Source organism: Syzygium oleosum, unplaced genomic scaffold, assembly GCF_021117445.2.
Source record: "Syzygium oleosum isolate NSW1041296 unplaced genomic scaffold, Sole_v2.1 Sole_v2.27, whole genome shotgun sequence".
Taxonomy (NCBI): Eukaryota; Viridiplantae; Streptophyta; class Magnoliopsida; order Myrtales; family Myrtaceae; genus Syzygium; species Syzygium oleosum.
Genome location: NW_026607511.1, coordinates 2740038 through 2808586, shown reverse-complemented (window position 1 = coordinate 2808586; position 68549 = coordinate 2740038). Strand labels below are relative to the sequence as shown.

At 44.6% G+C, this 68549-nt stretch overlaps 1 pseudogene; it reads right to left on the bottom strand.

The window, feature by feature from the left end:
* Positions 1–26395: 26395 nt before the first annotated feature.
* Positions 26396–35351, bottom strand: LOC115694330 (disease resistance protein At4g27190-like; annotated as a pseudogene).
* Positions 35352–68549: the final 33198 nt, after the last annotated feature.

Below are 68549 nucleotides of genomic sequence, written 5' to 3'. Positions count from 1 at the left end.
TAAATTTTAATTGTTAATTACAATATAACAAGGGACGTTATTATGACTAAATTTAGTTTGCTATTTACTGGCAATAAGAGAAATTACAATCATAAATTAGCATCCATTTAGTTTACTGATGACAACGAAAATTAGTGACCCATAAAGCAAAAAGAAGTACTTTCGGGATAAATTACTACCTATGAGGTAAACTACTTCATTAAACTACTACCTCTTAGGTTATGTTAATAATTTGAAGATACATTACTCATTTTATTGGATGATTGCTAGAAAGTAATTTACTATCTCACAAGGGATATTACAACCATGAAAGAGATTCAGAAGCTACAAAATCACTGTGATTATGGAAGACGTAGGGAATTTACTATCAAAAGGAAATTAATTATTGCAATCTGTGATTGACTATCTCAACAAGGCGAGATAGTAATCATAGGAGGTAAATTACTAGGCTGTAAGACTTTAATTACGGAAGTTATATTTAATTTGCTACATACCTAAGGAAATTTAGCAATTTCAAAGAGTAATTTACTATTTCACAAGGTAAAATTGCTATCGAAAAAGTATAATTAATGCAAGTAACTTCCTCCTAACAAGTGGCCACCCACCTAAGCCTGCTTGCGCTTGCCAAAACCCAATCAATTTATACATGACATGTTATACCTTTATTTAATAATGTCTAATAAAATACTGAATTTTTATCTAGTAACATCGGATGTTGTTATTAACAAATATTTAATTATGTTGTGCTTTCTCATATATGGTACTAAATGGCAGTTTATTATAATATACGTACTTCCTCTTATTGATATTAACTTCCCTGGGCGTGGATCATCTGCTACGATGCTTACACCCATTATCTGCAACTCACACTAATAGTCAAACACGTGGTACATGTTTTTTCTTTGATTTTTTTCTTTTTACCGAACTGTCTCTCTCTCTCTCTCCAGGAGTCAACCTCCGGAAGATGCAACAATGGCTCGTGCTAGCGTCGAGCTTGTTGACCGCGACCGAGTTGGTGGCGGGCAAAGAGAACAGGTGGAGATAGAATTTGTGTCTGGGCCGCAAGGGAGACCACCGAGTGCGAGGGTTGAATCGATAAGCTGTGGGTGACGACATCGATGGAGTGGTGGCCGGTCACGGTGGTGACGGATGAGTGTGGCAACGGCAGGGGCAAGCAGATGTGATTCTCCGTCCTTCAGCGCGTGGTGAGAGAGAGAGGGGGAGTGAGGCCCTCTTGTGATGCTGAGCAACTTTTAGTGAGAGAGAGAGAGAGTAAGCCGAAAAAAATAGAAAAGCAAGACGACACGTGTGAGCGATCCATTGGGGTCGTAGACAATGTATGCATGTTAGTCCGCAAACGATCCGTACTCTAACTTCCTTTCGTGCTTCCTAATTCCACCGATGGAAGTACTAGATACCCAACAATTGTTGTTATTTTACTCATTGTTGTTATTTTACTCAATAGGTCGTAACTTACAGACCACAAACCATAATTTGTCTAAAGTCCTTCAATTTTCAACTGCATCTCTATATAGTTAATACTTTCCTTTATTGCATATCCTTTGGTTCAGCTATAGAAACTGTAACATGAGAAAGCTATTACCTAGTGATTACCCAATAACAAAGTTAAATCAAATTGTCATAAGGGATAGATATTGCGTTTAATAACAAACCACAACAATTGGAAATTTCATCTAAGTACGGCTCCGTTCGTTTCATGGAAAATAACTTCTGGAAAAACGTTTTTCGGATTTTCCGATGTTCGTTTCAGGAAAAATAACTTCAGACGGAAAACATTTTCCCTCAATCTACAAAACACATTCACTTTTGAGGAAAATGTTTTCCTCTTTTTGAAAAGAGGAAAACATTTTCCCCCCTCCTTCATTCACCAGTCATTTTAATTATTTTAATTTTCTTTTTTTAAAAATTATAATTATAATTATCTATTTTTCTTTTTTCCTTTTCCTTTTTCTTTTTCTTTTTTTTTCCTGCTCTTTTCTATCTTCTTCTCCAACTGGTCGCCGGCCATGGCGGCGGCCGGCGACCGACCATTAGAGAGCTCGAGCCTCGCCAGCCTGTGGTGAGGCTGAGCCCACCCGAGGCAGACAAGCTCGAGCCTCGCTAGATCCTCGCCGACATTTGGCGACCTTGGGCTAGGCTCGAGCCTCATCCGAGGTTGCCAAATGCTCGCTGATGTCTGGCGACCTCGGGTGACGCGAGCCTCACCCAGCTCACCGGATCTGGTGAGGCCCGAGCTCGCCCTACCGGCTTTGGGCGAGCATGGCCGCGCCGAATTAGGCGAGGCGGAGCCTCACCATAGGCCGGCGAGGCTTGACTTTGCCAGAATCTGGCGAGGCCCGAGCTCGCCCGATTGGCCTTGGGCTATCTCGACCGTTCTGAATCAGGTGAGGTGGAGCCTTGCCATAGGCTGGCGAGGCTTGATCTCGCCGGAATCTGGCAAGCTCGAGCCTCGCTAGTCGCTATCGTGGCCAGCGACCGGCTGAGGAAGAAGAAGAAGAAAAAAAAAAAAAAAGAAAAAAAAAAAGAAAAAAGAAAAATAATTAAAAGTAGTGCAAGGAAGAAAATCTTTTCCATACCTAATAATGGAAAATATTTTCTGAAACTTTTTTTAGATTTCAGCCGAATACCGAAAAATTATGTCATTTTCCATGAAAATGATTTCCTAGAAAATATTTTTCAAAAACGTAATATTTTTCGTAAAACAAACGGAGCCTACATTACCTCAGGTTCTTGTAAGTTTGAAAGTCCTAACATTTCCAAATTTCCTTGAGAAACAATAAACAACTTGAGAGACACTACCTTGTGGGACCCACTACTTAAATTTCCACAACTCTTTAGTGATAAGGAAACTAACATATTGCACGAGTCTTGGGCCCCACCATTAACTTCAGTGATACTCTCTCCCTACTATAAAAGGGCAATCTTGTCTAGTTAACTAAAAGGCTCTACTCGCAGCAATTTTTGCTATACAAAATAGCCTTGCGTTTTCCTTAATTGGACAATTGTTTATCCTTAGTGCATTAACTACTCTCTAATGTTAGTAAATCACTATCAACTAACAATTTAATAAGTGGAAATTTTTTGCTTTAAATCCAAGACAATTGACTACACTCCCACCTTGTAGTTTAGTCTACTATAAATAATCGCCCTCAATTTCAATTAAATGCCTTGTTCGGATGATCTAAATCACCAACTTCATATCCAGAAGTTTTCACTTACATAGTGCCCAAGATGGTTCTCTATTCACCGGTGTTGAGTATTCCGTCAGGACTCGGAGGGTACGAGATATATAGTAACGCGTCATTAATAGGACTTGAATATGTTTGATGCAGCATGGAAGGGTAGTTGCATGTGCGTCGCGCCAATTGAGGCCGCATGGAATGAATTATTTCGATGCACGATTGAGGATTAGCTGCAATAGTAATTGCCCTGAAGATATGGCGACACTATTTATGTGGACAGAAAATTCAAATTTATGCAGACCACCATAGCCTCAAATATCTGTTTTCGCAAAATGAGTTAAGTCTGAGGCAGTATCGGTGAATATAGTTGTTAAAGGACTATGATTGTGACCTTTGGTATCATTCTGGAAAGGTCAACCGGGTAACTGATGTATTGAGTCTAAACTTAAGTGTCGCACATTTGATGGTAAGGAATGGGCATTGTTAGAAAGAGTACGAGACTCAGAGTTCAAGTTTGAAGTGAGTCGAATCTCGAGTCTGCTAGCTACGTTAAGGATTGAGCCGAAGATCCAGGCTAAAGTTAAAGCTTTGCAGTCTACGGACTCAGAGGTACAGAAGATTATTGAGATGGACGTTACTAAGAGGAAGCCGGATTTTCAGGTAGCTGAGAACGGTGTGTTGAAATTTCGTGGAAGGTTATGTGTGCCAGACGATGCGGGAGTTAAGGAAGAAATTTTGTCCGAAGCTCATCGTAGCAGTTATAGTATCCACCCAGGTGGTACCAAAATGTACAGGAATTTGAGACAATTTTATTGGTGGAATGGTATAAAGTCGGATATAGCTAAGCACGTGGCTAAGTGCCTGACGTGTCAGCAGGTGAAAGCGCAACATTGTGAGCCTGAAGGACTGTTGCGACCATTGGAAATCCCAGAGTGGAAATGGGAGCATATAACCATGAATTTTGTGTCGGGATTGCCGAGAAGTCAAAGAGGCCATGACGCCATTTGGGTGATTGTCGACAGATTAACTAAGTCGGGACACTCTTTGGCAGTGCAAAAGCATTTCGCATTAGAACGGTATGTAGAGTTGTATGTGCAGCAGATAGTTCGCCTGCATCGGGTACCGGTGTCTATAACTTCGTATCGTGATCCTAGATTCACCGCCAATTTTTGGAAAAGTCTGCAGACGGTGTTAGGATCCAAGCTACAGTTCAGTACAGCTTATCACCCTCAGACAGATGGTCAGTCTGAGAAGACGATTCAGATGCTAGAAGATATGCTCAGGGCTTGCGTGCTAGATTTCCAAGATAAATAGGAGGAGCAGCTACATTTGGTAGAGTTTGCGTATAATAACAGTTACCAGCAGAGCATTCAGATGGCCCCATTTGAAGCCTTGTATGGCAGAGCATGCAGGACTCCCATGTGCTGGGACGAAGTAGGTGAGCGAAGTATTACTGGTCCAGAGTTGATACAGCAGACAGTGGAAGCTGTCGAGATTATTCGAGAAAGGCTGAAGACAGCACAAAGCCGTCAGAAAAGCTATGCCGATCGGAGACGACGACCATTAGAATTCCAAGTCGGAGATCATGTTTTCCTCAAGGTATCGCCTATGAAAGGGTTATCTCGATTCGGCAAGAAAGGAAAGCTGCGTCCGAGGTTCGTCGGACCGTTCGAGATTCTGGAAAAGATTGGCGATATGGCCTATAGACTTGCCCTGCCACCTAACTTATCCCAGGTACACAATGTCTTCCACGTGTCGATGTTGAGAAAATACGAGCCAGATCCGACACACGTTCTGAGATATGAAGAGATAGACGTGGACGACAGGGTGTCATACGTGGAGAGACCAATCAGAATTGAGGACCGGAAAGATCGAGTATTACGGAATAAGACGATCCCGATGGTTAAGGTAGTTTGGGAGTACCACGGGACTGAAAGGCGCTACATGGGAAAGCAAAGAGGCCATGCGACGTCAACACCCCCAGTTGTTTGAGGAGCAAGTTTAGAGTACAAATTTCGAGGACAAAATTTTTGTAAGGGGGGAAGAGTTGTAACATCCTCAATTTTGACCCGTTACCGGAACCAATGAAGTGTATGTTAATGCTCGTTTGATTTTAGTAAGTCGCTCTCTAAACACAATTTTGGACTTCGGGTATCGACGGGCGATTTTGGGCGAAATCTGTATAAAGTTAGGTGCGGAATTGTATGATTTGGTAGTGGAAATTTTATGGCGGGCCTTGGGATTTAATTCGGGCATTAATTATTGGAAATTAGAAAATAACAGTGGCTGTGATCTATTGTTCATGGGGTCGTGATGGGCCGATCGGGTTGCAAGTTGGGTTTTTAGAACCGGTATTTTATGGCGAGAAAGTTCCGTTAATGATCGGAATTAATCCGACGCTGTTTGGTGGGAGAAAAATGAGAATTTACGGTTTTACCCCTCAAAATTTCCGGACTGATTTTCGAGGGCTTAAAGAATGATTTTTTTTAAGGATCCGACACCATATTATGCTGGCCATGCATATATAGGACCGGTATGGACAAAAATTGGAATTTCGGTTCGGGATCGAAAAATTACGAAAATGCCCCTAGGGCCATTTTGGCTAATTTCGAATTTTAATCAATTTTGGGGGTTAACCAAGGTTAAATGGAATTAAACCAGGTCTGGTCAGCCATGGTTAAGGACAAATGACCAATGGGTCCCTAAATTATTGGATTAGATCAAATATGGGCCATTAGATTAGGAGCAAAGTTGTCTAATTGGCTTAGATGTTAACACTTGGATCCCACTCACACCAATTTGACCCATATTTGACCTCTCTTTCTCTCCCATTTATGATCAGCCGAGACATTTTCCCCCCATTTCCCCTTCTTTCTCGCTATTTCTTCCTTGGACGTTATCACCGCCGAGAGGCCACCCACGCCGGACTGCCGTGCCGGAGCCGCCACCGCCGAGCCAGCCACCGCCTCAGCCACCGTCAACCTCCCTCTCCTCTGGTCAGCCACCCACAGCAGCCGTTTCAGCCCAAACAGAGAAGACCAGCCACTAATCGTCACCACCGTCGCCGCCGTGACCGCCGGCTTGCCCCCGGAACGCCGCCGTCGATTTTTACCCCGTGCCGGTGATCGACCGCTCGTTCCCATCGTCCCGAGTTAATATTAGGCGAGTATAAACCCCTAAACCCTTAATTAGTCTAATTGTACTTTTAGAGGGTAATTAGGAAGTTAATTAAGCTTAATCATGGCCTAATTGTGTCTAATGTTGTGTGGGGTGATTAGGGGACCTAATTAGTGCTTAATGATGTGTTTTAGAGGTGGATTAGGGCCTAAATAGTCTGCTGCCCTGGTACTGTTTACCAGTACCGAAAATGCTTAAATTGCCTAAGTGTTGCACCAATTGGATTCATGGATTAAAGGTTTGAAATTAGGCAATTTAGGGGCTTAATTGGGCTTAGTTAAGGCTTAATTAAATGTATTTGGTGGTTGGATGGTTAGGGTAGGTGATTAGGCCCTAATGAGATTGTTTAAGTGTGGTTTAGTGTCTAAATAGTACCTGTTCGATCTGTTCACACTGAGAACCGAGATTGTGCAATTTGCCTAAGTTGGGACTTATTTAGTCCATTGATTAATGACTTGGTGTTAGACAATTGGGTGACTATTGATAGCTTGTATAAACCCTATTGGAGAAATCCGTGATGGTGAGGTTGTCTAATGAAATCGTTATGTCTAAAGCGGACCTTAGGCGTATTAAATTGCCTTGGATTGATCGAGCGGAATGAGTGCCGAATAGATTGAATTAGAATGGGAATTAATTGGATTTATCGACAGTGTGTCCAATTCGTTGAATTGATTTACATTAGTATTTGATAATTTGGCTTTGGTAATTGGCATGAATTCCCGGGCATGTGAAATGCATATCGTGTTGTTAAATAACCGGATTGAATGCATCATTATAAATGCCTATCGATTTATCAGACTGTTGGCCTTCGGGTCGGGCCTACGGGTCGATTTATCAAACTGTTGGCCTTCGGGTCGGGCCTACGGGTCGATTTATCAAACTGTTGGCCTTCGGGTCGGGCCTACGGGTCGATTTATCAAACTGTTGGCCTTCGGGTCGGGCCTACGGGTCGATTTATCAAACTGTTGGCCTTCGGGTCAGGCCTACGGGTTGTTTTATTAAATTGTGGGCCTTCAGGTCGGGCCTACGGGTCGCTATATTCAATTGTGGGCCTTCGGGTCGTTATAATTGTGCATGATTCACATTGAATTCAAATGCCTAACTTGCAGGGCTGAGATAATGAATTGGGCTGTGAGCCCGGGCAAATTTATAATGATTTACTGGTTCATGAGTTCATTGTGTCGATTTACCTATCTAGAGGTGCACGTTAGCCTAGTTTAGGATTAGGGGTTTTGTACTTGCTGAGTTTTATCTCACGGTTTTTGGAAAATCGATATTTCAGACTCCCGGTAGTAAAGATGGCGGAGCAGCTCGTGCATTTTGGGATTCCCCACTTCATTGAGAAGACGATGTCTGTACACCCAGTGGGGGACGGAAATATGTACATTAGGTATTATACTTTTGCATGGGCTATATCTTTTTGACTGAAGCCCATCTTAGCTCAGTTTAGTACCCTGGCCACTGATCCTTTTTGTTCGTCTTGGCCACGACTCGTTTTTGGTTTTGGCTCTTTGTAAATGGATTTTGTATAAGCTTCTATATGGTTACAAAAAGAGTATAGTTGTTTTTTTTTTGCTGATCACTCGTGTGCGGCTATCCTTGGCTCGTGTTTATTTTGTCTGGGTGATATATATATTTATTTATATATCGTGCTTTCGCTTGTGGCTTTATCTCTTTGTTGGGTTTTGGATCGGCGACGTGTCCTGGGAGCGTCGCACTACTATTTCGACCTATAAGCGGGATGCTCATGCTTCATGGGGTACGGGGCGTAACATCGCCGTTCGAATTGGTATCAGAGCAAGGTCAGGTCAGTCCAATCTGGTTGAACCCTGGAGTGATAAGGAGTAGTGACCATGGGTAGCCGTAGGGTGACCTTGTGTGCTAAGTGTACCTCCGGACTGCTTGTGTTTGAGTGTTTTAGTGATTAATTGAACCAGTGTTATGCAGGTGCGGCAGGACCCGAGGTGAGTATGTGAATCCCTTGGGTGATGAGTTGGCTAGTTTTTATTAAGCCGTATGCTGATTGTTTAATCGATGTTTAATACCTGCCTAGGACTTAGACTGGGATAGATTGGTTTAAGTCTTTAATTCCTTTATGGAATTATAGCAGGTAGTTGTAGAACCAAGTAGCCAAGATGAGTAGCGAGGGGAGAGGTATAAGAAGAGTTCCCAGAAGGGGTGCAGGAAGAGGAACCAGAGGTGGAGGTCGTGCTCGAGCTAGAGCAGTAGAAAACCTTGGAGTTAATGTGGAGGCTGCAGTAGACCCTCGGGTTGATGTGAGACCTGTGGAAGATCCACGTATGGAACGAGTTCTACGGGTGTTAGAAAGGATTGGGAATGTGCTGGATATGCAAGCTCAAGGGCGTGACAATGTGGCAGCCCAGGCTGCTGAGATGGTAGCCACTGCTGTTGTGAATGAGAATCAAGCTAATGTTGGACAGGCTCAGCCAGCAGGAGTTAGACCGATGCACCAGTTGGTGGAGCAGTTTCTCAAGCTGAAACCGCCCAAGTTCACGGGTAGAGGTGACCTTGAAACTGCCCCACGTTGGGTGGAAGAATTGGAGAAGGCGTTTGACTTGTTGGGATGTACTGAGACCGAGAATATTTCGTTGGCGACTTATCAGCTGCAAGATAATGCCAACGACTGGTGGAAGGCCGTTAGGGACAGAGTATTCCCGATTGGTACCGCCCAGACTTGGGCGATGTTTGTGGAAATCGTTAATGGTAAGTATTCCTTTGAAAGTGCCTAGGAACAGAAGTTGGCGGAGTTCATGAGGCTTCATCAGGGGCAGAGAACAGTAGGCCAGTACGAGGCTGAGTTCACTCAATTATCTAGGTTGCCTAAAAAATAATGAAGAACTCATTGGATAAGGCCCGGAGGTTCCGTGATGGATTGAAGCCGGACCTCTGTAGTCAGACGATATCACTGAGTCTGAAGGACTATAAGAAGAATTATGAGCGAGCCAAGGCAAATGATTATGAGGTGATAGAAAGGACTGCCACTTCTGTGATCGATGATAGAGAAGAAAGAATAAACCTAGCAGTTCTGGCTATGTATGGCCTCGATATAATTGTGGATATAGATTGGTTAGTTAATCAAAATGCAGTGATGGATTGTAATAGTAGGGTAATCCAATTTAATCCTGTTGGACATCCGGAATTCAAGTTTGTGGGAAGTCGAGGAGGGCCCTCGATTCCATGGATTTCGTCGTTGGAAATGACAAAATTGTTGAGTGAAGGTTGTCAAGGGTTCCTAGCTGTAGTAATTGATTCAACGGCTGAAGAGCCGAGACTTGAGGATATAGCGGTAGTGTGTGAATATCCCGATGTGTTTCCTAAAAAATTATCGGGATTACCGCCGGAAAGGGAAGTAGAGTTTGTAATCGAGTTGGCACCTAGAACTGAACCAATCTCGAAGGCACCTTATAGAATGTCGCTATCGGAGTTAAAGGAATTAAAGGTGCAGATGCAAGAGTTGTTAGACAAGGGATTCATTCGACCGAGTGCGTCTCCATGGGGAGCGCCGGTATTGTTTGTGAGAAAGAAAGACGGATCATTGAGGTTGTGTAGCGATTACCGGCAGTTAAATCAGGAGATGATTAAGAATAAGTAACCACTGCCGAGGATTGATGTGACATCCCGAATTTCGGCCCATTTTTGGGTTTTATAAAATGCGTAATTTGTCAGTGTGCTTATAGTAAAATCTCGCTCGGGAACTGATCACTCTCGGTTATCATTTTAAATTAGAGATTTCGCTAGAATCGCACTCGATCGAATTTGGCCGTTATTTAGACCCCGAACTTGGCAGTCGATTTTCGGGAGTTTCGGGAAGAAATAAATTGGACGGTGTCGATATGGTTGTGGCCAACGTCGAGATTATCAAGAATAGTGAGAAAGTGGATTTTTGACCGGGTGCGAATTTGGACTAGTAGACCTCCCTCGTAGTGTGTTTTGAGTTATTTTATTTTGGCCATTTGTCCTATAATATTAATTTGGATTTTTGCGGATCGTTAGATCGTTTTTCGATTTTGAACCGTGTCCGTCGGATCGCGCTCGAGTACCTTTCTCTCTCTCTCTCCTCCCTCTGCCGCGTCTGCGCACGTCTGCCCATGCATGCAGACATCCCCTCCCCTATTTCCCGTTCACGTCTCCTCCTTCTCTCTCCTCTTTTCTTTTCTTTTTCTTTTTCTTTTCTCCCTCTTCCCTTCCTCTTCTTCTTCGTCTCTTCTGCCCCCGACCCTTGCTTCTGCTTCTGCTTCTTCCTCCGCCCGACCGCACCTCGCCGACCGCCTCGCGCTGCCTTCGCTCCGACCGAGCTGCGCCGCCGCTCGCCAACCGCCAGCAGTCCCGTCGGTCGCCTCCGTCGCCTGGTCGCTCCCCTCTCTCCCCCGACTCCCATCCACCTCCGCAGCTCCTCCCCGCCTCCGCAGCCCGCTGCTCGACCGCCCTTCGCCTCCGCCCGACGCCGCCCCACCAGTCGCCGTCGCCGCCGTCCTCCTCTCGCCGTCGTCGAGCCGCCGCGTCGCCCGGCAGCTCCGCCCGACGCTGCCTTCCTCCCTTCCCGAGCGCGCGAGCTCGGCTCGTCGCCGCTTGCCGCCGCGTCCGGCGAGTTCCGGCCGCCAGCCGGCTCCCCAGCTCCGCCCCGACGCCTGAGTGTCGTTGTCGTCGCCGCCGGTTCGCCCCCTCCCTCAGCCCCGATCTCTCTCTCTCTCTCTCTCTCTCTCTCTCTCTCTCTCTCTCTCTCTCTCTCTCTCCCTCCCTCACCCTCACCCCCGGCTGATCTCTCTCTCAGCTCGCCGCCGCCGTCGCTGCCACGTCGCTGCCGCCGCATGTCGCCGTCTCGGCTAGCCAGCCAGCCCAGCCGTGCCCGGGCTTGCCCAGGCCGTGGCCGGCTCGTCGCCCACGCGATCAAGCCGCGCGCCCGCCATGACCCGTGCCCGCGCCCGTGCCCGGTGCCGTGCCCGTGCCGGCACCCCGTGCCGTCGCCCGGGCGCGTTGCCCGTTCAGCCGGCCCGTCGCCGGCGCATCGCCCATCCGCTCGCTCGTGCGCCCGGGCACGCCGCACGTCCGCCGCGCCCGCGCACCAGGCACGCCGATCGGCCATTGTGCCCACTTTGGCCGGCCACCGCGCCCGTGTGGCCCGCGCCCGCGCCTAGTCCGCACTGTTCACCCGGGCCATTTTGGGCTCGAGCCGACTTTTCCCGAGCCAAAACCTAGTAAGTGACTTCCTAAACCCTACCTAGTACTTTGGGTATTTTTAGACTTGTTTAGGATGTGATTAGTATCGGGTTAGGAATTAATTTAGGTGTGGGCTAATTAGATTGAGTGTGCCCGATTTATGAATTATTGTGGTGACAATTGTGTGGCTAATTTAGTGATTGACTGAGGTAAATAGCATGACTGAATTGTCGTGGCGCTTGTGGGTGAATTGGAATCAATTGAATGTGTTGACTTGAATGTCGGGTCGGTGGGCCGATGTGGGGAGCATGAATTGAGTTGACTGATGTGGCGTGCTAGATTGACATTGGTAAAAGGGTGGTGATTGAAATTGATTTATATGACTAAGAGCATGGTGAATTTTGTATTGTGGTGCATGTGCATGAGAAAAGCCCGGATCGATCGGAGGGCTGAGCCTGAGGCGTGTTTACGCGGGCTGTGAAAGGTGAGTTAGACCTGAGGCGTAGGTTACGCAGGTCATTGGAAAGGGAAAAATGTCCTGAGGCGTGGTTACGCGGGATGAAGCCCGGCTTGATCTGAGGGCTGACCTGAGGCGCAGTAGCGCGGGTCGTGGGAAAGTGTGAAATGTCCAGTGAGGGACGGAGCCCGGCTTGATCTGAGGGCTGACCTGAGGCGCAGTAGCGCGGGTCGTGAGAATGGGCCTGAGGCGTAGTGGCGCGGGCAGTGTGAAAGGACCTGGGAGGTCGTGAGAAAGTTGGCTGGACCACGTATGTTGCATAGTGTTTGATTATGAGGTGAATACTGCTAGGCATGGTATGGAACGTGCCCAAGTGGTTTTACCTTATAATCGAGACACGCGCGAGTGTTATTGTATGATGCATGGAAAAATTTCCTTGTGTGATCTGAATATGAGCTCTGCTGGATGCACTAATGTGATTTGACTAATGTACAGTGTGGGCATGTGATTGGATGGCGAGGTAAGTCCATTGATATGAATTATATATATGTAATCGGGTAGATTGCATGCTGAACTTGTCTGGGTACGCATTGGCCTATGTGGGGTATAGGGGGTTGCTTATTGAGACTCGTTCTCACGGTTATTATATAACCATTTTCAGATCTGCGACCGTGATTGAGTGGAGACGACACCAGGGTATCTCGGGGATGGAGGACGGGTCAAGTTACCCCATATTTTGTGTGCCCCTCTTTTGTATAGCGAAGTAGGATACCCCACCACTATTCCCTTTTGATGTTGTGTATTTGGAATTATTGTTTTGTGTTATCCCTTTGTCATATTTTATTGTCTGGGTTGTTTTAAATTCGCTTCCGCTTGCCTTTATCGTTGGGTGTTTCGTTTGGGTCGGCGACGCGTCCTGGGACGTCGCATTCAATACGACCGTTGAAGGGGTGTCGCGAGCCCGTTGGGGTCTGGGGCGTGACATCCCGGTTGATTTGGTATCAGAGCAAGGTTAGCTCGAACCAAGATGGTCGAAACTGGAGTGATAAGGAGCGATAACTTTGGGGTAGTTAGTTAAGGAGTCTTGTGTGCCATGCGTACCCCAGACCGTGTGATTGTGATTGCTGAGTGATTATGTGCAATGACATGTGAAATGCAGGTGCGTCGGGACTTGAGGTAAGTGCGTGAAACCTGTTGGTTGTGATTGAGTGATGTTGGTGATTTGCTGCCTGCTTTGTGAATTGTGGTTGTGATTTGGTGTCATGGATGATTGGCTGCCTGCTAAGTGAATTATTGTTGTGATTCACTGCCTAAGGCTTTAGACTGGTATAGTTGGCCTAGGTCTTTAATTCCCGAGGGGAATTATAGCAGGTAAGTGAGTGGTGTGACCCTGTGAGTATGAGTAGCCGAGGAAGAGGTCGAGGTCGAGGTCGTGTAGGTCCGCAAGTTAGAGTTGCAGAGGATCCCTTAGTGGATGGAATTTCGAGGGCACTCGAGGAAGTTGGAATTTTAATGGGAAGGCAGACTAAGCAGTAAAATGCGACTGTTGCTACTAATGCTGAGGCCGCTGTTGTCGCCGCCAATGGAAATAACGGGAATCATGGGCATAATAGAAATGTTGGGAATCAAGGTCAATGGCAAGTTAATGCAATCAGATAGATGCGTCAGCTGGTTGGAAAATATTTGAAATTGAAACCTCTGAAGTTCGATGGTAAATGTGACCCTGAGGCTACATTGCTTTTGAGGTATTCGGGTGCACTGGTGAGGAGAAAGTGACCCTGGCTATATATCAACTCTAAAGAGATGCAAGGATTGGTAAGAGGGCCCCGAAGTGGGATATTTCAGAGGGCATATTTCCAAGCTGGGGTGTCGTTATCGAGGCCTTCAATGGGAGGCACTTTCAGAGAGTGCGTGAGGACAGAAAATGACAGAGTTTCTTCGGCTTCGCTAAAATTGAATGTCAGTTGATCAGTATGAGATCGAGTTTGTAAGGTTGTCTAAGTACGCACCAAGGATAGTCAATGATCGTGTGGATAGAACAAGGAGGTTCTGGGACGGATTGAAATCGGAACTTTGCAATCAGTTAGTACTCTTGTGTCTTAAGGGATTACAATGAGCTGTATGAGAGGGCTCGATAATTGAAATGGATATGAGTGACAGGGCTATCGCTTCTGGATCGTGGTACGCGCCGGTTAGGGACAATAAGAACTTGGGAAGAAGTCTATGACAGAGAATCGGAGATTTGTTCCTCTAGTAAGAAAGAACTTTGGGAAGTCGAACTACGACTCCAACGCCGCATGTCGGTCTTATGGAAAGAGGCATAGGAATGACTATTGCCAAGGTAGAAGTGGAGCATGTTGTGGATGTAGACAGTAAGGTCACCAAGTGAGAAATTGTTGAACCGACAGGTTAGGTTACTAATGCAATCGCAGCGACCGCAGGTAGGACATTAAGCGAGAGCTGCCTCGCAGATTTAAGCAAGAGCTGCCTCACAGATTTATCAGAATCGACTAAGGACGTAAGGAAAAGTGTATGTTGTGGCTGAGAAGGAAGTGAATGATGCGCCTTGAAAGTCTAGATGCGTTATGAGATGCTATTGGGTACAATAGAAGATGATTTTGAAGTTATCGCTTGAGTGGTCATGTAAGACTTATAATCAATCTTATGGTGAATAGGCGTAATCAGTTTACGGGTTTCTGAATTATTGATGATATTCTTGGACGGGTTGGGAATGATAAGTGTGGTTTGGAAATTTCGGATTTTGTAAAGAACCGGGGTGATTTAATTTGGGAGACTGTTGGATTGAAATTGGAGGGATTAAGCCTCGTCTTTGAGGTGTGGAAAGATAACTATCTTGTGATTAACTCGTTGGTTAAGGAGTCAAGGCTAGAGGACATAGCCGAAGTGTGTAATCTTCCTGATGTCTTTCCTCAGGAATTGCCGGAATTGCCACCTGATAGAGAAGTGGAGTTTGTGGGTGAATTAGCCCCAGGGATAGAACCGATCTTGGAAGTGCCCTATAGGATGTCACTGTCGGAATTGAAGGTCCAAACGCAGGAGTTATTGGATAAAGGTTTTATTCGCCGAGTGCGTCTCCATAGGGAGCGCCAGTGTTGTTCGTGAGGAAAAAGGATGGATCCTTGAGGTTGTGCATTGACTACAGACAATTGAACCAGGTGACCATTAAGAATAAGTATCCGTTGCCAAGGATAGATGACCTGTTTGATCAGTTGCAAGGTGCAAGGTGCATCGATATTTTCAAAGATTGACTTGAGGACGGATTACCACCAATTGAGGATTAAGAAGGAGGATATACCGAAAACGGCATTGAGGACGAGATATGGGCACTATGAGTTTACAGTAATGCCATTTGGACTAACCAATGCCCCCGCTGCTTTCATGGATTTAATGAATCGGGTATTCAAGGAATTTTTAGATCAGTTTGTGATCGTGTTCATAGATGATATTCTGGTGTATTCAAAGAGTTCCGAGGAACATGAGGTACATTTGGAAAGAGTTCTACGGACGTTAAGGGAGCATGCACTGTGTGCTAAGTTTAGCAAGTGCGAGTTTTGGCTGAACCGTGTAACGTTTCTTGGGCACATAATTTCCGAAGAAGGAATCTCCGTGGATCCGGCAAAGATTGAGGCAGTGATGGATTGGTCGAGATCAACGACAGTTACTGAGGTTCGAAGCTTCTTAGGACTGACAGGTTACTATAGACGATTTGTGGAAAGATTCTCGGCAATAACCACTCCATTGACAAGGTTGCTTAAGAAGGAGACTAAGTTTGAATGGACGGAAAAGCGCAAAGAGAGTTTTCAGGAATTGAATATGAGCCAAGGGCGTTGGATGGAATTGCTAAAGGACTATGATTGTGACATATTGTATCATCCCGGTAAAACCAACCGGGTAGCGGATGCCTTAAGTTGGAAATCGAGCATCGCGCATCTGTTGGTTAAAGAGTGGATTTTATTGGAAGGAGCGCGGGACTCAGAATTCAAGTTCGAGGTAGGACACATCTCTAGTCTGATGGCGACATTAAGGATTGAGCCGGAAGTGCAAGCCAAGATCAAGACGTTGCAGTCTACAGACCTTGAGATTCAGAAAATCATGAGTATGGATAACACTAAGAGGAAACCGGACTTTCGAGTGTCTGAAGATGGAATTCTCAAATTTCGAGGACGTTTGTGTGTGCCCGATGATTTGGAGCTTAAGGAAGAGATTTTGTCGGAGGCTCATAGGAGCAATTACAGTATCCACCTGGGCAGCACTAAGATGTACCAGAACCTTCGTCAACACTATTGGTGGAATGGTATGGAAGTAGACGTAGCCAAGCATGTGGCCAAGTGTTTGACGTGCCAACAAGTGAAGGCACAACATTGTAAGCCTGGTGGAATGTTGCAACCGTTGGAAATCCTAGAATGGAAATGAGAACATATCACAATGGATTTTGTAACGGGACTGTCGAGAAGCCAGAGGGGACATGATTCTATTTGGGTGATAGTAGATAGATTGACGAAGTCAGCGCACTTCCTGGCGGTGCGAAAGGACTTCGAGCTAGAAAGGCTGGCAGAGTTATATGTGCGACAGGTTGTTCGTCTTCATGGAGTACCGGTATCAATCACTTCGGACCGTGATCCCCGGTTTACTGAGAATTTTTGGAAAAGTCTGCAATCGGCCATGGGGACTAAGTTGCAATTCAGCACGGCCTATCATCCGCAGACGGATGGCCAGTCTGAGAGGACTATTCAGACATTAGAGGATATGCTAAGGGCGTGTGTGTTAGACTTTCAGGGCAAGTGGGAAGAACAGTTGCATTTGGTGGAATTTGCCTACAATAATAGTTACCAGCAGAGTATCAGAATGGCACCGTTTGAGGCACTATATGGCAGGGTGTACAGAACACCATTGTGTTGGGATGAAGTGGGGGAAAGAAGTATAACGGGTCCAGAGTTAGTTCAGCAATCGGTGAAAATAGTAAAGGCTATCCGGGAAAGGTTGAGAACAGCCCAGAGTCATCAGAAAAGTTACGCAGACCGAAGGCGTAGGCCGTTAGAGTTTCAGATTGGCGACCATGTATTTTTTAAGATCTCGCTAATGAGGGGACTATCTCGGTTTGGCAAGAAAGGGAAACTAAGTCCAAGGTATATAGGCCCGTTCGAGATTTTGGAAAGGATTGGGACGTTGGCCTATCGTCTCGCCTTGCCGCCGAATTTGTCGCAAGTTCATAAGGTCTCCCACGTGTCGATGTTGAGGAAGTACAAACTGGTTCCGACTCACGTGCTGAATCATGTGGTAATAGACGTGGACGATAGGGTGTCGTACGTGGAGAAGCCAGTTCGGATCGAGGACAGGAAGGAACAGGTTTTGAGGAGCAAGATGATTCCGTTGGTTAAAGTTATCTAGGAACATCACGGGACGAAAGGTGTCACATGGGAAAGTGAGGAGGCGATGCGACAACAGTACCCCTAATTGTTTGAGTAGTCGGGTTTGGATTGTAAATTTCGAGGACGAAATTTTTGAAAGGGGGGAAGAGTTGTGACATCCCGAATTTCGGCCCATTTTTGGGTTTTATAAAATGCGTAATTTGTCAGTGTGCTTATAGTAAAATCTCGTCCGGGAACTGATCACTCCCGATTATCATTTTAAATTAGAGATTTCGCTAGAATCGCACTCGATCGAATTTGGCCGTTATTTAGACCCCGAACTTGGCAGTCGATTTTCGGGAGTTTCGGGAAGAAATAAATTGGACGGTGTCGATATGGTTGTGGCCAACGTCGAGATTATCAGGAATAGTGAGAAAGTAGATTTTTGACCGGGTGCGAATTTGGACTAGTAGACCTCCCTCGTAGTGTGTTTTGAGTTATTTTATTTTGGCCATTTGTCCTATAATATTAATTTGGATTTTTGCGGATCGTTAGATCGTTTTTCGATTTTGAACCGTGTCCGTCGGATCGCGCTCGAGTACCTTTCTCTCTCTCTCTCTCTCCTCCCTCTGCCGCGTCTGCGCACGTCTGCCCATGCATGCAGACGTCCCCTCCCCTATTTCCCGTTCACGTCTCCTCCTTCTCTCTCCTCTTTTCTTTTCTTTTTCTTTTTCTTTTCTCCCTCTTCCTTTCCTCTTCTTCTTCGTCTCTTCTGCCCCCGACCCTTGCTTCTGCTTTTGCTTCTTCCTCCGCCCGACCGCACCTTGCCGACCGCCTCGCGCCGCCGTCGCTCCGACCGAGCTACGCCGCCGCTCGCCAACCGCCAGCAATCCCATCGGTCGCCCCCGTCGCCTGGTCGCTCCCCTCTCTCCCCCGACTCCCATCCACCTCCGCAGCTCCTCCCCGCCTCCGCAGCCCGCTGCTCGACCGCCCTTCGCCTCCGCCCGAAGCCGCCCCACCAGTCGCCGTCGCCGCCGTCCTCCTCTCGCCGTCGTCGAGCCGCCGCGTCGCCTGGCAGCTCCGCCCGACGCTGCCTTCCTCCCCTCCCGAGCGCGCGAGCTCGGCTCGCCGCCGCTTACCGCCGCTTCCGGCGAGTCCCAGCCGCCGTCCAGTCGTCCAGCCGGCTCTCCAGCTCCGCCCCGACGCCTGAGTGTCGTTGTCGTCGCCGCCGGTTCGCCCCCTCCCTCAGCCCCGATCTCTCTCTCTCTCTCTCTCTCCCTCCCTCACCCTCACCCCCGGCTGATCTCTCTTCAGCTCGCCGCCGCCGTTGCCGCCACGTCGCTGCCGCCGCCGGTCGCCGTGCAGGCTAGCCCGGCCAGGCCCGGCCGTGCACAGGCTTGCCCGGGCCGTGGCCGGCTCGTCGCCCACGCGACCAAGCCGCGCGCCCGCGCTGGCCGCCGTGCCGCGCCAGCCTCGTTTGCCGGTGCCCGTGCTGGCGCCGTGCCCGCGCCCGTGCCCGCCGCCCGGGCGCGTTGCCTGTTCGGCCCGGCCCGTCGCCCGGGCGCATCGCCCATCCGCTCGCTCGTGCGCCCGGAGCACGCCCGCACACGTCCGCCGCGCCCGCGCGCCAGGCATGCCGATCGGCCATTGTACCCACTTTGGCCGGCCACCGCGCCCGTGTGGCCCGCGCCCGCGCCTAGTCCGCACTGTTCACCCGGGCCATTTTGGGCCCGAGCCGACTTTTCCCAGGCCAAAACCTAGTAAGTGACTTCCTAAACCCTACCTAGTACTTTGGGTATTTTTAGACTTGTTTAGGATGTGATTAGTATCGGATTAGGAATTAATTTAGGTGTGAGCTAATTAGATTGAGTGTGCCCGATTTATGAATTATTGTGGTGACAATTGTGTGGCTAATTTAGTGATTGACTGAGGTAAATAGCATGACTGAATTGTCGTGGCGCTTGTGGGTGAATTGGAATCAATTGAATGTGTTGACTTGAATGTCGGGTCGGTGGCCGATGTGGGGAGCATGAATTGAGTTGACTGATGTGGCGTGCTAGATTGACATTGGTAGAAGGGTGGTGATTGAAATTGATTTATATGACTAAGAGCATGGTGAATTTTGTATTGTGGTGCATGTGCATGAGAAAAGCCCGGATCGATCGGAAGGCTGAGCCTGAGGCGTGTTTACCAGGGCTGTGAAAGGCGAGTTAGACCTGAGGCGTAGGTTACGAGGGTCATTGGAAAGGGAAAAATGTCCTGAGGCGTGGTTACACGGGACGAAGCCCGGCTTGATCTGAGGGCTGACCTGAGGCGCAGTAGCGCAGGTCGTGGGAAAGTGTGAAATGTCGAGTGAGGGACGGAGCCCGGCTTGATCTGAGGGCTGACCTGAGGCGCAGTAGCGCGGGTCGTGGGAAAGTGTGAAATGTCCAAGTGAGGACGGAGCCCGGCTTGATCTCGAGGGCGACCCGAGGCGCGATGGCGCGGGTCGTGAGAATGGGCCCGAGGCGCAATGGACGCGGCAAGGTGAAAGGACCCGGGAGGTCGTGAGAAAGTTGGCTGGACCACGCATGTTGCATAGTGTTTGATTATGAGGTGAATACTGCTAGGCATGGTATGGGACGTGCCCAAGTGGTTTTACCTTATAATCGAGACACGCGCGAGTGTTATTGTATGATGCATGGAAAAATTTCCTTGTGTGATCTGAATATGAGCTCTGCTGGATGCACTAATGTGATTTGACTAATGTACAGTGTGGGCATGTGATTGGATGGCGAGGTAAGTCCATTGATATGAATTATATATATGTAATCGGGTAGATTGCATGCTGAACTTGTCTGGGTACGCATTGGCCTATGTGGGGTATAGGGGGTTGCTTATTGAGACTCGTTCTCACGGTTATTATATAACCATTTTCAGATCTGCGACCGTGATTGAGTGGAGACGACACCAGGGTATCTCGGGGATGGAGGACGGGTCAAGTTACCCCATATTTTGTGTGCCCCTCTTTTGTATAGCGAAGTAGGATACCCCACCACTATTCCCTTTTGATGTTGTGTATTTGGAATTATTGTTTTGTGTTATCCCTTTGTCATATTTTATTGTCTGGGTTGTTTTAAATTCGCTTCCGCTTGCCTTTATCGTTGGGTGTTTCGTTTGGGTCGGCGACGCGTCCTGGGACGTCGCATTCAATACGACCGTTGAAGGGGTGTCGCGAGCCCGTTGGGGTCCGGGGCGTGACAATTGATGACTTGTTCGACCAATTGCAAGGAGCCTCAGTGTTCTCTAAGACTGGTTTATGGACCGGATATTAGCAGTTAAGGATCAAGAAAGAGAATATTCTTAAGACCTCTTTTAGGACGCGGTATGGGCAATATGAGTTTGCCGTGATGCCCTTTGGTCTAACCGATGCCCATGCTGCCTTTGTGGATCTAATGAAGCGGGTGTTTAAGGAGTTTCTAGACCATTTCGTCGTAGTGTTCATTGACGATGTATGGGTGTATTCGAAAGGCTCGGAAGAGCGTGAAGTGCAGTTGAGTAAGGTGCAACGGACCTTAAGAGAACACGCACTCTTCGCTAAGTCCAGTAGGTGTGAGTTTTGGCTTAGTAGAGTAGCATTTATTAGACACATAATGTTGGGAAATGGAATTTCTGCAGATCCGTCAAAGATTGAGGCCGTGACTAAGTGACCAAGACCAGAATTAGTGACGGAGGTTCGATGTTTCTTAAGATTGGCCGGTTATTGTTGATGTTTGGTAGAAGGATTTTCGTCAATAGCAATGCTGTTGACGCATTTGTTGAAAAAGGAAACGAAATTCGATTGGACTGATAAATGTAAGCGGAGTTTCCAGGAATTAAAACATCGATTAACTACAGCACCGGTGTTGAGTATTCCGTTAGGACCCGGAGGGTACGAGATATATAGTAACGCGTCATTAATAGGACTTGAATATGTTTGATGCAGCATGGAAGGGTAGTTGCATATGCGTCGCGCCAATTGAGGCCGCATGGAATGAATTATTTCGATGCACGATTGAGGATTAGTTGCAATAGTAATTACCCTGAAGATGTGGCGACACTATTTATGTGGAGAGAAAATTCAAATTTATGCAGACCACCAGAGCCTCAAATATCTGTTTTCGCAAAAGGAGTTAAGTCTGAGGCAGTATCGGTGAATATAGTTGTTAAAGGACTATGATTGTGACCTTTGGTATCATTCTGGAAAGGTCAACCGGGTAACTGATGTATTGAGTCTAAACTTAAGTGTCGCACATTTGATGGTAAGGAATGGGCATTGTTAGAAAGAGTACGAGACTCAGAGTTCAAGTTTGAAGTGAGTCGAATCTCGAGTCTGCTAGCTACGTTAAGGATTGAGCCGGAGATCCAGGCTAAAGTTAAAGCTTTGCAGTCTACGGACCCAGAGGTACAGAAGATTATTGAGATGGACGTTACTAAGAGGAAGCCGGATTTTCAGGTAGCTGAGGACGGTGTGTTGAAATTTCGTGGAAGGTTATGTGTGCCAGACGATGCGGGAGTTAAGGAAGAAATTTTGTCCGAAGCGCATCGTAGCAGTTATAGTATCCACCCAGGTGGTACCAAAATGTACAGGAATTTGAGACAATTTTATTGGTGGAATGGTATAAAGTCGGATATAGCTAAGCACGTGGCTAAGTGCCTGACGTGTCAACAGGTGAAAGCGCAACATTATGAGCCTGAAGGACTGTTGCGACCATTGGAAATCCCATAGTGGAAATGGGAGCATATAACCATGAATTTTGTGTCGGGATTGCCGAGAAGTCAAAGAGGCCATGACGCCATTTGGGTGATTGTCGACAGATTAACTAAGTCGGCACACTTTTTGGCCGTGCGAAAGGATTTCGCATTAGAACGGTATGCAGAGTTGTATGTGCAGCAGATAGTTTGCCTGCATGAGGTACCAGTGTCTATAACTTCGGATCGTGATCCTAGATTCACCGCCAATTTTTGGAAAAGTCTGCAGACGGTGTTAGGATCCAAGCTACAGTTCAATACAGCTTATCACCCTTAGACAGATGGCCAGTCTGAGAGGACGATTCAGACGCTAGAAGATATGCTCAGGGCTTGCGTGCTAGATTTCCAAGGTAAATGGGAGGAGCAGCTACATTTGGTAGAGTTTGCGTATAATAACAGTTACCAGCAGAGCATTCAGATGGCCCCATTTGAAGCCTTGTATGGCAGAGCATGCAGGACTCCCGTATGCTGGGACGAAGTAGGTGAGCGAAGTATTACTGGTCTAGAGTTGATACAGCAGACAGTGGAAGCTGTCGAGATTATTCGAGAAAGGCTGAAGACAGCACAAAGCCGTCAGAAAAGCTATGCCGATCGGAGACGACGACCATTAGAATTCCAAGTCGGAGATCATGTTTTCCTCAAGGTATCGCCTATGAAAGGATTATCTCGATTCGGCAAGAAAGGAAAGCTGAGTCCGAGGTTCGTCGGACTGTTCGAGATTCTGGAAAAGATTGGCGATATGGCCTATAGACTTGCCCTGCCACCTACCTTATCCCAGGTACACAATGTCTTCCACGTGTCGATGTTGAGAAAATACGAGCCAGATCCGACACACGTTCTGAGATATGAAGAGATAGACGTGGACGACAGGGTGTCATACGTGGAGAGACCAATCAGAATTGAGGACCGAAAAGATCGAGTATTACGGAATAAGACGATCCCGATGGTTAAGGTAGTTTGGGAGTACCACGGGACTGAAGGCGCTACATGGGAAAGCAAAGAGGCCATGCGACGTCAACACCCCCAGTTGTTTGAGGAGCAAGTTTAGAGTACAAATTTCGAGGACGAAATTTTTGTAAGGGGGGAAGAGTTGTAACATCCTGAATTTTGACCCGTTACCGGGACCAATGAAGTGTATGTTAATGCTCGTTTGATTTTAGTAAGTCGCGCTCTAAACACAATTTTGGACTTCGGGTATCGACGGGCAATTTTGGGCGAAATCTGTATAAAGTTAGGTGCGGAATTGTATGATTTGGTAGTGGAAATTTTATGGCAGGCCTTGGGATTTAATTCGGGCATTAATTATTGGAAATTAGAAAATAACAGTGGCTGTGATCTATTGTTCATGGGGTCGTGATGGGCCGATCGGGATGCAAGTTGGGTTTTTAGAACCGGTATTTTATGGCGAGAAAGTTCTGTGAAGGATCGGAATTAATCCGACGCCGTTTGGTAGGAGAAAAATGAGAATTTACGGTTTTACCCCTTAAAATTTCCGGACTGATTTTCGAGGGCTTAAAGAATGTTTTTTTTTAAGGATCCGACACCATATTATGCTGGCCATGCATATATAGGACCGGTATGGACAAAAATTGGAATTTCGGTTCGGGATCGAAAAATTACGAAAATGCCCCTAGGGCCATTTTGACTAATTCCGAATTTTAATCAATTTTGGGGGTTAACCAAGGTTAAATGGAATTAAACCAGGTCTGGTCAGCCATGGTTAAGGACAAATGACCAATGGGTCCCTAAATTATTGGATTAGATCAAATATGGGCCATTAGATTAGGGGCAAAGTTGTCCAATTGGCTTAGATGTTAACACTTGGATCCCACTCGCACTAATTTGACCCATATTTGACCTCTCTTTCTCTCCCATTTCTAATCAGTCGAGACATTTTCCCCCCATTTCCCCTTCTTTCTCGCCATTTCTTCCTTGGACGTTATCACCGCCGAGAGGCCACCCACGCCGGACCGCCGTGCCGGAGCCACCACCGCCGAGCCAGCCACCGCCTCAGCCACCGTCAACCTCCCTCTCCTCTGGTCAGCCACCCACACCAGCCGTTTCAGCCCAAACAGAGAAGACCAGCCACTAATCGTCACCACCGTCGCCGCCGTGACCACCGGCTTGCCCCCGGAACGCCGCCATCGATTTTTACCGCATGCCGGTGATCGACCGCTCGTTCCCGTCGTCCCGAGTTAATATTAGGCAAGTATAAACCCCTAAACCCTTAATTAGTCTAATTGTACTTTTAGAGGGTAATTAGGAAGTTAATTAAGCTTAATCATGGCCTAATCGTGTCTAATGTTGTGTGGGGTGATTAGGGGACCTAATTAGTGCTTAATGATGTGGTTTAGAGGTGGATTAGGGCCTAAATAGCCTGCTGCCCTGGTACTGTTCACCAGTACCGAAAATGCTTAAATTGCCTAAGTGTTGCACCAATTGGATTCATGGATTAAAGGTTTGAAATTAGGCAATTTAGGGGCTTAATTGGGCTTAGTTAAGGCTTAATTAAATGTATTTGGTGGTTGGATGGTTAGGGTAGGTGATTAGGCCCTAATGAGATTGTTTAAGTGTGGTTTAGTGTCTAAATAGTACCCTGTTCTGGTACTGTTCACACAGAACCGAGATTGTGCAATTTGCCTAAGTTGGGACTTATTTAGTCCATTGATTAATGACTTGGTGTTAGACAATTGGGTGACTATTGAGAGCTTGTATAAACCCTATTGGAGAAATCCGTGATGGTGAGGTTGTCTAATGAAATCGTTATGTCCAAAGCGGACCTTAGGCGTATTAAATTGCCTTGGATTGATCGAGCGGAATGAGTGCCGAATTGATTGAATTAGAATGTGAATTAATTGGATTTATCGAGAGTGTGTCCAATTCGTTGAATTGATGGACATTAGTATTTGATAATTTGGCTTTGGTAATTGGCATGAATTCCCGGGCATGTGAAATGCATATCGTGTTGTTAAATAACCGGATTGAATGCATCATTATAAATGCCTATCGATTTATCAAACTGTTGGCCTTCGGGTCGGGACTACGGGTCGATTTATCAAACTATTAGCCTTCGGGTCGGGCCTACGGGTCGTTTTATTAAATTGTGGGCCTTCAGGTCGGGTCTACGGGTCGTTATAATTGTGCATGATTCACATTGAATTCAAATGCCTAACTTGCAGGGCTGAGATAATGAATTGGGCTGTGAGCCCGGGCAAATTTATAATGATTTACTGGTTCATGAGTTCATTGTGTCGATTTACCTATCTGGAGGTGCACGTTAGCCTAGTTTAGGATTAGGGGTTTTGTACTTGCTGAGTTTTATCTCACGGTTGTTGGAAAACCGATATTTCAGACCCCCGGCAGTAAAGATGGCGGAGCCGCTCGTGCGTTTTGGGATTCCCCACTTCATTGAGAAGACGATGTCTGTACACCCAGTGGGGGACGGAAATATGTACATTAGGTATTATACTTTCGCATGGGCTATATCTTTTTGACTGAAGCCCATCTTAGCTCAGTTTAGTACCCCGGCCACTGATCCTTTTTGTTCGTCTTGGCCGCGACTCGTTTTTGGTTTTGGCTCTTTGTAAATGGATTTTGTATAAGCTTCTATATGGTTACAAAAAGAGTATAGTTGTTTCTTTTTGCTGATCACTCGTGTGCGGCTATCCTTGGCTCGTGTTTATTTTGTCTGGGTGATATATATTTATTTATATATCGTGCTTTCGCTTGTGGCTTGATCTTTGTGTTGGGTTTTGAGTCGGCGATGTGTCCTGGGAGCGTCGCACTACTATTTCGACCTATAAGCGGGATGCTCATGCTTCATGGGGTACGGGGCGTGACAGTTTAATTATTTACTTAGGTGGGAAAAATCAGTATTTATAAACCTATGTTTTTTTTATCAATTTTTAATAATTTGATCTGATTGATCCACCTCTTGTTTTCACGGGATTGATGTGAATTGAAACTTGCTAATTGTTTGAAGTGCGAAGAGGCAACTTGAAATGCATAGAACGTAAACTTCCAAAATACTATGACACATAACAATCATGCCAAGTATTTCACTCCAATAGTTTTTCGTTATATTAATAACTTGACATAACGTTAATTACGTACCTCTTGATTGAAGAGGGTAGTGAAGTGTGACTTGACATAGTCCTTACTCTGAATTTCTCGTGAACCTGTCAATGATTTTTCATTCAACAAAAAGAATGTCACCATTTGTACTGTAGGGATGAATCTATCTATAAGATCTTTAGTGATGAAAACAAACAATCAGTCTTACACTTTCCGCAAGAGAAGCACGAGAAGCTTTCCAAATATTTTAAGTGCAAATTGGTTAACATAGGGAATGCCAGAGTTTATGATATTTCCATTCCTGACCCTTCTTCCTCCATAGTGATTGCCTCCATCTTCTTGCAATTCCATACCACTAGAACTCTCAGTTTTGCAAGAGATATAACCATGGATGGGAAAAACATAAACCGGAGGTTGTCACAGTTAGACACTAATAACTGCTTTAAATTATGAAATCGTACTATTCCACAAGGATTCTTGTTCCATATACGCCTTAAGCTCGGCAAGGCCCATAATTTTAAGGTGGTAAGCTCGGAGAGCATCTCAACATTTCCACTGGCACTTGGCCCATCAAGGTAAAAAATTTCTTGTACTGAAATGCAATATCCTGTGGTTAAAGTGTGTAACTTGTGTAGTTGTACTAGCGACACAGAGTTGATAACCTTTAAGAGAGATTTGCACTCTGATATTGCAAGAGATTGAAGATTGCTCAAACCCAATGGAAATTCATTGCTCCATAAGTATTTCAGCTTGGGAAGTCCAATCATCGTCAAGGACTCCAAGGATGGAATTGAAACCTGATGCACAAACCCATCAACAATAGCATTTACAATTCCAAAGGACAGACAAGAAATTCATGTGCAATAACAGGAATGGTTGTTGAAGGAAATTTACGGGCAAAGTATTCACAATCTTTAGGGTAATTTTTGTATTTACGAAAATCTTTGATAAACGATAGATAATTTACAATCCAAAAAGGTATATTACAAGCCCAAAAGACAACTAACGAACTTTACTTGTTATTTACAATATTTCAAGGGATGTTAATAGGATTAAATTTAGTTTGCTATTTACTAGCAATAAGAGAAATTAAAGTTATGGATTAGCACCCATTCAGTTTACTGATGACAACGAAAATGAGTGACCCATAAAGCAAAGAGTACTTTTAGGATAAATTACTTCCTTTAATGTAGACTACATTGACCTACTCCCTCTTTGGTTATGTTACTAATTTGAAGATACATTACTCATTTCATAGGATGATTGCTAGAAAGTAATTCACTATCTCACAAGTGGACATTACAACCATGAAAGAGATTAAGAAGCTGAAGAATGACTATGATTACGAAAGCCATAGGCAATTTATTATCGAAAGGAAATTACTTATTGCAATCCATGTTGACTATCTCAACAAGGCGAGATGGCAATCAAGTCGGTTGCAGGTGAAGAGAAACAGATGGAGATGGAATTTGCACTTGGTCCACAAGGGAGATGACCGAGCACGAGGGTTGAATCCACGAGGTGTTGGTGGTGACGTCAATGGAGGTTAATTGTGGCCGGACATGTTGGTGGCGGATGAGCATGGCAATGGCAGGAGCAAGCGGATGTGGTTCTCAACCCTTCAACGTGCGGTGAGAGAGAGGGGGAAGAGAGAGGGGATGCAGGCCCTCTTGCGATACTGAGCAACTTTTGGAGAGAGAGAGAGAGAGAGAGAGAGAGAGAGAGAGAGAGAGAGAGAGAGAGAGAGAGAGAGAGCAGGCCCCAAAAAATAGAAAAGCAAGACGACACATGTGAACCATCCATGCGCATCGTAGACAATGTATGCATAGTAGGCCAAAAACAATCCCTACTGTAACTTCCTTTCATGCTTCTTAACTCCACGATTTTTGATCAAAAACTCCACGATTGTTTTACTAAGTACCCAAAGATCATTGTAATTTTCCTCAATAGGTCGTAGCTGATAGTTACAATTATAAGTAACTACACCACTAGCCATAATTTTTCTAAAGTCGTCCAATTCTCAACTGCATCTCTATATAGTTAGTACTTTCCTTTATTGTACATTCTTTGGTATAGCTTAGAAATCTTGACATGAGAACGTTATCACTTAACAATTACCCAATAACAAAGTGAGTTAACTTAAATTGTCATAAGGGCTAGATATTGAGTTTAGCAATTAACCGCAATAATCACAAATTTCCTAAAGTCCATGTCAATGACGGTAACCTATCTTTGCAAATAGTATGTTACCTGAAGTTCTTGTAAGTTTGAAAGTCCTCGAGATTCCAAATTTCCTTAAGAAATAATAATCAACTTGAGATTATCGTGAACTTCTTTTTCCGTATCTTTAGTCAATTACCTCAATGTTGCTATGAAGTCTGTAAGCTTATGTAAACTATCCTAATTAACTATACTTAACGAAACATTTCAGTATAATCGCATGCATCTTTGCAGATCTAATGGTTTCTTCGCAAAAACAAAAAAGAAAGAAAACGAAAATAAGTATTAAGGCAAGAGTAATTCTTCAATGAAGATTTAAAGACCTAAAGCCTCCTTGCAAATTTTCCCAATATAGTTCCTTCCATTGCCTCTGAAAGCGAGCTCTCTTTGTGGAAGCTCAAAGCATGGGAAGAAGAAAAGTCTTATACCCAGGGATACTACATTGTTGGACCCACAACTTATATGTCTAGGACCATTTCCACCTTTAATTGCTCCCGTCAATTTGCACTTGCATGATTTTCATCTCCTATTAAATGTTATCACCAAAGCTAGTTAAGCAATTAGCTACATCTCCACATAGTAACTTAATAATTTAATCTACTATAAATTATCGCCCTCAAATTCAATTCAATGCCATTAACTGTTGTTGTGATGATCTAAACTATCCACTTCATGTTCGTAAGTTTTCAGTTACACAGTGCCTGTGACAATTCTATAAGTTGGATTTCTAGGTGATAAAGTTTTACTAAACAAAATCATTAATAATTCATATTACGAATGTTTTTTTTTTGGTAAAGATTCATATTACGAATGTTACGGTCTACTATATCTCAATTGTCATTTCATACACTCGAAACTCGATTACATCATGGCATAATGCTTCAAATTGTGGGTTGACATTTTGTTATGAGCTCCAAGCATTCACCTGAAAATCTTTTGATTTGTTCGTTGAACAAATTAAAAGCAGGATTTTGACCATAATAAAGGAATAAAGCACATGAAGTTGTTCAGAAATGAGACCAAAATTTGACTGCAGGAATCAATTAATAAAATTAGACCCAAATTTTATGTGAATAAAGCAAGAAAAAGCAGGTAAATGATAACGATTTTCACCGCTTAACATAAAATTTGTGAGTAATTTTCAAGTAAATTTTGATAATCAAGTTTGCATTCAATTATGGACCAAGCCTATGTAGATTATCCCTTGATTTCGGTCAGAATCATACTTAATATAATGAAAAATAGAATGGCGTAATTTCTAGTTATGAAATTTTTCATCAACATTAGGAATTTCATTTGCATGTATTTCAAAATATTGATCACTCTCCAAAATAAAATATTTAGGACTCAGTTGACTCTCAACCAAAATGTGAGGACTTGTATGACGTCTTAATCCCAAACTTATCTATATCTATCTTTTATATTGACTACATTAATACTTATAGCTAAAAATATTACCATGGAGTAATCTTGGAGATTTAATGCTACTTTTGGCCATTTTGCCTGTTCACAATAATAGAACTCCACGATGAAACCAGGAGGGCGGGACCAACTGTGGAATGGTGCCAGTTGATCTGGAAAGACGGTATCAGCAAGCACAACTTTATCGGCTGGCTAGCATGCAGGGACAGACTACCCACAGCAGAGATCGCATCACGTTGGAAGCCTGAAATAGATAGCCATTGCAATTTCTGTCTATTTGATATGGAAAGTAGAGATCATCTATTCTTCTAGTGCACCTGGACTAAAAGCATTTGGCGTACTATCCTTGCACAATACAGGATCCAGCGGTATATAGGAGGATGGAACAAAGAACTCGAATAGATGATAAGTGCTACCAAAGGCAAGGATCTGGCAGCTACACTTCTCAAGGTATCTTTCCTAGCAATCATTTATTGCATCTGGATGGAGCGTAATCATAGATGTTTCCAACACAAGTCACATGATGCCCTCATCATCTTGGCTAAAGTTCGTAAACTTGTCAGAGGGCGAGCTTCACACTACAAAACTTGTAGACCTTCTAGGGCAAATGTAATATTGGCTAATAAATGGAGACTCCCACACTCCATCTTTTCGTGATCATAGTTCCTTTTGTAATGCTAGGGTATGCCCCTAAGCTTTTACACGTCAACTTATGAATGGTACTTACATTTCACACCAAAAAAAATAATAGAACTCCTCTCTCAACAAGCCACTCATTACTTTTTGCCCGTCCTTCCTCTCTTTCTTCATTACTTCACTATATAATTGGAACACTATTATATTTTTCCTCATTCTTCAATGATGCTAATGTACATCAATATAACCTTCATTTACTTATAAAAAAACTAAATATTAAAGGAATATCATACAAAACCCCTTATGAACTTTAAGGGCAGTGCACATTTACTCCTGAACTTTAGTGTTCCTTCAACTTTGATTTTATTGTGGATGTCAATCCTTCATTCATTTTACCATTTGGATTTGCTTTACATGTGATTTCCTAATGGTAGATATTTGTTTTAGATAAATCGTCCTTTTGCCTCTAAATGCATTAATATATATTAAAATTTTCCAAAATAAGTACAAAAATATGAGGAAAAAAATGCAATGATAGCGAAGAATCATTGGGGACAAAAGAGTAATTTAAATAAAAACAGAGAAGAATTACAATTTAAAATCACATCTTGGGCACTCGCAAACGGAAAAATGGACGAATGGTTGATGGCTCAAGGGTTTTGTGTAAGCGTTCGTGTTTGCGTTCTTTGGTTTCTCTCCTTCCTAATTACGTGCCCTTAATTGTTTTTCTTTTTTAAAGCTGTCTTTATCCGTTCTTGCCCTTTTTCTTTCAAATGGGTGCATCGGTATATGTAAAAAGCTTTAGGTGTATGGTGTCGGTTCGGTCGAGGCATGGAAATCTTTTTGCCTTGACATTAGGTGTGTTCGAGGCGCAATAGGGTTCTCTTGATGATGGGGTTCTGGATAGTGATGAGGGGTTCTTGTTTACCGGTGGATTAGACGTGTAACTAAGAAAAAAAGAAGGAAAGAAAGACCGTTTTTTTGAAAATGCTCGATCATTGCTAGGGTGCCGCCGGTTTTATCAACAACCGCTTAGATCATGAAGCTGCAGTGTATCTGGCTATGAAAAAAAAAACTACCTGCTTCTTTGTATTCTGCTCTCAAACTTCATGGGGGATTTTGTATAATTTTTTCTCAAAGGTGCTCACTAGTGCCAACGACCACGAGATGTTAAACATAAGTTGCAGAAGATTTATGTTTGTGATGCCCAAAGTGCGTACAAATTACACAACTTCATGTGCATGCATGCATGAACATGCATAAAATTATGTATTCTTATAATTAAGGGGCCTATGCATGACTAAGTGCCTATTTAAATACATGATACACAAAAGACGTGGATCAATTAGCATAAAAGCTTTTATTTAAAAACCGAGTCCTCTTACCCATTCTTCATATTGATTTTTACCAGTCACCTATATTATATATTTTATAGATAATAACAAAGACAACTATTATAGTGAAATCCATTTCACAAGATTATGATATTACTTTGTTATGAAATTATTTTAATGCCAAAATTCCTTTCAATTTTGCTCTGTGAAACCCTATCAATATAGATATACTTGCAGCATGTTAGTTGAAGATAATTCAGAACCTATCACAAACTAAGTTTACATGGATTTCATACAATTAGTTGGATTTCTACACAATTAAGAGAAACAGAAGATTACTTTATCTAATTATAGAGAAGGCATCAACGAATAAGGTAATTAAGAAGAAAATGATAAGAAGATAATGAAATGATTAATAAATAATTAATACTATTTTGATAGAAAGTTACCTGTTGCCCATTAAAGAACGCAATTTGAGTGCCAACTTGGTCATCGGATGTACTACTAGAAGGAGCTGTGCCGGCGAAGAAAAAGTTGTTCATATCTGGCAATTTACGCAACTCCAGTACATGCAAATTACGCAACTCAACTTTGTCACAATCATCAACTTCTACGATCTCCCGCATTAAGTGGCAATAGAGAACATGGATCTCTTCTAATTGTGGAAGTTCTCTCAGTAATGAAAGAGGAAACAAAACTTGTATCTTGTCACAACTTTCGACTTGTACTACTTTTAATGTACAGAATGACTTGAAGGACATATGGTTGTGGCATATCTTTTTCAAGTTGATGAGATTCTTGAGAAGTAACGTCTCCAACATCTTAAAAGCAGTAAGGGAAGGCCATTGGAGGATGTAATGGATGGAGGGACTATCAACGATGTGCAGATGCTTTAGTTTTGGAAAACCTTCTGGGGATAACTCGCAAACACTTTGCTCAATTTCATTCAACCCATCCAAAAATAGATCGTCGGTTCCACTTAAGGTAGTTTGTATGCATCCTTTTCGAAGAACATCGCTCATTGGATTCAACTTGAGCTCCAATGTCCTCGATCCTTTGTAAGCCCTCGGCAGGTGCCGCATATTACCTATTTGGATTTTATACTTGGTTAATTTCTCAATGTTTAGATCCTTTGGGAGTGCACTCGGATTGGGAATGGACACATGTAGAGTGCAGAGCTTCTTCATGTTATTCAACTCAATCAAACGAGCATTAGTTGGTAGAGTTTGCTCCATGGCATTCCATTTATCAAAGCTATTCTCCATATACAACTCTTCCAATTTGATCAATCTTCCAAGCACACCCGGCTCAATTGTATGAAGTTGGGAACAGTTGTTCAAGTCTAACAACCTCAACACTACAAGTTGCCCAATTTCTTTTGGCAATCGCTGAATGTTGGAGTTTTGGAAACTAAGAATTTGTAGCCCTTTTAGCTCGCCAATAATGCCTACATTGTCTAACGTACAATCATCAAGACACAAAGTGTGCAAGTTTTCCAAAACCTGAAATGGCGACGGCGAACAAATGACACTTATCCCAGTAAGATTTAAGACCATGAGTTTCCTCATAGATTTAAATAGTGAATTTTGAACGTTAAGAGATTTATTGTTTGTGAACAATAAAAAGATCTGCAATTCGGGGCAATCTAATTCCTCAGGAATCTCCTTCATGTGAACGTAGGGAAAGCATATTGCCCTACAATTTTTTAGCTTGTCCTTCGGCAACTCTGTTACGAACTTATCTTTATCTTTCAACATGAGAAGAGAATGATCTCTTGAAGCATCCGAGGCTACAAACTCACGAACCAGGTCATGTATCTTGAAACCGTTACCATCTCCATTCTCTAACAAAAGTGAGGATGCTTGAAGAGTACGTATTAGTGAGCTCAACCTATTTCTAGCTTCTTCCATGCTACCATCTTGTCCATATAACCCCAAACCCACGCCGTACCTCACCAAATTTTCAAGAGAGGGCTCAGACGCGCCATAAGCAACACAGAGTCGTAGTGTTAACTTCACATCCTCTTCTAAATTATTATAACTCAATTGCAACATTTTATTTATCACCTCACTGATTCCTTTATCTTTAGACATCTCGATTTGTTTCAGAGTATCCTTCCATTCAGATAAACTAGCGTCTTTAAGACGTTTTGCAATTGAGAGAATTAGGAAAGGCACACCTGCGCATTTGTGGAGTGCTTCATCCACCAAGGGTTTGAATTCGTCAACGTGAACTTTGTCTCCCACAATCCTCTCAAACAATTTTTTTGCCTCTTCCTCCTGCAGTCCGCCAAGGAGGAAGTCCCTATCGCAGCCCATTTCCCTTCGCAAAACATCTCGATTTCTCGACGTCAATAACAACTTGCATCCTATGACTTTGTTGTCATATCCACAAGGAATGCCGACTGATTTCAAGTCAAGCCCCTTCCACAAGTTGTCCAGTATTATGAGGACCTTCTTTTCCTTCTTCTCCTCATTTTCCAACCTCGTGTGCAGACGCTCTGCTCGCACACTGACATACTCTTCGTTCTTTATGTCCAGGCCTAACGCATGAGCGATCTCTCCTTGAATCCTCTTGATGTCTGGATTTTCTGACACGTCAGCCTTAGCTACCATATCAAATGATTTCTCTTCCCTTATTCTCCTTTCGGCATCCGCCAAAAGGGTGGACTTGCCGACCCCGCCCATCCCGTAAACCCCAACCATGCTATTGCTGTTATCGGCAAGAGCGTTCATGATGTCCTGTATGATCAAAGCTCTGGATTCGAAGATGCCATCGTCCCTAAGCTTAATCGACGGGACGACATCTTTGCCTTCTTTCCCAGTTGGAGTCGGAGTAGCAACACTCCCCGGAGCGGGACCGCTAAAGGAGATGTCCTTGAATTCATTGCCATCTCGAACGAGTCGTTTAATGCCCTCGATCTTGTCCTTGGCCTTCCTGCTGAACTGAAAGCGGCACTTGGGGTCGGGAAAATTCCCATGGCAGCAAGCCTTGCTCGCCATTTCGAAGTCACACAACAGGTCTCGCGCCTCCTTCAAGGCCTTCTCAGTACTTGCCTGCCACTCTGTGACCTGACCGTAGACAATACGGAGATTGTTTCCGGCCTCTTCGGCAGCATTGTGGATCCTCTCAGCCTCACACGCCAGCTTCCCAGCTTCCTTCTGAAGATCTTGGGCATATCTCTTGGAGGACAACACGAATCCAAATTGACGCTTAATGGGAATAACGACGCACTTCAAGACATCCCATGCAATAGAGACGACAGAATCGATCGACATTTTTCTCTGATTTTTTTTCGAGAAACACAGACCAAGAAAACGAGAGAGAGAGAGAGATACTGAAGAAGAAGAAGAAGCGCAGGAGGAAGAATGGTTGTGCAGAAGAGAAGGAAGTGCGAAACAGAGCAAGAACAATGAGAGACGAAGAAGGTGAAGAGAATTGAGTGCATAAAAGGATGAAGGAAGGGGAGCGTCAAAGAGTGGAATAACTGTCGAAACTAGGAATGACGGTGGCCTCTCAACCACAATTATCTCACACCAAGAGAAGCAACAGGATGAGTAAGTTAAGGGCCTTAAGGCCACCATTGACTAAGAAGGGAAAAAAAAGAAGCTAAATAGAGAAAGGCCATTACTAACAATAAAAGGAGGAAAGATACTGAATAGCAAAATATTTAATTTGTCTCTTTTCGAATAATTAATAAGTAAATCATCAAACAATAGACACTTAGAAATTAAAAAAACGAGAAAAAATCATTTGGACTCAACTAAATCAAATAAGTCCATTTAAAAAAATAATGAACTGATGTTAGGTAGTGTCGGAGCCTAGACCAACCCATCATCTATGGGTGTAACAAATTAACGATAGACAATTTATTTAATCGTAAATGGTAAAATCATCTAAAATAAACGTAAAGATTGATTTAAACGGGCGAAACTTAAAGCAAATTTTATACTATCTTTTGCAAATAAAACAAAGGACTACGCTAGCATGACCGTGCATCGTTACTTCCTATGAGTAACGGAGCAGTTTGGACCATCCATTTCGTTTTTGTATAATGGGAAACCAGACATAAATTTGCCGTGGAAAACCATATGTTTTGCATGTGCGTAGTATTTGAAGAAACAAATCTAATCATATTCAAGAAAGAGAAATTCATGAGGAATTGACTATCAATTTTAGACAGTGGATATTGGTCCAATAATTTTAAAAAAATGATATCACGTAGTCAAACATTGGAAATTCAGATACTGTAAATATTAAATATTCACATTTTATTAAAGTTTTGTACTTATAACACGAATAGGAAATTTTTGGTATCCTATCATAACCACAATATTAAAAAATTCATTGTTGCACTTGGTTACAATAAAACTCCATCAAACGTTGTCACGAAATACTTGAAAATATTGAAATATCAATTACTGAAGTGTACAATTGGTCCGTTTCTGAAATCATGAAGGGTACAATTGGTTCGTTTTTGAACTTTTTAAAAATCTTACGACATTATCTCTTTGATTTTTATTTATCAGGAAAATTTTGGAAATTTTCAAAATATTCAATATCAAATGCTGAAATGCACAATTGATTCGTTTTCAGAATTCAGAGAAAAAATTTAAGTGATAGGTTTCTACAATAAATAGAAAAATTTATCCCAAATGGGTGTATTATTATTATTATTATTATTATTATTATTATTATTATTATTAGTAGTAATATTTCACATTTTCTTGACATTATTTCTTGATTTGCATCCAAAATTAAAAGGCAATGTTGCAGGAACCGGACAAGCCGGTCATAAAGTTCCAAGTAACACTTTTTGTGGTTGACAATGGTCCGTTACTCATGCAGAAAGTGACAGGCCGTTATGTGAGCATTTCCCTAAGACTTAATGGCTAGCAGAGATATGCCTTCCTTGTGGAAGGGGAGAGCGAGCCGTAATCACAACGACATTTTGGTAGAAAAGTTGATCATCAACGGTTGAGATTTAGTATTAATAGCAAAAGTGGAAAGGAAAGTAACTTGAAAACTCCGAATGATTGCCGACGAAAGGAACAAAATCCAAATCCTTCATTGTGCTTTTTTGTTCGTCAAGGCTCTTTACTTTTCTTTGTTCTTCTTTTTGCTTTGAGTTTCGTAATGGATAAGTATTATAAAATCCAAATCTTAGTATTCACTCGTGTGCTTTTTTACTATTTATTATATTGAAACTTCGATTCATGTCAGAAATTAGAGATTGTTTGATATTCTTTTCCTAATGTCGTAATCATGATATCATCGTATTTTCTTCACAATTCTAAAATGGTCGTGTTATTGGTTTATTGGTTTATATATTGACTAGCAATTTTTATAAGGTTCTACTTATTGACATGTTAGACTTGGGTTAGCTCTGACCTTATATCTTATTAATGTTGACCACTAGATTAAAATAAATCTTGACTTTTCATGTATCACCTTCAAATTTTCACAAACTTATGGACAAAAAGCCCTCAGAATCATCCCTTTAAGTGAAAAAAAAAAAAAAAAAACCTCAATTCAAAAGTAAAAATAGAAGTTGATTAATTTTCTTACCAACGATAATTGATAGATATTGAGTATATCTTAAATTCTCTATGGGTTTGGGCCAATGATAGGGTTTGTGGAAAATATAAATATTATTTTTCTCAAGTTATTTGATTAAAAAGTTTAAACAGAAAGAATCTTAAGTTTTTGAGTCACCTTTTGTAATCCTTAAATTTCATAGTGGATTTTGCTTCTCCTCTTCCTGTGGTTTTTCCCGTAAGCATTTTCCACGTTATGTGTGGTCTTTATTCTTCTCAGTTTTAATTTCGTTATAGTTTCCGCATCAATCATAACAATCTGGTATCGGAGCTTTAGGATTTTTCGATTTTCTGATTATGGTTTCAAGTTCAACAACGATATTTGATATTGAAAAGTTTGATGAAAGCGGTAATTTCAACCTATGGTAGATTTATATGTTGGTTGTTCTTATGTAGCAATGTTTAAAGAAAACTCTATTTGGGAAGATGTGACATTCCGAAATTTCGCTCATTTGGGATTTATGAAATGAATTATTTTATTAATGTGCTCGTAACTAGTTCTCACCCGGAACTGATCATTCCTGGGATACTAACCAGTAGGGAAAGGCTAATTAGGGATTTAAAATTCGTACGACTAAAAATAATTCAATCGTGAATGGACTTTCAACCATAAAATCGTCGAGGTGATATTTTGAGCCACTGTTGGCCGATCCAAGGATAGTTAGGGGTCAGCTCGCCACTGTCATAGTAGTGGATCGCGGGTGATTCCGCTGGACCGCGAAATGACTTGATGAATGATCCTGAACCTATACCAAATGATCGTGCTCCTCGAATTTAGTAATTGATCCCCGCGATTTTATTGACAACCAAAGTCGTTACGGTTTGAATAAATTGCACATGACTCGATTTAGTATCAGTCACGGGTCGTACAGGCGAATTTCCCAAAAGCCACCCGTTAGTCAGAGAAACGCTCGAGTTACGTTATGAATATATAATGGGAATATTGAGTAGAGACCAAACCGAGCGTCAGAAAATTCGGAAAGTCACGGCAGGGCCTTTGGACGACGTTGTAATTGAAACGTATAATTCTGGATTTCTTCGGATTTTTCAAAAAAGTTCGATTTCGGCGAGAAACGGAGAAAGTGACCATTTTACCCTTGGAATTATTAAAAAGTTAGTTATAAAAGGCAAGGGCATTTTGGTAATTTTGCCCTAAAAGTTGGAAAAAGACAATTTTGCCCTTGGACTTTTTGAGAAATTACAAGATTACCCTTGGATATTTTGGGTAAGGCTTGATCTGGGCCGTCGGTTCCAAGATAAGATCGAATCTGTACCATCGGATAAAAAGATTAGAGAGGGGTATTTTGGTAATTAGCCAAATTGGGTCAAATTGGTCCAACCTTATCCCTCTCTCTCTCTCCTCTCTCCCCTCTCATTCAGCCCCCCCCACCATGAGCACCCCTCCCTTCCGATCATCTCTCTCTCTCTCTCTCGCCCGGATCGCCGATTGCCGCCGTCCGTAGGACGCCGGACCGCCGCCGTGCCGCGCCGTCCTCGCCGCCGCACCACCACCAGCCCTCACCTGCCGTTTCTCTCTCTCTCCCCTCTCTCGGCTGTGAGCCAATCGGCCACCATCCGAGCCGCGCCGTCGCCGCCCAAGCCGATCGCCGCCCGCCGTGAGCCGTACACCGTCGCCGCCGTTCCCGATCAAATGCCGCCGCTTTCCGTTCTAGCCGCGTGAGTCTAGTACTAGGTAAGTCACGCCCTAAACCCGATTTAGGATATTGGGTATCGACGGATAAATTTTGAGTGAAATTGGGTTTATTTTGGTTCGGGTTCGTACGATTTATGAGCCGAAATGTTTAGCGGGCCTTAGGATTGAATTCGGAAATTTTTGGTGGAATATTTGAGGAAAACAGTTGGCTGTGAGTGGTTGTTTAATGGGCTGTGATGGGCCGATCGGGACGCGAGTTGGATTTTTAGAACCGGCAATTAATTGTGAGAAAGTGTCGTGAAGGGCCGGAATTGATTTGACGCCATTTGATTGGAGAAAAATGGCAAATTGTGCATTTATGTGTGTTGAACTGTGATTTCATTGTGGTGATGAATTTGAGTGCATGGTTGTGTAATTGAATGGTTGACATACGCCTGCCAGGTGCACGCTTGGGCCAGATTAATTTAATTGTTAAAATTGGCCATGTAAATAACTGAGTGAGCATGTGTTATGTGTGAATTGATGCGTGCACGAGCCACGTGTGATTGACCAGTTAAATGTGGTAAATGCTTGTTGAGCATGTGTATAAATGAAAAGTGGATGCGATATGACACGAGTTCGTGGAAATTGTGCCGTCCTGAGGCGTGTACGTTTACGCGGGACGATGCCCGGTATTACCGGAAGATTGCCAGCTTGAGGCGTGTACTTTAACGCGGGTTGCGTAGTAGGTGGTAGTTGTTGAGCCTGAGGCGTGTACGTTTACGCGGGCAAGAAACATGGCCTGAGGCGTGTACGTTTACGCAGGCCCGGAAGTGTTGTGAAAAGTTAGTCGCGGTGTACCTGAGGCGTGTACTTCAACAAGGGTCACTGGCGACGAATGTGGAAAGGATATGATGTGAACAGAATGAGTGCACGACATGAGATTGGTACATGCGTGTGATCGTATATAATGTGACTGCTGTGTGATGAATTAGTGCTTGTGATTGTGTTTGTGAAATTGCCTGGAGGTACGTGGTAGCCTAGGTGGGGTTTAGGGGTGTACTTACTAAGATGTGATCTCATGGTTGTCTCAACCAATATTTTCAGAACCCCGACCTGAGATATGAACCCACCGCCACCGCCACCAGAACATTTTGGAGTACCAGTGCACACCGAGAATGAAGTTACAGAGTTTTCGATGGGTGATGGAATGACCTGGATTAAGCATACCACGACCGTTTTCGTAGAAGTAGGATTACATCTTTGGGAGACCCACGTTTATATTGCCTGGTTCTTCCGGGATGCAGACGGGGCTGAGTTCGGGCCCGTTAGAGGTTTTGATGTTCCGTTTGATCTAGTTGGGGATTGGGACCCGACTGCTGTACCCCCGATTGATGGAGAGTTGACCAGTACAGAGGTTAGCTTAGCGTAATCTGGGATGCATTCAGCACCTGCCGCACAAGGATCTTCATAGGCTGAGCATGAACCTGAGCCTGAAGCATCGCAAGCTGAGGATGACCCGATGGACATAGACTGAGAACCAATCCCCGAAGAGAAACCAGAGGAGGAGGAACCAGAAGAGGTGGAGCCCGAGGTAGAGCCTGACGACGAGTATGAGGAGTCGGAAGAGCCTGTAGGAGATCCGGAGTATATACTCCCGTTTGAGGAATACATGGATCCCAATTTCATGCCTGAGATTAATTTCTTTGATTTTCTAGCTGAGGAGCACCAGAACGCTATTCCAGCTGAGTCGGGTGACATTGATCATCCGGTTGTGATTGAGGCGGAGCCGGAGTCTTCGGAGGAGCAAACGGATCATGGGAGTTCGGATTCGAGTGATGAGGAGTCAGATTCAGAATGGACTCCGAGTAAGGGGCAAAAAGGATAGTGTAGGGGCGCAAAAGTCAGGCTTTTGGCGAGTACCATTTTTGGGGTTTAGAAAGCCAGGTCATTGGTCCATTTTGATTTCGAGGGTTTTAATACGGTGTGCACATGTATATTAAGGTTTGTAAGATTGTGAATATTATGGTATAAGTTCGAATGAGAAAAGAATATGTATATTCTCCCTGAATGTTTCCCCAGTTTTAAATTGTCCGGGATTAATTGTGGTTTCCGCCGTTGCATTAAACCTCTGATGTTTGTAATTGAGGTCGGCGATAACCCCTGGGATGTCGCATAAATCGACCAGTGGCGGATGTCGCGAGCTCAATAGGGTTCGGGGCGTGACATCCCCGTTTGAATTGGTATCAGAGCAAGGTCAGCTCGATCTGGACTAGTCGAAGTTGGAGTGACAAGGAGCAGAAACCCTGGGGTAGCATTTAGGGAGACTTTAGTGAGTTGTAAGGCGAAATAAGCTACGCGTGCCTCCAGATTGTTTGTTATGATTGATTGGGTGAATTGTATGTTGTGATGATGGAAATGCAGGTGCGTCTGGACCTGAGGTAAGTATTCGGACCTTTGTGATTGTGATCTCGTGATTGGTAGTGAGGGGTTGCCTGTTGAGTGAATTATTGTGCTAATTCACTATTTAGAATCAGATTAATCTAGTAGGCCTAGATTGCTAATTCCTGAGTGGAATTATAGCAGGTAGGAGAGTGGTAGAATTGTGATGATGAGCAGTGAAGGAAGAGGCGTAGGAAGAGTCCCACGTAGGGGCGTAGGTAGAGGAGCAAGGGGTAGAGGTCGTGCTCGAGCCAGAGCCGTAGAGGACCTGGGTATGGGTGCAGGAGCGATAGAAAATCTTGGGGTCGATGCTGGAGATGCAGCGGAACCCAGAGTGGAAGCTAGACCTGTTGAGGATCCTAGAATGGAAGCCATTATGAGAACCTTAGAACAGATCGGAAATCTGTTAGGACAGCAGACTCAGGAAAGAGCTGCTGCGAATGCCCAAGCTACCGAGGCCGTTGTGGCCGCTGCTGCTGATGTTGAAAATGAGAACCAAGGGCAGGGGCATGTGATTGTAAATAGACCGATGCATCAACTGGTAGAGCAGTTCATAAAACTTAAACCACCTAAGTTCTCTGGGAAAGGTGACCCTGAGGTTGCACCTTGATGGGTAGAGGAACTCGAGAAGGCTTTTGAGGTGTTAGAGTGTAATGATCATGAGAACGTAACTCTGGCGATATATCAAATGCAGGACAATGCGAACGATTGGTGGAAGGCCACCAGAGATAGGGTTTTTCCGGAAGGTACAGCCCGGACTTGGGCTGCTTTTACTAAGAGCTTTTATGAGAAGTATTTTTCGGCTAGTGCCAGGGAAAGAAAGTTAGCCGAATTTATGAGACTCCGCTAGGGCCAGATGACAGTAGATCAGTATGAGGCGGAATTTGCGAGGTTATCTAAGTTTGCGCCAAGAATGGTGGAACATCCTGATGACAAGGCACGAAGATTTCGGGATGGATTGAAGGCTGATATTCGCAGCCAGTTGTTATTGGTAAATCTGAGGACGTACGAGGAAATATTCGATAGGGCCCAGATTCTCGAGCGAGATCAAGTGGATAGGGCCGCCGCTTCTGGATCGAGATTCGTCCAGGGAAGGGACAATCGTAATCTGGGAAAGAGGCCGATGATGGATAATAGGCGCTTTACCCCTTCTGTTAAAAGGAATATTGGGAAACCAGTCAGGAATTTCAATAGACCGTGTAGAATTTGTGGAGGTAGACACGGAAATGGACCTTATCCAAATAGGGGTGGAGCTTGTTTTGGATGTAGGGGATTTGGTCACCACATAAGGAATTGCCCTAATCCTAGACAGAATAGGCCGCCCGTATTGCCGCCACCTCGGAATGGGAATCAGGCTGGAGCGGCCCAGACAGCAAACCAGAATAGGCCTCAAGCGCAAGGACGAGTATATGCTATGGCCAGACGAGAGGCTGAGAACGCACCAGGGGTTGTCACAGGTACGATTTCTCTGTGCAACCATGCTGCGTATGCTTTATTTGACCCCGGGGCGTCACATTCTTTCGTATCGAAACAGTTTGTTGAGTTAATTGGTTTGGAACTACAATTGCTTGATGTTGTGTTATGCGTGACAACTCCCTTAAATGATAAGATGCTGGTCTCGTTGGGTTGTCCAAACTGTAAGATTGTGATTGGGGATAGGGAGGAAATGATCGATTTAGCAGTTCTAGACATGTATGATTTTGATGTGATAGTGGGCATGGATTGGCTGTCTAAGCAGAGGGCCGTAATGGATTGTGGTAGTAGGGTGATCCAATTTAATCCCGTTGGACATCCGGAATTTAAATTTGTGGGAAGTCGAGGAGGACCCTCGATTCCATGGATTTCGTCACTAGAAATGACGAAATTGTTGAGTGAAGGATGCCAAGGGTTCCTAGCGGCAGTAGTTGATTCAACGGATGAAGAGCCGAGGCTTGAGAATATAGCTGTGGTGTGCGAGTATCCCGATGTGTTCCCTCAGGAATTGTCGGGACTGCCACTAGCGAGAGAGGTAGAATTTATAATCGAATTGGCACCTAGAACCGAGCCAATTTCGAAAGCACCTTATAGGATGTCGTTGTCGGAGTTAAAAGAGTTAAAGGTGCAGATGCAGGAATTGTTGGATAAGGGATTTATTCGTCCTAGTGCGTCTCCATGGGGAGCGCCGGTGTTATTCGTGATAAAGAAAGATGGATCATTGAGGTTGTGCATTGATTATAGGCAGCTAAATCAGGTGACGATTAAAAATAAATATCCCTTGTCGAGGATTGATGATTTGTTTGATCAGCTGCAAGGGGCTTCGGTGTTCTCTAAAATCGACTTGAGAACGGGATATCATCAGTTGAGGATTAGGACGGAGGATATCCCGAAGACGGCATTCAGAACGAGGTATGGACATTATGAGTTTACTGTAATGCCGTTTGGATTGACAAACGCCCCCGCTGCCTTTATGGATCTGATGAATCGGGTGTTTAAGGAATTTTTAGATCAATTTGTGATTGTGTTCATAGACGATATATTGGTTTACTCGAAGAGCCTAGAGGAGCATGAATTTCACTTGAATCGAGTGTTGCAGACTTTAAGGGAGAACGCATTATATGCTAAGTTTAGCAAGTGCGAATTCTGGCTCAGTTGAGTAGCTTTTTTCGGTCATGTAATCTCTGGGGAAGGAATTTCAGTTGACCCAACGAAGATTGAAGCTGTGATGAAGTGGCCTAGACCAAGGACGGTAACCAAGGTTCGGAGTTTTCTGGGTTTGGCTGGATACTACCGCCGTTTCGTGGAAGGATTTTCGGCAATAGCAACGCCATTGACCCATTTGCTGAAAAAGGAAACGAGATTTGAATGGACAGATAAATGTGAGCGGAGTTTTCAGGAATTGAAGCGTAGATTGACAACGGCACCGGTGTTGACTATTCCATCAGGACCCGGAGGATATGAGATATATAGTGACGCGTCGTTGAAAGGATTGGGATGTGTACTCATGCAAAATGGGCGAGTAGTAGCTTATGCGTCAAGGTAGTTAAGACCGCATTAGTTAAACTATCCGACGCATGACTTTGAATTGGCCGCAATTGTATTTGCCTTGAAGATTTGGCGACATTATTTATGCGGAGAGAAATTTCAGATTTATACAGACCATCAGAGCCTCAAATACTTATTTTCTCAGAAGGAGTTAAACATAAGGCAGCGTCGGTGGATGGAGTTGTTGAAGGATTACGACTGCGAAATTTTATATCATCCCGGGAAGGCTAACCGGGTAGCTGATGCTTTGAGTCGTAAGTCGAGTATAGCACATTTGATGGTCAAAGAGTGGACACTATTGGAAAAAGTACGAGACTCGGATTTCAGATTCGAAGTGAGTCAAGTCTCGAGCTTGCTGGCTACACTTAGGATTGAACCGGAAATTCAGGCTAAGATCAAGATGTTGCAATCTTCGGATCAGGAAATTCAAAAAATTGTAGAGATGGAAGATGCCAAGAGACAGTCAGAATTTCAAGTGTCTGAAGACGGGATATTAAAGTTTCGTGGACGGTTATGTGTGCCGGACGATGCAGGACTTAAGGAAGAGATTTTGTCTGAAGCGCATCGTAGCAGTTACAGTATTCATCCGGGTGGTACTAAAATGTATCGGAATTTGAGGCAATATTACTGGTGGAATGGTATGAAGGCAGATATCGCTAAACACGTGGCTAAGTGCCTGACGTGTCAGCAAGTGAAAGCGCAACATTGTAAGCCCGGGGGACTATTGCGACCTTTATAAATCCCGGAGTAGAAGTGGGAGCACGTAACTATGGATTTTTGTGACGGGATTGCCAAGGAGCCAAAGAGGCCATGACACTATTTGGGTGATTGTCGACAGATTGACCAAGTCGGCACACTTTTTGGCCGTGCGAAAGGATTTCACATTAGAACGGTATGATGAGTTGTACGTGCAGCAGATAGTTCGTCTACATGGGGTACCAGTGTCAATAACCTCAGATCGTGATCCTAGATTTACCGCCAGTTTTTGAAAAAGTCTGCAGACGGTGTTAGGATCCAAGTTGCAGTTCAGTACAGCTTACCATCCTCAGATAGATGGCCAGTCTGAGAGGACGATTCAGACTCTAGAGGATATGCTCAGGGCATATGTGCTGGATTTTCAGGGTAAATGGGGATAGCAACTACCCTTAGTAGAGTTTGCTTATAATAATAGTTTCCAGCAGAGCATTGGAATGGCGCCTTTTGAAGCACTATATGGTAGAGCTTGTAGAACGCCCGTGTGTTGGAACGAAGTGGGAGAAAGGACTATAACCGAGCCAGAGTTAGTGGAGCAGTCGATTGAGGCGGTTAAGATTATACGTGAAAGACTGAAGACAGCGCAAAGCCGTCAAAAGAGTTATGCAGACAGAAGGCGAAGACCTTTAGAGTTTCAAGTGGGGGATCACGTGTTTCTTAAGGTATCGCCCATGAGAGGACTATCCAGGTTCGGTAAGAAGGGTAAGTTGAGTCCAAGGTACGTGGGACCTTTCGAAGTTTTAGAAAGGATCGGGGATTTGGCATATCGTCTTGCACTTCCGCCGAATTTATCGCAAGTGCATAATGTGTTCCACGTATCGATGTTAAGGAAATATGAACCGGATCCGACGCATGTGTTGAATTATGAGGAGATCGAAGTTGATGACAAAGTGTCATATGTTGAAAGACCGGTAAGAATTGAAGATCGTAAGGAGCGAGCTTTGAGGAACAAGACAATCCCGATGGTCAAAGTTATTTGGGAGCACCACGGGACTGAAGGCGCGATTTGGGAAAGTGAAGAAGTGATGCAACGTCAATACCCCCAGTTGTTTGAGCAGTAGTAGGAATTGTAAATATTGGGTAGTTGTGAGATTTGTAAATTTCGAGGACGAAATTTTTGTAAGGGGGGAAGATTGTGACATTCCGAAATTTCGCTCATTTGGGATTTATGAAATGAATTATTTTATTAATGTGCTTGTAGCTAGTTCTCACTCGGAACTGATTATTCCTAGGATACTAACCAGTAGGGAAAGGCTAATTAGGGATTTAAAATTTGTATGACTAAAAATAATTCAATCGTGAATGGACTTTCGACCATAAAATCGTCGAGGTGATATTTTGAGCCACTGTTGGCCGATCCAAGGATAGTTAGGGGTCAGCTCGCCACTGTCATAGTAGTGGATCGCGGGTGATTCCGCTGGACCGCGAAATGACTTGACGAATGATCCTGAACCTATACCAAACGATCGTGCCTCTCGGATCTAGTAATTGATCCTCGCCATTTTATTGACAATCGAAGTCGTTACGGTCTGAAAAAATTGCACGTGACTCGATTTAGTATCAGTCACGGGTCGTACAGGCGAATTTCCCAAAAGCCACCCGTTAGTCAAATTGGGTCAAATTGGTCCAACCATATCCCTCTCTCTCTCCTCTCTCCCCTCTCATTCGGCCCCCCCCACAGTGAGCACCCCTCCCTTCCGATCATCTCTCTTTCTCTCGCCCGGATCGCCGATTGCCACCATCCGTATGCCACCGGACCGCCGCCGTGCCGCGCCATCCTCGCCGCCGCACCACCACCAGCCCTCACCTGTCGTTTCTCTCTCTCTCCCCTCTCTTGGCCGTGAGCCAATCGGCCACCGTCCGAGCCGCGCCATCGCCGCCCAAGCCGATCGCCGCCCGCCGTGAGCCGTACACCGTCGCCGCCGTTCCCGATCAAGTGCCGCAGCTTTCCATTCTAGCCGCGTGAGTCTAGAACTAGGTAAGTCGCGCCCTAAACCCGATTTAGGATATTAGGTATCAACAGATAAATTTTGAGTGAAATTGGGTTTATTTTGGTTCGGGTTCGTACGATTTATGAGCCGAAATGTTTAGCGGGCCTTAGGATTGAATTCGGAAATTTTTGGTGAATAATTGAGGAAAACAGTGGGCTGTGAGTGGTTGTTTAATGGGCTGTGATGGGCCGATCGGGACGCGAGTTGGATTTTTAGAATCGGCAATTAATTGTGAGAAAGTGTCGTGAAGGGCCGGAATTGATTTGACGCCATTTGATTGGAGAAAAATGGCAAATTGTGCATTTATGTGTGTTGAACTGTGATTTCATTGTGGTGATGAATTTGAGTGCATGGTTGTGTAATTGAATGGTTGACATACGCCTGCCAGGTGCACGCTTGGGCCAGATTAATTTAATTGTTAAAATTGGCCATGTCAATAGCTGAGTGAGCATGTGTTATGTGTGAATTGATGCGTGCACGAGCCACGTGTGATTGGCCAGTTGAATGTGGTAAATGCTTGTTGAGCATGTGTATAAATGAAAAGTGGATGTGATATGACACGAGTTCGTGGAAATTGTGCCGTCCTGAGGCGTGTACGTTTACGTGGGACGATGCCCGATATTACCGAAAGATTGCCAGCCTGAGGCGTGTACTTTAACACGGGTTGCGTAGTAGGTGGTAGGTGTTGAGCCTGAGGCGTGTACGTTTACGCGGGCAAGAAACATGGCCTGAGGCGTGTACGTTTTCGCGGGTCTGGAAGTGTTGTGAAAAGTCAGTCGCGGTGTACCTGAGGCGTGTACTTCAACGCGGGTCACTAGCGAGGAATGTGGAAAGGATATGATGTGAACAGAATGAGTGCACGACATGAGATTGGTACATGCGTGTGATCGTATATAATGTGACTGCTGTGTGATGAATTAATGCGTGTGATTTTGTTTGTGAAATTGTCTGGAGGTACGTGATAGCCTAGGTAGGGTTTAGGGGTGTACTTACTGAGATGTGATCCCATGGTTGTCTCAACCAATATTTTCAGAACCCCGACCTGAGATATGAACCCACCGCCACCGCCATCGGAACGTTTTGGAGTACCAGTGCACACCGAGAATGAAGTTACAGAGTTTCTGATGGGTGATGGAATGACCTCGATTAAGCATACCACGACCGTTTTCGTAGAAGTAGGATTACATCTTTGGGAGACCCACGTTTATACTGCCTGGTTCTTCCGGGATGCAGACGGGGCTGAGTTCGGGCCCGTTAGAGGTTTTGATGTTCCGTTTGATCTAGTTGGGGATTGGGACCCGACTGCCGTACCCCCGATTGATGGAGAGTTGACCAGTACAGAGGTTAGCTTAGCGTAATCTGGGATGCATTCAGCACCCGCCGCACAAGGATCTTCAGAGGCTAAGCATGAACCTGAGCCTGAAGCATCGCAAGCTGAGGATGACCCGATGGACATAGACTTAGAACCAATCCCCGAAGAGGAACCAGAGGAGGAGGACCCAGAAGAGGTGGAGCCCGAGGTAGAGCCTGATGACGAGTATGAGGAGTCGGAAGAGCCTGTAGGAAACCCGGAGTATATACTCCCGTTTGAGGAATACATGGATCCCAATTTCGTGCCTGAGATTAATTTCTTTGATTTTCTAGCTAAAGAGCACCAGAACGCTATTCCAGCTGAGTCGGGTGACATTGATCATCCGATTGTGATTGAGGTGGAGCCGGAGTCTTCGGAGGAGCAAACGGATCAGGGGAGTTCGGATTGGAGTGACGAGGAGTCAGATTCAGAATGGACTCCGAGTAAGGAGCGAAAAGGATGGTGTAGGGGCGCAAAAGTCAGGCTTTTGGCGAGTACCATTTTTGGGGTTTAGAAAGCCAGGTCAACGGTCCATTTTGATTTCGATGGTTTTAATATGGTGTGCACATGTATATTAAGGTTTGTAAGATTGTGAATATTATGGTATAAGCTCGAATGAGAAAAGAATATGTATATTCTCCCAGAATGTTTCCCCAGTTTTAAATTGTCCGGGATTAATTGTGGTTTCCGCCGTTGCATTCAACCTCTGATGTTTGTAATTGAGGTCGGCGATAACCCTGGGATGTCGCATAAATCGACCAGTGGCAGATGTCGCGAGCTCGATTGGGTTCGGGGCGTGACAGAAGAGGAAGAAACCACAAAGCACATCGGAAATTGGAGAGTATTTTTTTGACAAAATCACGCACTAATCGATTACGGCTCAAGCAATGACTATTCACTCTTCGTATGGCTGAAGGTGTTCTCTTAAGTCTCATATTTCTAATTTCAATGCTATTATCTCTGAATTAAGAAATATTGATGTAAAGATTGAAGATGAGGATCAAGCTCTTGTTTTGCTAGTTTCACTACCTCTCTCTTATAAGATTTTTAGAGAGACCATGATTGTCAGTAAAGAAACTATCAACCTTGAAGATGTCAAGACTAGTTTACTACATAAGCAGAAATTAGATACACAATTCGACAAAAAAAAAATTAGATACACGATTGACTTTTCAAGGCAATACTGACCATGGGGCTAGTTTAGTTTGCTAGAGGAAATCTGTCGAGAGAAGTAATGATAACAGGAGCAGATCAAAATCAAAGCAAAAGGACTTAACTTGCAATTACTATAAGTCTAAGGGACATATCAAGATAAATTGTCTAAAACTGAATGCAAAGCAGCAAAAAGAAAATAATCTCAATAAGCAAAATCAAGGGAATACAAATTGGCAAAACAATCAGAACTACAAAACAGACAGAATCAGGAAAACAAAAATTGTCACGCCCCGAACCCTAATAGGCTCGCGACACCCCTTTGATGGCCGTATTGAACGCGACGTCCCAGGATGGGTCGCCGACCCAAACGAAACACCCAACGATAAAGGCAAGCAGAAGCAAAATAAAAACAACCCAGACAATAAACAATGACAATAAGGTAGTACTTGAAGAAAATCAATAAACGCATTTCATATACTTGGCACAGGCTTACAACCTTCATTTACACCACAACCATCTAGGCCATTAACTTCAAACCACATTCATCAAAACGGGCGGTGGTTGTCAAACTTATCTCCTCTACAAAACGGGGTGCTCAAAAGACAGGGTAACTAGACCCATCCTCGATCCCCGAGCTACTCTGGCGGCGTCTCCAAATCAATCACGGATGTGAATCTGAAATTGTTTGTACTACAGCAATGAGAATAAATCTCAATAAGCAGACAACCTATACCCCACCTAGGCCAATGCATACTTAGACGAGTCTAATATGCAATCCACCAGCCAACACAATCAATTTTCACACAACATACTTACCTCATCTCGAACTACGTGCGAACTCTACATATTAGTCAATTCACCATAAAGCAATAATAATTCAAGAACATAACATTGTTACTCAAACGCCATAACCACGTAAATTCAATCAATTCAATCACACTCAATTCGCATTCATGGCCGAGCAACTTTCCACGACCTGGGTCAACACCCCACAGGTCAGCCCTCCGATCAAGCCGGGCTCCATCCCTCACTAGACCTTTCACACTTTCTCACGACCCGCGTCAACACGCCTCAGGTCAGCCCTCCGATCAATCTGGGCTGTCCCTCACTGGACATTTCACACTTTCACACGATCCGCGTCAACACGCCTCAGGTCAGCCCTCCGATTAATCCAGGCTCCGTCCCTCACTAGACATTTCGCATGCACATACACCACATCACAATTTGCCATTCTCACACGTATATTCAATCAATTCAATCACACTCAATTTGCATTCATGGCCGAGCAACTTTCCACGATCCGGGTCAACACCCCACAAGTTAGCCCTCCGATCAAGCCGGGCTCCGTCCCTTACTGGACCTTTCACACTTTCCCACGACCCGCGTCAACACACCTCATGTCAGCCCTCCGATCAATCCGGGCTCCGTCTCTCACTGGACATTTCACACTTTCACACGACCCGCGTCAACACGCCTCAGGTCAGCCCTCCGATCAATCCGGGCTCCGTCCCTCACTAGACATTTCGCATGCACATACGCTACATCACAATTTGCCATTCTCACACGTCGTACAAATCCAATTTTAATCACAAACTCATCACACTAGCCCACCAATTCAACACTCAAGTCGGCCCAATCACACGTCAATTTCACCCATAAACGCCACGACAATCCGATCATCACACCCACATAAATTAGCCACTAAACATGCCACATAATCATTGCAATTCAATCTACCAATTAACCACATTCATAAATTGGCCCTAACCCAAGTTTAACCACTAAACCGGTACTAATCACACCCTAAACAAGTCTAAAAATACTCATTATACTAAGTAGGGTTTAGGAAGTCACTTACCTAAATTTGGCCCGGGAAAAACCCCCACGGGCTCAAAATGGCCCGGGTGAATAGTGGCGACTCAGCACGGCCGAGGGCACGACGGGCAAAATGGCGAGCAAGGCACTCGGCCACGGGCGGGCAACGGCTTGGGCGACTCGGCCGCGAGCTGGGTAAGTGGCCGGGACGCGCGGGCAACGGGCTGGGCGAGTGACTGGGCGACTCGGCTACGACTTGGGCAGTCTGGCCACGGCCTGGATGAGCAGCTGGGCGCAGGCAATGGGCTCGGCCACGGACAGGCAACGGCGGCCGGCGTGTTGGGCGAGTGGCTTTGGGCCGCCCCGGCTGGGCGGGACGGCGGCGGCTGGCGGCAACAGCGACGCGGCGATGGCAGCAGCGGCGACGGCGACGAGCAGCGGCGACGACGACGCATCGGCGAGCTGGCGGGTTGACGAGCTGGCGGCGATTGGCTCGGCCAAGGCACGAACAGTCCGGCCAAGGCAGCGGTGACGGCGGTTCAAGGGGGAGAAAGCTGGGTGGTGGCGCCGAGCTACGATGGCGGGACGGGCGGCGGTGGCGGCGACGAGCTCGGCAACGAGCTCGGCCATAACAGGGAGAGGCCGGAAAAGAGAAAAATAGGGGGAGGGGAGGTTGCACGGTGGTCGGGGCGGCATGGCGAGTGGCGGTCGGTGGCTGGGCGACGCAAGACTGGCCGGCTAGCGGCTGAGCGAGCTGCTAGTTCGGTTGCGGGCTGGCAGTTACAGGGGCGACGGGCGTCGGTGCGACTCGGCTAGGGCGACGGTGGAGACGGTGGCTGGGCTGGGGCGACGGTCGGGCGGCGAGCAGGATGAACGGCGCGGCAGCGGTCGGGTCAGAAGAAAGGAAGAAGAAGAAGAAGAAGAAAGATGAAAAGAAAAGAAAGAAAAAGGAGGAGAGAGAGAGTTTGCATGGGGAGTGGGGGAGGACGTGCGCGAGGGGACGGGACGCGGCAGAGAGAAAAGAGGGAGAGAGAGAGAGGGGGGACAAAAGTCAACGCAATGATTGCGCGATCCAACGGCCCACGTTCAAACCCAAAATCGATCTAATAGTCCACGAAAATCCTAATTAATAAATTAGGAAAAAGGCCATAAGATACTAATTAAAACACACTACGAGGAAGGTTTACCAGTCCAAATCCGCACCCGATCCAAATTTCACTTTTCACTTATCCCAGGCAATATCGACGCTGGCCACAATAATATCGATACCGTCCAATTAAATTCATCACGAAACTCCGAGAAATTTGACACCAAAATTCGGGCTCTAAATAACGGCCAATTTGATCGTGTGCGATTCTAACGAAATCTTTAATTTAAAAAGAAATAACCCAAGAGTGATCAGTTCCGGGCGAGATTTTGTTATAAGCGCACTGACGAAATACACGTTTTATAAATCCCAAAAATGGGTCGAAATTCAGAATGTCACAACTCTTCCCCCCTTATAAAAATTTCATCCTCGAAATTTACAGCCCAACTCAATCATTCGAACAAATTGGGGTATTGGTGTCGCATCAGATCTTCGCTTTCCCACGTCGCACCTTCGGTTCCATGGTGCTCCCAAATTACTTTGACCATCGGAATTATCTTATTCCGCAGCACTCGTTCCATTCTGTCCTCGATTCTTACTGGCCTTTCCATGTACGATACTCTGTCGTCCATTTCTTCATAATTCAGCACGTGGGTCGAATCCGGCTTGTACTTCCTTAACATAGACACGTGGAACACGTTGTGGATTTAGGACAAATTCGGCGGTAGCGCGAGACGATAGGCCAAGGTGCCAATTCTCTCTAAGATCTCGAATGGACCCACGTACCTGGGGCTCAACTTCCCTTTCTTGCCAAACCGTGACAATCCTCTCATCGGCGACACTTTGAGGAAAACGTGGACCCCCACTTGAAATTCCAAAGGCTTTCGTCTCCGGTCTACATAATTCTTTTGGCGGCTCTGAGCGGTCTTAAGCCTGTCCCGAATCGCCTTGACCGTTTCGACTGACTGCTGAACCAACTCAGGGCCTGTGATGCTCCTCTCACCAACTTCATCCCAACAAACCGGTATTCTGCAAGCTCTGCCATACAGCGCTTCAAACGGTGCCATTTTGATACTCTGCTCGTAGCTATTATTGTAGGCAAATTCAACCAAATGCAACTGTTCGTCCCAACTATCTTTAAAATCCAATACACATGCTCGCAGCATGTCTTCCAAAGTCTGAATCGTCCTTTCAGACTGGCCATCCATTTGGGGGTGATAGGCCGTGCTAAACTGTAATCTCGTTCCTAATGCCGTATGAAGACTTTTCCAAAAAGCGGCAGTAAATTTAGGATCACGGTCTGAAGTGATCGTCACTGGCACTCCGTGCAGATGGACTATTTGTTGCACGTAAATCTTGGCATATCTTTCCAAGGCGAAGTCCTTTCGCACTGGCAGAAAATGTGCTGACTTTGTCAATCGGTCGACTACCACCCAAATCGAATCATGACCCCTCTGACTCCTTGGTAATCCCATTACAAAGTCCATCGTGATGTGTTCCTACTTCCACTCGGGAATCTCCAATGGCTGCAACATTCCACCCAGCTTGCAATGTTGTGCCTTCACTTGCTGACATGTTAAACACTTGGCCACGTGCTTGGCCACATCCACTTTCATGCCATTCCACCAATAATGTTGGTGAATACTGTAATTGCTTCGGTGAGCTTCTGATAAAATTTCTTCCTTCAGTTCTGCATCACCGGGCACACACAACCGTCCACGGAACTTCAAAATCCCATCCTCGGATACCTGAAAGTTCGATTTCTTTTTAGTGACATCCAATTCCAGAATCTTCTGAATCTCCAGGTCCGTCAATTATAAAGCCTTTATCTTAGTGTGGATTTCCGGTTCAATCTTCAATGCGACAAGCAGACTTGAGACATGATTCACTTCAAACTTAAATTATGAATCCCGAACTCCTTCCAATAGGGTCCATTCCTTGATCATCATATGCGCAATGCTCGATTTCCGACTTAGTGCATCCGTTACCTTATTAGCCTTTCCGAGATGATATAGAATCTCACAGTCATAATCCTTAAGGAGTTCCATCCAACGGCGCTGTCTTATGTTCAATTCCTTTTGGGAAAATAAGTACCTTAAACTTTAATGATCTGTATAAATTTGAAACTTCTCCCCACACAAGTAATGTCTCCAAATCTTAAAAGCGAAGATAATCGCGGCCAATTCCAAGTCGTGCGTCGAGTAATTCAACTCATGCGGTCTCAATTGTCGCGATGCGCATGCCATTACTCTTCCGTGTTGCATTAGCACGCATCCCAATCCTCTTAACGACGCGTCACTGTAAATCTCATATCCTCCCAGACCTGACGGGATTGTCAGTACTGAGGCGATCGTCAATCTCTGCTTTAACTCCTAGAAACTCCTTTTGCACTTATCCGTCCATTCAAACCTCATCTCCTTCTTTAGTAACCGCGTCAATGGCGTCGCTAATGCCGAAAACCTCTCCACGAAGCGTCTATAATAACTTGCTAGACCTAAAAAGCTCCGAACCTCGGTCACTGTTGTCGGTCTCGACCAATTTGTGACGGCTTCAACCTTTGTCGGATCCACTGAAATTCATTCCCCGGATATCACATGTCCTAAAAATGCCACTCGATGAAGCCAGAATTCGCACTTACTGAACTTAGCGTAAAGTGCATGTTCTCTTAAAGTCCGTAGAATCTTTTTTCAAATGTAGCTCATGCTCGGCGGAACTCTTTGAGTATACCAAGATATCGTCTATGAAGACTATGACGAACTGATCCAAAAATTCCTCGAATATCCGATTCATTAAATCCATAAAGCAGCAGGGGCATTAGTCAATCCAAATGACACCACCGTAAACTCATAGTACACATATCTCGTCCTAAATGCCATCTTCGGCACATCCTCCTTCTTAATTCTCAATTGATGATAGCCAGTCCTTACGTCGATCTTTGAAAATATCGACGCCTCTTGTAACTGATCCAACAGGTCATCTATCCTTGGCAATGGGTATTTATTCTTAATGGTCACCTGATTCAGCTGTCTGTAATCAATGTACAGCCTTAACGATCTGTCCTTCTTCCTCACAAATAAAACTGGCGCTCCCCATGGAGATGCACTCGGACGAATGAAGCCTTTATCCAATAACTCCTGCATTTAGACCTTCAATTCCTTCAATTCCGACAGTGACATCCTATAGGACACTTTCGAGATCGGTTCTGTCCTTAGGGCTAATTCAACCACAAACTCCACTTCCCTCTCAGGTGGCAATCCCGGCAATTCCTGAGGAAAGACATCGGGAAGATTACACACCTCGGCTATGTCCTTTAGCCTTGGTTCCTCAACCAACTAGTCAGCCACAAAATAATTATCTTTTTATACCTCAAAGACAAAGCTCAATCCATCCAATTTCAATCCAACAGTCTCCCAAAAACAAATCACATCAGTTCTTTACAAAATCTGAAATTTCTAAGCAATACTCATCCTTCCAAACCCATCCAAGAATATCATCAGTAATCCATAAATCTTTAAACCGATTGCGCCTATTCACCATAAAATTGATTATAAGTCTTGCATGACCACTCAAGCGATAACTTCAAAATCATCTCCTATTGCACCCAATATCATCTCATAACGCATCTAGTCTTTCAAGGCACATCCTCCGCTTCTTTCTTAGCTACAACATACACTTTTCCTTACGTTGTTAGCCGATTTTGATTAATCTGCAGGGCAGCTCTCGCTTAATGTCCTACCTGCGGTCGCTGCGATTGCATTAGTGGTCTAACCTATCGGTTCAACAATTTCTCACTTGGTAACCATGTCGGTCACATCCAAAACATGCCCTAAGTCCACCTGGCAAGGGCCATTCCCATGCCTCCTTCCACAAGACCAACATGCAGAGTTGGAGCAGTGGTTCGGCTTTCCGAAGTTCTTTCTTACTGGAGGGACAAGTCTCATATTCTCTGCCATAGGTCTCTTTCCAAAGTTCCTATTGTCCCTAGCCAGCGCGTACCGCGATCAAGAAGCGACAGCCCTTTCACTCATATCCATTTCAACCGTTGAACCCTCTCATATAGCTCATTGTAATCCTTAAGAGTCAAAAGTACTAACTAACTACGGAGTTCTGGTTTCAATCCATCCCGGAACCTCCTTGTCCTATCTACATGGTCCTTGACCATCCTTGATGTGTACTTAGACAACCTTACAAACTCGACCTCGTGCTGATCGACTGACATCCGATTTTAGCGAAGCCGAAGAAACTCTGTCATTTTCTATTCTCGCGCACCCTTCGTAAAGTACTTCCCATTGAAAGCCTCGACCAAAGCACCCCAATACTTCAAAGCCTTTTTCCAACTCTTATATCCAAAGTGATGTAGCATCGGGGTCACTTTTCCCATCAAACTTCGGAGGTTTAAATTTCAAAAATTGCTCAACTAGTTATTGCATCTGTCTGACTGCATTAACTTACCCTTAACCTTGGTTCCCATCATTCCCATTAAAATTCTCACTTCTTCGAGTGCCCTCAGAATTCCATCCACTCTGAGATCCTCTGTAACTCCAACTTGTGGACCTACACGACCTCGACCTTGACTGTTCAAACTCACAGGGTTCACACCACTCACTTACCTGCTATAATTCCCCTCAGGAATTAAAGACCTAGGCCAACTACACCAGTCTAAAGCCCTAGGCAGTGAGTCGCAACAACAATTCACTAAGCAGGCAGCCAATCACAAACAACACCCAATCACAACCAATAGGGTTCGTGCACTTACCTCAAGTCCTGACACACCTGCATTTCACACGCTATTGCATAAAATCACTCAGCAATCACAATCAAATAGTCTGGGGTGCGCATGGCACACAAGTATCCTTAACTGGCTACCCTAAAGTCATCGCTCCTTATCGCTCCAGGCTTCGACCAACTTGGATCGAGCTGACCTTGCTCTGATACCAAATCAACGGGGATGTCACGCCCCGAACCCCAACAGGCTTGCGACACCCCTTCGATGGCTGTATTGAACGCGACGTCCCAGGACGCGTCGCTGACCCAAATGAAACACCCAACGATAAAGGTAAGCGGAAGCGAAATAGAAAAAACCCAGACAATAAACAATGACAACAGAGTAGTACTTGAAGAAAATCAATAAACGCATTTCATATACTTGGCACAGGCTTACGACCTTCATTTACACCATAACCATCCAGGCCACTAACTTCAAACCACGTTCATCAAAAGGGGCGGTGGTTGTCAAACTTATCTCCTCTACAAAACAGGGCGCTCAAAAGACAGGGTAACTTGATCCATCCTCGATCCCCGAGGTACTCTGGCGGCGTCTCCAAATCAATCACGGATGCGGATCTGAAATTGTTTGCACTACAGCAATGAGAATAAATCTCAAAAAGCAGACAACCTATACCCCACCTAGGCCAATGTACGCCCAGACGAATCTAACATGCAATCCACTAGCCAACACAATCAATTTTCACACAACATACTTACCACGTCTCGAACTACGTGCCAACTCTACATATTAGTCAATTCACCATAAAGCAATAATAATTCAAGAACATAACATCGTTACTCAAACGCCATAACCACGTAAATTCAATCAATTCAATCACACTCAATTCGCATTCGTGGCCGAGCAGCTTTCCACGACCCGGGTCAACACCCTACGAGTCAGCCCTCCGATCAAGCTGGGCTCCGTCCCTCACTGGAACTTTCACACTTTCCCACGATCCGCGTCAACACGCCTCAGATCAGCCCTCCGATCAATCCGAGCTCCGTCCCTCACTTCCGATCAAGCCGGGCTCCGTCCCTCACTGGACCATTCACACTTTCCCACAACCCGCGTTAACACGCCTTAGGCCAGCCCTCCAATCAATCCGGGCTCCGTCCCTCACTGGACATTTCACACTTTCACACGACCCGCGTCAACACGCCTCAGGTCAGCTCTCCGATCAATCCGGGCTCCGTCCCTCACTGGATATTTTGCATGCACATACGCCACATCACAATTCGCCATTCTCACAAGTCCTACAAATCCAAATCCAATCACAAACTCATCACACTAGCTCACCAATTCAACACTCAAGTTGGCCCAATTACATGTCCATTTTACCCATAAGCGCCACGACAATCCGATCATCACACCCATATAAATTAGCCACTAAACATGCTACATAATCATTACAATTCAATCTACCAATTAACCACATTCATAAATTGGCCCTAACTAAAGTTTAACCACTAAAGCGGTACTAATCACACCCTAAACGAGTCTAAAAAGATCCATTATACTAAGTAGAATTTAGGAAGTCACTTACCTAAATTTGGCCTGGGGAAAACCCCCACGGGCTCAAAATGGCCCGGGTAAACAGTGGTGACTCGGCGAGGGCGAGGGCGCGATGGGCAAAATGGCCGGCAAGGCGCTCGGCCACGGCCGGGGCGCTCGGCACGGTGCTTGGCCACGGGCGGGCAACGACTTAGGCGACTCGACCGCAAGCTGGGCAACGGGCAAGCGGCCAGGACGCGCGGGCAACGGGCAAGTGGCCGGGACGCGTGGGCAACGGGCTGGGTGAGCGACTGGGCGACTCGGCCACGACCTAGGTAGTCCAGCCACGTCCTGGGCGCAGGCAATGGGCTCGACCACGGCTGGGCAACAGCCGTCAGTGTCTTTGGGCGAGTGGCCTGGGCCGGCCTAAGGTGGCCGGGCTGGCCTACTGGGCGGTACTATGCTGCGGCGACGGCAAAGAACAGCGGCGACAGCAATGCGGCGGCGAGCTGGCGGGTTGACGAGCTGGCGGCGACCGGCTCGGTCAAGGCACGAGCAGTCCGGCCAAGACAGCGGCAACGGTGGCTCGGGGGTGAGAAAGTTGGGTGGTGGCGGCGAGCTACGGCGACGGTGGTGGCGACGAGCTTGGCCAGAATAGGGAGAGGCCGGAGAAAAGAAAAACAGGGGGAGGGGAGGTTGCACGGTGGTCGGGGCGGCATGGCGAGCGGCGGTCGGTAGTTGGGCGACGCAGGACTGGCCGGCGAGCAGCTGAGTGAGCTGCTGGTGCGGTTGCGGGCTGGCAGTCGTAGGGGCGACGGGCGTCGGTGCGGCTCGGCTAGGGCGACGGTGGAGGCGGTGGCTGGACTGGGGCAACGGTCGGGCGGCGAACAGGACGGACAGCGCGGCAGCGGTCGGGCGAGCGGCGGCGCGAGGCGGACGACAAGGGGCGGTCGGTAGTGACGGGTCGGGCGAGCAGAAGCAGACGCAGAAACAGAAGCAATCGGGGCGGAAGAAAGGAAGAAGAAGAAGAAGAAGAGAAGAAGAAGAAAGAAGAAAGGAAAAGAAAGAAAAAGGAGGAGAGAGAGAGTTTGCATGGGGAATGGGGGTGGACGTGCGCGAGGGGACAGGACGCGGCAGAGAGAAGATAGAGAGAGAGAGAGGGGGAACAAAAGTCAACGCAATTATTGCGTGATCCAACGGCCCACGTTCAAACCCAAAATCGATCTAACGGCTCATGAAAATCCTAATTAATAAATTAGGAAGAAGGCCAGAAGATATTAATTAAAACACATTACGAGGAAGGTCTACTAGTCAAAATCCACACCTTGTCCAAATTCACTTTTCACTTATCCCAGGCAATATTGACGCTGGCCACAATAATATCGACACCGTCTAATTAAATTCGTCACGAAACTCCGAGAAATTAGACACCAAAGTTCGGGTTCAAAATAACGGCCAAATTCGATCGAGTGCGATTCTAGCAAAATCTCTAATTTAAAAAGAAATAACCCAAGAGTGATCAATTCCGGGTGAGATTTTGTTATAAGCGCACTGACGAAATACACGTTTTATAAATCCCAAAAATAGGTCGAAATTCGGAATGTCACAAAAATCCCGCTCAAGCTTGTGTTGATGAAGAAAAAATGAAAATTGGTTATCGGTTTTAGATGAGAAAGACAAATTCAGTGATAGTATTATTGACGCTGCAAGGTCTTTATCATCTTTTGGTTTTGACACCATTTTTTAGGATGCACGAGTACTTGTCTAACATTCTGAATTTCAACCTATTTTCGGGATTTATGAAATGAATATTTCTTCAATGCGCGTCAGTTAAATCTCGCTTAGAATTGATCACTCTCGAATAGACTAACCGTTAGGGAATGGCTAGCTAGGAATCAAGTACATGGACCTAAGAACTTGGCCACGGATTGACACTTCGACCATAAGGATTGGCGAGGGAACATTTTGGGCCATTAAAGGCCGATCCAAGGATGATTACGGAACGATTCGCAAATGACGTGCAATTGGATCGTGAGTGATTCTGCTTGGCCATTGCATGAATTTCGAATGATCCTAAAACTAATCCAAACGATCGCGTCATTCGGAACTAGTGATTGACCTTCGCAATTACATGACAACCGAGGTCACCATGGCTCGATATTAAATCGGCCACGAGTCAATATGCGTAATTCCTAAAAGCCGCCCGTTAGCTCAAGATGCACTAAAGTCGCGTTCGATTGAATTTGTTTATTAACTAGAATCCGAATTGGGTATCGAAGTTTCAAGATTTTCACGACTAATTTGTCGGACGTTGTCTCATTAAACGTGTCCAATCGTCGGGCCGTTCGGAATTTCGAAAAAGGGGAAAATTGTGGACAATATTTTGTGGATAATGTTGAACCCTTCTCTCTCTTCTCTCTCTCTCTCTCTCTCCTCTCCTTCTTTCCCGCTGGCCCCCACGCTGCTGATCCCCACGTTGCTGACCTCTCCTCCTCTGACTTCCTCCTCTTTTCCCGCTGCGCCCCCACGTCTTTGCTGCTGCTTTTGCTTCATTGCTGACATCCCCATCTATGCTGCTGATCACGTTGCTTCTGCTCCTTCTTTTTCTTCTGCTTGTTCTTTGCTTTTGCTTTGTTTCTGCTGCTGCTTCTTCTCCACTTCTACTTCTGCTTCGTGGCTTCTGCTGGACCGCGGCTAATCCTTGGTCGCTGCTGCTGCTTCTCGCCCTCCATTCCAGCCGGCCAGCAGCTTCGCCCGCCTCCCTCAGCCACCGTCAAGCCGCTGTCCGCCTCACGTCACCACCACCACCATTCACGCCTCTCACTCTCATCTCTCTCACTTACTCTCCCCTCATTCTTGGTCGAGCTCACCACCAGCTGCTGTGCTCGCCTTCAGCCGAGGCCGTTGCTGCTCCGGTGACGTTGCTGCTCCTTGACCGTGACCGTGCTACCTCGTCGCTCGGTTTTCTAGCTTAGGCTTTCTTGTAAGTGGCTTCCTAACCCTTGACTAGGCTAAGGGGTGACTAATGGACATGTTAAGGGTTGATTCATGGCTGTGGATAGTTGGTTGGGTGATTGAATATGTTTGAATTGCTGATTGGTTCATGATTGGTTGATTCTCGAATCAGTTGCTACCCTGTCTCTGTATTTTCTATTTTTGTGGAGATCTGTGTGGGCCAAATTTGAGGAAGTGTTCTTCTTGGAAATTGTTCTCAACATCTCGAAGTATAACATAGATTAAATCTGAAATTTTTGGAGATCATTTTGGTCCATTCCTAAGTCCATTTTTAGACCGTCACAAAACTGCCGGAATCATTGTTCACCCGACCTTCTTGTCTTTCAAAATTTTTATAAACTTTTCCAGGCCTCATTTCAATAAACTTTCTTCATGAAAATTGTTAAGAACACTTGTTTCTATGACATATAAAAATTTCAGAGCTTTCCAAAGTGATTTGGGTACTGAATGAGATGTATTTTGATGGTCAGACGGCCTGTCCGAACGGGCTGAATTCTGTCTGACTTCGAGTGACAAAAAGAGGCATTTACAATAGGAACTGGGTTTTGTGTTCTCATGGAAAATGTTTATCAAGATGTTTCATACGACATATCCAAAATTTAGAATTTTTGGAGTTGAATTACTATTTATTTCAAAAGGATTTCGGCGGTTGCGTAACTGCCCAGAGTAGTCCCGATTTTGTGGCAAGTCGAATTTCTCTCTCTCGGGGACAATTCGGTGTTGTCGTGGCATTTTGATGAGTTCGGAGCTAGTGACATATGGCTAATCAAAAAGATGAGAATCGGTTTGAGTGTTTGGATGCTCGTGTGATCATATAATACCTTGATGCGTCTTACGTGGGGACTTAACTCGTCTTGATGCGTTTTACACGAGACGATGCCCGATTTATCGGATGCCCGGCGGGGGCCCGGATGCCAATCGTGGTAGAGGCTGGATTGATACTCCTCATGGAATGCCGTCTTGATGCATTTAACGCGGGACGTTGCCATCGCCGATAACACGGGACGATGCCTAGTTATGCCAGAAGACCACCAACCTGATGCGTTTTACGCGGGTTGTGCCGTGGACCTAATGCGTATGACGCGGGTCATTAATAATCTGGACATCTCTAATTGTGTGCTATGCATTGGGAAATGCCATGATTGAAATAAATGTTGAGCCCGTCTGGATTATTAACTGTGTTATGCTTGATTACGCCTTGAATTGTGTTGTACTTGTTTGATGAGCAATTGGCCATATTATGGCGGCATTCTAATGTGCAGGGCTTGTGTATGTATCGAGGCGAGGTAAGGGTGCCTGTGATTGTTATAACATGTTAGATGTCGGTATTGCATAATTAGGATTGTTCGGAGGTACGCGTTAGCCTAAGCGAGGCTTAGGTAGTTACTTATTGAGATTTATCTCATCCCTTATTGCTAAACATTTTCAGGTTTGGAGTGACGAATAGTCGTCACGTGCGGTTCGGAGACCGGGGGTGATATTGGGCATTTGATGCTTCATCCCCTTTTGGATGCCCTTTTTGTAGAGGAGTTAAGATTACCAACCACCTGTTCCTTTTTGTTGTGCGTGGTTCGTAGATAGTGGCCCCGTCGAAGGCTTGCAAACGTATATGTTGTAATCAATGTTATATTTATAAAAGTGTCTTGTTGATGCGTATTATTTGTCTCTTTACTATCTCGTTGATTATATGCTGTATGGAGAATTCGAGTTGCTTCCGCATGCGTTGCTCGTCAGTGTTTCGATTTGGTCGGCGACAAGTCTTGGGATGTCGCATACTTGACGACCTCGGAGGGATGTTGTGTGCTCGTTAGGGTTCGGGGCATGACAACTTGAGCTGGGCTTATCTGGGATGCCCTGAATTCAGCCGTTATCTCTTGCATTGCAATGAGAAATTGTTTCATTTGATCCTTAATATTAGCAACGCACTCACGCAATTCAATTTGATCGGCCATTCATGCTCTTGACCACGTACGGATGGGTGAGCCGAATCGATCCGTAATCACCTAATTTGAGAATAAATGGATACATAAGCACCAAAGAAAAAACACACGCAGTCCATGACAAAGGTCTAGCCGCTTTGCTTTATTCATTAATGAAATAATTCTTGATTTAGATAGAACTCTTGACCAATAACGATGAAAGTAACAACTTGAAATCCCCTAAACAAATGTACTAGAAAATAAATGACTGAACTTCCTAAACAATGAATCTGGAAATGAAACGGATAGATAGCTTCAAGCCTTTTTATTTGGCTTGATCTATATACACAAGGGAGGCGACTTCCTTTTGTAACTACTTATACGCATGAGCTAGCTTCGAGGCACATTCTTAAGCTTCTTCAGCCTTCGTCTTGAGAAGATTATTCTTTGCATGATTGGTAGACTTGACAAGCACTTCCAGTATCTTTGGGAGTAACCTCTTCGGGATCTTGTGTGATCGGATGTATTCAGTCGATACATAGTAGATCTTCTGTTTACCTTTCAACTCCTTTTTAGGCCGTACTAGTTTCAGGGACCGACACATGCCCCCCATCGACTTGATTAAGCTAATAGACCTTCATGGTTACAATCTTCTTCAGTGAAATCGACCCAGATTAGCTCTGGCTGTAATGCTGGTGGGAGTTTTTGCACAATTTGATAATGACTAGTTACTCTGGAAGGGTAGTACTCAATTAGGCTAGTGAAGCCTAATAGAGGGACTGGCCCGATGCCATTACATGTGAATTGTGCCTCTAACAGGGACAATGAGCTACTGTTTTCCATGACCCAACCCGACAAGCCTACCACCCACCACGACGCCAAGAGCCTGCCGAGCTCCTGCCTCCCTACCGCGTCTGCTCCCTGGTCTGCCATGGCTCTCTGGTCAACGACGAGCTGTTGGTCCCGCTGCCGCCATAGTCTCAAGCCCACACCGTACCTCCTGCTGGCTCATGTCTCTCGCCTAACACAGTCCAGGTGTTGCTCAATACCAGCTGAGCTCGACACCGACAACGAGCTGCTGATTGCCGTGACCCAGCTCGACAAGCCTGCTGCCCATTGCGACACCGAGAGCCTGTCGAGCTCCTGCCTCTCTGCCGTGGCCGCTCCATGGCCTGCTACGTGTCCCTAATCAATAACGGGACCTCCTACTTCCACCACCGTCCCAAGCCCACGCCGGACCTCCTACTGCCTACTGTCCCTTACTGACGCCGACGATGAGCTGTTGTTTGCCGCGACCCAGCCCGACAGCTTGTTGACCCGCCGAGCTCCAGTCTCGCCGACTTGTCATTGTTGTCGGCAAGCCCAACACCATCGAGTCGCTTGTCCACCATCAGCCAAGCACCCTACCAACCGAGCCTCCTCGCTCGCAAGCCTGTCCATCAAGCAGTCTCGCTGGTCGATCCATGATCCACCATCGCTATCCCGATCCGTTGTCGTTTCAAGTTTTGAAAGGTTATCCACGAATTAGGTAAGTGTATCTTTTGGTTTGATATTTTAAATTAGTTTCCTATTTTGTCAATTTCTACTATTTTTAGATGAATATGTGATATCCGCAAAAACTCAAGAATCCTCCAGAGTTAGGAAATTTTCCCAATTGAACAACATGCATGGACGGCAATCCGATCTTAAACCATGAGATACGATACCTGGCGGCACGAAAAATCTTCCATCCTATCCACAACCACTTAGATATGGTCGTCGATTTATTATGTTTCCAGATTTAAACAGAAAACCTTCCATCAATATCCATAACCACTTGGATATGATCGTCGATGTACTCTATTTGTAAATTTAAATGGATATGATAAATTTTGTGGATTGCGTGGATATTATCTAGTGCGGTGTTTATCTTTGTTTGGTTTTTTGCTAAAGAAAAATAAAAAGATTAGATGTTGATTCTTGTAGATAGGATTGCAGGTTTAGGATATATCTAAATCCTATCCTTAAATAGGATATGATAGTTTAGATTAATTTTTTAATATATTCTTGAAAGATAGGATAACTTCCAATTTAAATTAGGATTTAGAATAATTTATTTCCTAGTTAAATTTATATATTATCCTAATCTTGATAGTTTATTTAGGGTAATTTTTAATTCCGAATTTTCATGAAAAATACCAAAAAAATCATTTTAGAATAAGTTAGATTCCTTTCTTGATTAGATTGCATGTTTAATTTAGGTTATTTATTTATTCCGAATCTTAATAAGAAAATACCAAAAACAATACCCTAGAATAGGATAATTTTCTTTCCTTAGTTTAAAATCGCATTTTTAGATAATAGGCATTTTCAATTATGAATATCAATAAAAAAAAATACATCCTTTACATGCATATAGTCTTAAGTTCATAAAACTGCACATCATTTAGAAATTGCATGTTATGACATTTAATTAGGAATTGCGTGTCATGTTTTATAAGTCATTACATATAGGCTAGTTTTCATTTAATCAAGAAAAAACAAAAAAAAATACATTGAGTAGAATTGCTTGTTGATTAGAAATCATATTAGGGTTGATAATTTGATTTTCTAACTAACATTACAGATGATTACATTGCTTCGAGGTAAGTACATTCTCTCTATCTTGTAACGCTTTGATTTTTGGGTATTAATTTGGTGTTTTGCGCACCCGCATAATCACTTCACATGTTTAGAAAAAATAAAATTAATCCAAACTGCCTGCTCAAATATTTTCATGAAAAGAAAAGGTACTAAAAGAGAATTAGAGTACCTACTGTAATCAAGTTCCCATACTCATAATCTCTAGTTCGTAGGAGTAAAGTAATTCTCCCAATACTTTGCTTGGGTTTCTAATTGACCCACTATAAATAGATTAGTAGCAACTCCTAATTGAAAATCATTTGTCGCGAATTGGTATAAGCTTGCAAGAGCCCAAGTTAAGTCTAGGCTTAATAATCAATTAGGCGAACCCCTAGGTGGCGCACCCCGAGATAAGGTTGCGACGGCTTGGCAACTCCATTAGGGACTTGAAAATTCTTGGTGGACTTAAGGCCAATTTTCTTTTCAAAATTTTTTTGTTTGGTAGAGAGAATTTCAGGTACGTGCTTAATGTTTAAAGTATTAAATGTTCTTGCAGAAACGGAGGTATAATAGGTGGAGTGATTGCTAACCCTTGTTTTGTCAGGAGGTGTAGGAATGAATGTTTATTTTTGCGAATATTAAAGCGGTAAGGCACAAGAGTCCCACTCCCTAGTGAACGGGCGAGAGTCGTGGGAGCAGCAGTCCTGAGCCGCTAGAGGGCTTTTATAGTTTGAGTCTTAAAAAGGAAAGTTTCCTAATTCAATTAGGTTTCCTATTTTAAATAGGTTTCCTAATCAAATGGTATTCTAATTGAAGTAGGTTTCCTAATTACAATAGATTTCCTAGAAAGAGGTTTCCTATTTTGAATCAAACTATTGTCTATATATAGTCACTTTCTCTTATAATTGAGAGATGTAACAAAGAAGTGCGAGGTGCTAATTATAGTATTTCGATTCTCTTTCTCATTTTATACTCTCTATTTTCTTTGTTATTGTGCGATGAATCCTAACATCTAGTATCAGAGCAAGGTGTGAGGTAGGGGTTTCCTGGTGAAGAGAGATCCGAAAAATCGAATCTTAGGAAGATGTCGGCTGGTCAATCATGGATTGAAGTAGAGAAGTTCGGAGGAAAGGGTTTCGAATTAAGGAAATTGAAGATGGAGGCTTTGCTCGTGGACACAGATCTATGGCACGTGATCGAAGAAGATAAACCCAAGGAAAAATCCAATGAGAAGGCAAAGGAGTCCAAGTCCATGTTCGATGAATTGAAGGAGTAGAACAGCAGTGATTAGAGGGCGCAAAGCCTAATTTGGCTATGCCTTGCAGATAGCGTTATGGTGAACATGACTTCTAAGAAAATGGCGAAGGATTTCTGGACAAAGCTAAAAACCTTTATTAGAGTAAGTCGCTCATGAACAAACTCTTTTTGCGGAAGCGACTGTACAACCTGCGGATGAGCGAAGGTGATTCTTTTTTTTGTTTGCACACTTAAACAAGTTTAATACTATTTGTGGGCAACTTGCATCAATTGATGTCAATCTGGATGAGGAAGATAAAGCGTTTACTTTGCTGTGTTCATTGCCGAATTCGTGGGAACATATAATTATTTCGATTGACATTGGTGTTAGTGCATTATCCTTTGAGGGTGTTGTAGCTACTTTATTGTCTGAGGAGATGAGGAGAGCAGATTCCAGTAGTGCAACGCAAGAGGCTCTTTTCATAAGAGGAAGGAACAGTGAACGATCCAAATCCAAATTTGATGGTAGGAATAAGTCTAGAGGAAGATCCAAAAGCTGAGATAGATCGGAAATAACATGTTGGAAGTGCAAAAAGCCTAGATACTTGAAGAAAGATTGCAGAAGCAAAAGTATAGATGCAGAGAAGCGAGATGAGACATCATCCTCTAGTACAAAGAAGGATGATGACAGTAGCACGGGAGACATGTATCTCGTCTTCAAAACATCACAGGGTGACTACAATGCATGGATAATTGATACTAGAGCATCTTTCCACATGATGCCTCATAGAGATTGGTTATGCTATTATGAGCCACATCATAGAGGTGCAGTAC